Source organism: Trachurus japonicus, chromosome 22, assembly GCF_045865225.1.
Source record: "Trachurus japonicus isolate A0001 chromosome 22, Traja_1.0".
Classification (NCBI taxonomy): Eukaryota; Metazoa; Chordata; class Actinopteri; order Carangiformes; family Carangidae; genus Trachurus; species Trachurus japonicus.
Window position 1 is genome coordinate 11,077,963 of NC_140928.1, and position 72,089 is coordinate 11,150,051.

At 40.9% G+C, this 72,089-nt stretch overlaps 4 gene segments (V, D, J or C); all 4 read left to right on the forward strand.

Moving 5' to 3' along the window:
* Window positions 1-16,527: 16,527 nt before the first annotated feature.
* LOC146963557 (T cell receptor beta variable 24-1-like) lies at window positions 16,528-17,029 on the forward strand. The segment is given in 2 exon segments: window positions 16,528-16,588; window positions 16,701-17,029. Coding segments are annotated over 2 exon segments (390 nt in total).
* Window positions 17,030-37,786: 20,757 nt separating this feature from the next.
* Window positions 37,787-38,275, forward strand: LOC146963558 (T cell receptor beta variable 18-like). The segment is given in 2 exon segments: window positions 37,787-37,838; window positions 37,941-38,275. Coding segments are annotated over 2 exon segments (387 nt in total).
* A 1,990-nt stretch (window positions 38,276-40,265) lies between these two features.
* Window positions 40,266-40,754, forward strand: LOC146963559 (T cell receptor beta variable 18-like). The segment is given in 2 exon segments: window positions 40,266-40,317; window positions 40,420-40,754. Coding segments are annotated over 2 exon segments (387 nt in total).
* Window positions 40,755-57,318: 16,564 nt separating this feature from the next.
* Window positions 57,319-57,771, forward strand: LOC146963560 (T cell receptor beta variable 29-1-like). The segment is given in 2 exon segments: window positions 57,319-57,370; window positions 57,461-57,771. Coding segments are annotated over 2 exon segments (363 nt in total).
* Window positions 57,772-72,089: the final 14,318 nt, after the last annotated feature.

The window sequence follows — 72,089 nt, forward strand, 5'->3', positions numbered from 1 at the left end:
CAACATTTAAAACTAGTTTGACAGATTTTGAAAACTAGTTCAAGAATTTTGTATGTAATGACTCAAGCAATGAAATGAGGACTATTAGTTTTATAGGGAAAGACTATTCAGCGTTCAAAAGTATAGTTCATTTTGACTGATATGACATAAACAAATGATAATGTTGTAAAACAGCAGAGAATTGTATGAGAGCAACTGATACATGTCCAAAAGCATTTGCAATTTGTTCAGAGGAAGGAAAAACTGCTACTATGATGTGGACAAATGACTACATGTTGTGGAGGTTGAACTAATAGTTATGAGAACTTTCATTCTGATCTGAGAATAGCACCAAAGCGACTGAGAAAAACTGTAATAACCAGTCCAAACATTGAGTCTGGAGTGCAAATAAAGGACAGACCTGCACATTAACAACTGAAGAGCTCAGTGTGAACAGCAGTGCAGTTTACTTCTGTGCTGCTAGTTCCCACAGTGCTACACATCCCTGCTCCTCTGTACTGGTGATCCGCAGACAGTCAAAAGGAATATAACTTTTTAGTTTGTGAAATTTGATATGACATAACTCACTGACCACAAGGGGGCGTAGAGGGACCATTACACTTTTAGCATGACTGCGTCACTCAGAGAAATGACACCCCCACCTGTAGCTGTTCATATTTGTGCTACTACAAGAGACATGTTAGTTCCTGCCTGACACAACATGGATATTCTCTTTAATCGTCTCCTCACACTGTCTGTCTTTTTGCTGTGGCATTCAGGTAATTAATCAGAAAATCTACAGTGGACTTCATGGATTTGTAGATATTTTGTTCATATTTGTAGATAAAAGTTTATAAATGTGTTCATGCTTTTATACTTGAAAGGAGTTTATCGAACATGATAGTAACCTCTAATGTTGACCACACAGGTCTAAGTGAAGGGAGTGATGTCACTCAGACCCCTCTGCTGTGGAAAACACAGGGAACCGAGGCAACAATTGAATGCAGCCATACCAAGGGTAGTGCCTACTTCCAGATGTACTGGTACAGACAGCTGCCTGGAGAAACTATGAAACTAATTGTGTTTACAAGAACTGGTAAAGATGATCACGACTTTTCACAAGATTCGTACAAAAACAAATTCTCAGCCACCAAACCAAATGCTGAGAGCGGGACGTTCACAGTGAAGAAGCTGCAGCCTGGAGATAACGGCTGGTATTTCTGTGCTGTGAGCCAACACAGTGATACAGATGAATGAAGAAGCTGAACAAAAACCCCAGAGTATAGTGTACGACTGTTTCTAAGACTATCCACCTGATGAACTGCAGGGGGATCTCCAGCACCACAAACTTTGATTGCTCACCACACAATATGTGACACTCCCACCTGCAGCTCCTCATATCTCTGTGACTAACTGACAGTTATGAGAGCAGCTCTGACTTTCTGAACATGGACATTATCAAACACGGTCTCATCAGCCTGCTACTGTTTCTGCTCTGGATAAAAGGTAAAGTCAAAGAGATCGACACATGGAATTAATGAGTTTATCTTCTTTTAAAACGACAGAAATCAAAAGTTACAGTCCTAAGGTCAGATCTGATTGATTTGACCTTTTAGTTTTTTCTTTGCTGTGTGCTCTGTGTCTTTTATTATGTCTTATATTTTATTGATCTGTGAAACACTTTGAATTGCACTAGTGTGCTGAAGCTGCCTTGCCTAAGAGTGATAATAACAAGTCATAAGACAACATAAACCAAACAAATAGTCAAATCCTATACGAATGGTATTTAAAAACATTAAATACAGCATGAATAAATCCAACAGAGGACATGTTAAAGATGCAGTGTAAGGCTTAAAAAGGTATTTCTATAGAAGTGAGTTTTTAATAAAGGAAAGTCACAGTAAATGTTCTACTGTATGTGAATTAAAACAGGTTTTACTGTTATACACACAGGTCAAAGCGAAGGGAGTGATGTCCATCAGAATTCAACACTGTGGGAAAAACAGCGTGGCAGCACAACTATTCATTGCAGCCACACCAAGGGTGGCACCTACATTTACATGTACTGGTACCAACAGCTGCCTGGAAAAACGATGAAACAAGTTGTGTCCACGACTGCTGGTAGCGAAAAAATTGACTTTTCACAAGGTTTCACCACAGAGAAATTCTCAGCCACCAAACCTGATGCTCAGAGTGGGACGCTCACGGTGAAGAGCCTGCAGCCTGGAGATAACGGCTGGTATTTCTGTGCTGTTAGTGAGCACAGTGATACAGATGAATGACAACCCTGAACAAAAACCTCTGCACTACTGTTTCTCTAAATGTTGTGTCATTACAACATACAGCAGTTATTACTAAAAAATCAAATATATAAAGTAGTATTAAGTAAAGATTTGCAAACATATAGTAAATTAAGTTTTTGAGATCTTTTCATTTTTAGGCATCATTATCATCATATCCTCAATCAATTTGACTGTTGTGTTCAATAAAGATTACAGGATAAACAATTGTTATTAAAGACAAAGAGGCAAGTGTGGACACTCAGAACCATGAATTTAGTTGGGTTAGTTAAATAATTATTGAAGAGACAAGCAAGCAAATCAACGCCAATGAAGTTACCATGTATGGTTTTTCACACCTTGAAGGTAATCATTTTTCCAATACAGTACGTGTAAAAACATTTAAAAAACACATGGATAAAGTTAAAGGAATATTTATTAACAAATAACACAGACAACAAAAGGTAATTAGCCTACTCCTAAAACTATAGGGATTGTGGCAAAATAGGCGAATTTGCCACAATTTTGAAATATCCTTTTAATGTAAAGTATTTTTCAAACCAGCAGGGGGAAACAAACCTCAACAAATCAAACAACTCGCACTTTCACAGAACCAACATAACACGACCTCCCCATGCTGATAATGTTAGAGCTCTATAGCACCTCCTCTTTACACTGCACTGGTTTAGAGACACACTCTCATCCACAGGAGCTGAATCGACAGGACCTGAAAGTGTCACACCTTCACTGCTTTAACATGACCTTCATGTTCTTTGTGTTTTGTTTTCTTCATTTGCTCCTAAATAAAGGTAAGAGATACAACAATAATCCAGACAAAGTCAATGTGGAGTGAGTCCAGTATCTAAAATCTGCTCTTTTTTCACAGGAGCCTACGGCACCAAACAAGTCGACCAAACACCTTCATCGATCATCAAGAGAGTTGGTCAATCTGTCAACAGTGAGATCATCTGTACTCACAGCATAGCGAGTTATAATTTTATTCTCTGGTACAAACAGAACGGAGACAAGTTCAAATTCCTGGGATATTTGAATGTAATGCAACCGGTCACTGAGGACGATGTGAAGGGACAGATCAGCTTTGCTGGAGACGGCCGTAAACACTCAAACTTCAGCATTTCCAATCTTGCAACGAGCGATAGTGGCGTTTATTTCTGTGCTGCTAGTTAACACAGTGCTGCAGATTGTCCTCAAGTCAATACAAAAACCCCTGAAGTCAACACCCACGATGAGACGTTCAGGCGCTCCAACACCTGCAGCCAGCCGCCACATAAACCAAGACTTTGAAGATTTTATCAGCTGTTGACCTCACCTGACACTAAACAATCTGTGATGTTTGAAATAAAGTTTGTTTTAGCAATGGACTCAATTGTGGTCATGGATCTTTCTCATAAAAATAAATATATATATACAGCTGCCTGCAACTGGGTGTATTATGTTTGTTTACAATGTCAAAGATACTCAATTTACTCTCACAGAAGACTGAGAAAAACGGAAAATAAACCAGAGATAAGAGCATGTGTTTCATGACTTGTTTGAAATGATCAAATTTAATCATCATTGCCATTTGACCATCTGTCAGTTGAATAGGTGATTTATTTTTCATGATTAATTGCTACAGATCAAACGATAATGCTGCATAAACAGACCAGAGGTTGTCTGCTCACTGCCATCCGACTGAGAAAATAAAAATCTGACCTGATCACATCATAAATCTGCTTTCTCATGAAAACAGGAGAATCAACCAGTTTCTGTTTTTAAAATATCTTTAACATAAAAGACGTTGTGGGATCAAATCTGTGTCTTTACCTTCTCATTGTAACCGTAGGGGACATAGCAGATCACTTCACACAGTGACACTCCCACCTGCAGATCTCCATGAACTCTGTAAGAACATGAGACTCAGTCAGTTTTATTCAGAACATGGATCTTATCATGACACACGTCCTCCTCAGATGGTCGCTCTTTCTGCTGTGCACCACAGGTAATTAACAATTAATTCAACGTACTGTAGGACTCTGGTTACTTTTTAGTATTTTGGAGGTGAAGTCATGTCACACTACATTATGTGTATCCAATGGCGATTCTGGGGGGTGGCCTGGGGTGGCACTGGCCACCCCTGAAAACTCATTGGCCACCCCTGTGGCCACCCCAAATTTGATAGGTAGTTGTTGGTTAAGTTCGTCAACACAAGAAACAAGAGGAACGCTGTCACACACTCCTCTACACACAGTCACTGTAGCTGTGCCTCGCTCCGCTCTCTCTCCCTCTCTCTCTCTCTGTCATACACACACACACACACACACACACACACACACACACACACACATACGGGCGCATAGGTCGCGCTTGACCGCTAATAAACGGTAAATGCGCTATATCGCGCTACTTGTACAGTGTTGAAATTAACACACTTTATACAGAGTGCAGTCAAACACCAGGCTAAAGAGAGAGGAACAGCAGATCCTCTGACTGTGCAGTCAGCTGCAGGTGAGTGACAGACAGGTGACTGAACCAGCGACACCAGTGAGGCACAAGTTAACGTCCGTTTGTGGTCAGACCTTCCGTCACGGGGTCGGGGACGAGCTGCTGCATAACTGACACACATCAGGCTGCTGTAGCCTAGGCTAAGTCCTCCTGTTAATATGTTTGCTGTGAAATAGGACTATAGCTGTGCAGTACCTATTCTTAGTAGACTGGAAAGCAGCAGATGATAGAAGCGTCATTACAACCAGAGGAGACAGGAGATTTTTATTTTTTAGAGAATTGAGACTTGACTTGGATTTGGTAAAAAAAAAAAAAAAAAAAGACTTGTGAACATCTCTGGCCCCCACTACTTAACTTTAGTTTTCATTCTTGCATTAGAGCATGGCATTTAATGTTTTAATGTCATGCTGTAATTTTCTGTCATGTTTGTACATAACTATACATAATGAATATTGCACTGAAGCTTGATTTTAAGAAAATCGTGAATCAAATCAGAATTGTAATATCTGCCCGAACAATTGCAATTAGATCTTTTCCCAAAATCGTTCAGCCCTAGATGCACTTAAGAATATCCATGTTCTGTGTTTCTAAGAAACTTGTTCTGTAAATTGTTTACTTGTGATCAAAAATCTGAAGCTCAGTGCTGATGCTTTTCTGTAAATACTATAGTTTTCTAATAATAATAATAATAGCAACTTCTTCCAGTTTTAGGCTTACAATTACAGGTTAAAGTCCCACCCACTCCATAGGCTGCATACAGATAATTTTTATATGGTTGAAGAGACAATGGTGTAGCTACTTGCTCATCCCTAGCCATCTGGCCACCATCTGTGTCACCTGTATTGTTACCTACGTTTGCTTTACTAATTTAGGCAGCATCTTGTGATTAAACAAAAACACACGTGTGCTGGCAAAAAACAAACCAAAAAATCAAATTCCAGTATCTCCAACAAATTTAGATGTAAGATAAATAATAACATAAACCAAGCATGTTAAGAGCAATTTCAGTTTTTTCTTACAAGCATAGTTTATCTTTTGCTTACAGATAGGCCTACACTTTTTAATGAGGCCTATCTTTAAATATTAAGCTTTAATTTGAGTTTTTGGGTTTCTTCTGTTGCCTAGATTGCTGTGTTTATTTAATCACTAGATAGGGCTTCAATTAGTAAAGAACACACAGGTAACAATACAGGTAATACAGATAATGAGCTAATGATTGATGAATGTTATTCTATAGGATGAGTTAAGAGCAGGTGAATTTTGCTACCCTGATACAAATTGTGAAGAGGTGAGGACTTTTATCCACTACAAGGCTCTTAGAAAAGCTGTACCCTATCCTGAACAATTACTGATTAAAAACCGACATGTTAAAACAACCAGAGAGTACCAAGAACTGTGAAAAAAATACTGTTTTTTAAAATTTTTTTTTTTTTTTTTTTTTTTTTTTACCAGTAAACCTTTCTTCTTGACATTTATGAGACAGGAAATCATGGGCGAGAGAGAGGTAATGTGACATGCAGTAAAGAACCTCCAGCCAAGATTTGAACCGCGGTCGGCTGCGTATATCACAATAGTTTTGTTATGCCATGGCCACCCCACACTAGCTTTGTGTCCCATCTTGGCCACCCCAGTAAAAATATCCTGGATACGCCACTGTGTGTATCAGTAACTTCTCCTGTGTTGTCCACAGGTTTTATTGGTGCGAGCGATGTCATCCAGACTCCTCTGCTGTGGATGATGAAGGATCAGTCTGCTACAATGAACTGCAGCCACACCAAGGATGCTAATCATAACCAGATGTATTGGTACAGACAGCTGCCTGGAGAAACAATGAAACTAATTGTGTTTACAAGAACTGGTAAAGATGATCACGACTTTTCACAAGATTCGTACAAAAACAAATTCTCAGCCACCAAACCTGATGCTGAGAGTGGGACGTTCACAGTGAAGAAGCTGCAGCCTGGAGATAACGGCTGGTATTTCTGTGCTGTGAGCCAACACAGTGATACAGATGAATGAAGAAGCTGAACAAAAACCCCAGTGTACAACTGTTTCTAAGACTATCCACCTGATGAACTGCAGGGGGATCTCCAGCACCACAAACTTTAATTGTTCACCACACAATATGTGACACTCCCACCTGCAGCTCCTCATATCTCTGTGACTAACTGACAGTTATGAGAGCAGCTCTGACTTTCTGAACATGGACATTATCAAACACGGTCTCATCAGCCTGTTACTGTTTCTGCTCTGGATAAAAGGTAAAGTCAAAGAGATCGACACATGGAATTAATGAGTTTATCTTCTTTTAAAAGGACAGAAAACAAAAGTTACAGTCCTACAGTAAGGTCAGATCTGATTGATTTGATCTTTTACTTTTTTTTTTGCTGTGTGCTCTGTCTTTTATTATGTCTTATATTTTATTGTTCTGTAAAATACTTCGAATTGCGCTTGTGGAATTAGTGTGCTGAAGTTGCCTTGCCTAAGAGTGATAATAACAAGGACTGTTATATAGCACCTAGCAAATTCATAAGACAACATAAACCAAACAAATAGTAAAATCCTATAACGAATGGTATTTAAAAACATTAAATACAGCATGAATAAATCCAACAGAGGACATTATATGTTAAAGGTGCAGCATCTAGTTGCCTATGGGTTAAAAAGGTATTTCTATATAAGTGAGGTTTTAATAGAGGAAAGTCACTTTAAATGTTTGACTAAATGTGAACTAAAACAAGTTTTACTGTTATACACACAGGTCAAAGCGAAGGGAGTGATGTCCATCAGAATTCAACACTGTGGGAAAAACAGGATGCCAGCGCAACTATTTATTGCAGCCACACTAAGGATGGCACCTACATTTACATGTACTGGTACCAACAGCTGCCTGGAAAAACGATGAAACAAGTTGTGTTCACATCTGCTGGTAGCGTAAAAATTGACTTTTCACAAGGTTTCACCACAGAGAAATTCTCAGCCACCAAACCTGATGCTCAGAGTGGGACGCTCACGGTGAAGAGCCTGCAGCCTGGAGATAACGGCTGGTATTTCTGTGCTGTTAGTGAGCACAGTGATACAGATGAATGACAACCCTGAACAAAAACCTCTGCACTACTGTTTCACTAAATGTTGTGTCATTAAATGACAACATATAGCAGTTGTTACTAAAAATCAAATATATACTAAAGTTAAGATTTGCAAACGTATTAAATTCAGTTTTTGAGATATTTTTATTTTTAGGCATCATACCATCATACCTCAACCAATTTGACGGTTGTGTTCAATAAAGATTACAGGATAATTGAAGACAAAGAGGCAAGTGTGGACACTCAGAACCTCTACACACAGTATGAACTCATTTACAGTAGTTAGTTAAATAATTACTGAAAAGACAAGCAAGCAAATCAAGGTCAATGAAGTTACCGTGTACGGTTCTTCACACTTTGAAGGTAATCATATTTCCAATGTGTACTGTATATATACAAAACATCTAAAAACCCATGGATAAAGTTACAGTAAAGGAATATTTATTAACAAATAGTATGTCAAAAATAAGTTACTGAATGTGGTCACTTGCTTGATAAAGGGTTAAAGTGCACTGAAATACACAGCAGTTGCAGATTCTCCTCTTGACCAGGCGGTCATCTGATTATCTAGTTAAATATTACAAATTATTTAACTCTAGAAGAGAGTAATCATAGAGTTATAACAATGGGTCATGAGTGTGACTTGTGTTTTAAGGTAAAGTATTGTTCAAACCAGCAGGGGGAAACAAACTTCAACAAATCAAACAACTCGCACTTTCACAGAACCAACATAACACGAGTGGCCTCCCCATGCTGATAATGTTAGAGCTCTATAGCACCTCCTCTTTACACTGCACTGGTTTAGAGACACACTCTCATCCACAGGAGCTGAATCGACAGGACCTGAAAGTGTCACACCTTCACTGCTTTAACATGACCTTCATGTTCTTTGTGTAGCCCCATAAATTTAACATAGTGTATATGGTTTTAAGTGTTGTGATTTTTGCATGTAGTAGCATATAAATGTCCACAAGGTGGCGTATTACGCTCACCAGTGGGTCCAGAAATCAGCGGTAGAAATGAGGAAGAAGGAGGAAGTGAACAAAAACAAGATGAATGCAAGTGTGAATGCAGCTTTTCGTGAGCAGCGTGGAGTGAATGTTGATATATCCGTTAAGTTTTATGTTTTTGCTGTCCGAGAAAAGGTTAAAGTTGTTCGGGACGACGTTGTGTTGCCAGAAGATTAAGGAGGATAACTAACTAGTGTGTTTTGATGACTATTCTCCGGTGAGTGTGTTGTGTTTTCAGTGTTAGCTTTAACTGTGTTAGCCTGAGCTAATTTCAATGACCGTGAATGATGAAAAAACCAATCGGAGAAACGTGATGTGTTTGGAAAATGCATATCGCTGTTGATTTCAAGATGTGAAAGAAATACTGCTAACAGAAAAATAGCCTTTTAAGTTTTATTTTCTTGAAGGCATATATATGTATTCTGTTGTGACTGTGTGAAAAAAAGTAAAGATGAAAAAGATATCAGAGAAAAACGAGCTGTTAGGTTTTACTAATGCTGCATAGTTTAAAGAATCAATATGGACTTTAACTAAGGTTAAACTGTGCACTATGCAGGTTGGTTTTTTTTATGGTTGACTTCTGAGAGGAGACAACGGCGACTCGCGGTGGGTTCAGCGGGTGAGCGGCAGCCAGTCCGCTACTACAGCTGCAAGTGGAGCCACTCCGTGGATCGAGAAACAACAGGACAGCTTCAACTGGATTCCAGATAAGAAACTTGACAAAACAACATAAAAAGGGGGCCCCTACATAACTGAACTGAGACTGAACTAACCGAAAAGGAGACATTGAAACTTTTGACTTGACTAAACTGAACTTGAAAAGACTGCAACTGAACTGAAGGACTAATTTCCTTTTGTGAGGAAGATCCCACTTTACAGTGGAGGTGATTTCATTTAAGTTTATTATTTTCAGTACCCGGGTACAGTAATTTACATTGGCCAATTGAATCATTGTGTTTTCTTTCTTATTTGTGATATCTTACAGAGCTCTGAGGTAAACAGAGGTACATTTAATTTCACTTGAACTTGGTCTACTGTATTTGGTTTTATCATTTTGTCAAAGCATAACATAGAGGTGAATTAGACCTTATTGAGAGAAGTGTTTCTATTTCCTATGGTGAATAAATGCACCCAGTTATTGTCTAAATTTAACACTTGTGTTTTGCTTATTAATCCTCCAACTGAACTTAGAGCTTAGATATTGGTGTCATACTACTCCTCGGACTCACTACTCTTTCTATTAGTGTTACATTTGTGTTTTGTTTTCTTCATTTGCTCCTAAATAAAGGTAAGAGATACAACAATAATCCAGACAAAGTCAATGTGGAGTGAGTCCAGTATCTAAAATCTGCTCTTTTTCCACAGGAGCCGACGGCACCAAACAAGTCGACCAAACACCGTCATCGATCATCAAGAGAGTTGGTCAATCTGTCAACAGTGAGATCATCTGTACTCACAGCATAGCGAGTTATAATCGTATTCTCTGGTACAAACAGAACGGAGACAAGTTCAAATTCCTGGGATATTTGAATCTAATGCAACCGGTCATTGAGGACGATGTGAAGGGACAGATCAGCTTTGCTGGAGACGGCCGTAAACACTCAAACTTCAGCATTTCCAATCTTGCAACGAGCGATCGTGGCGTTTATTTCTGTGCTGCTAGTTAACACAGTGCTGCAGATTGTCCTCAAGTCAATACAAAAACCCCTGAAGTCAACACCCACGATGAGACGTTCAGGCGCTCCAACACCTGCAGCCAGCCGCCACATAAACCAAGACTCTGAAGATTTTATCAGCTGTTGACCTCACCTGACACTAAACAATCTGTGATGTTTGAAATAAAGTTTGTTTTAACAATGGACTCAATTGTGGTCATGGATCTTTCTCATAAAAATAAATATATATATACAGCTGCCTGCAACTGGGTGTATTATGTTTGTTTACAATGTCAAAGATACTCAATTTACTCTCACAGAAGACTGAGAAAAACGGAAAATAAACCAGAGATAAGAGCATGTGTTTTTGACAAACTTGAAATGATCATATTCAATCATCGTTGCCATTTGACCATCTGTCAGTTGAATAGGTGATTTATTTTTCATGATTAATTTCACGATAATGCTGCATAAACAGACCAGAGGTTGTCTGCTCACTGCCATCCGATTCAGAAAATAAAAATCTGACCTGATCACATCATAAATCTGCTTTCTCATGAAAACAGGAGAATCAACCAGTTTCTGTTTTTAAAATATCTTTAACATAAAAGACGTTGTGGGATCAAATCGGTATCTTTACCTTCTCACTGTAACTGTACAGTAGGGTAAAGTCCACAGCAGGATCACTTCACACAGTGACACTCCCACCTGCAGATCTCCATCAACTTGAGACTCACTTTTATTCAGAACATGGATCTTATCATGACACATGTCCTCCTCAGATGGTCGCTCTTTCTGCTGTGCACCACAGGTAATTAACAATTAATTCAAGTTACAGTAGGACTCTGGTTACATTTTAGTATTTTGGAGGTGAAGTCATGTCACACTACATTATGTGTATCAGTAACTTCTCCTGTGTTGTCCACAGGTTTTATTGGTGCGAGCGATGTCATCCAGACTCCTCTGCTGTGGATGATGAAGGATCAGTCTGCTACAATGAACTGCAGCCACACAAAGGATGCTAATCATAACCAGATGTACTGGTACAGACAGCTGCCTGGAGAAACAATTAAACTAATTGTGTTTACAAGAACTGGTAAAGATGATCACGACTTTTCACAAGATTCGTACAAAAACAAATTCTCAGCCACCAAACCAAATGTCGAGAGCGGGACGTTCACAGTGATGAACCTGGAGCCTGGAGATTCAGGCTGGTATTTCTGTGCTGTGAGTAAACACAGTGATACAGATGAATGTGGAGGCTGAACAAAAACCTAACACACACACACACACACACACACCTGCTGTATAGAGGGAGCTCCAGCACAGTCTCAGTAGTGACACTCCCACAAATGTCCCATCACATCTCTGCTGTAATGTCACATAACAACAGCCTGGAGATAACGGCTGGTATTTCTGTGCTCTGAGCCAACACAGTGATACAGATGAATGTAGCTGAACAAAAACCCCAGAGCATATGACTGAATCCAAGACTATCTATCTGATGAACTGCAGAGGGATCTCCAGCACTACAAACTTTTAAAAGATGGAAAACTACAGCTCATTGGATACATGTTAATAACCAGTCCAAACATTGAGCCTGGAGTGCAAATAAAGGAGAGACCTGCACATTAACAACTGAAGAGCTCAGTGTGAACAGCAGTGCAGTTTACTTCTGTGCTGCTAGTTCCCACAGTGCTACACATCCCTGCTCCTCTGTACTGGTGATCCGCAGACAGTCAAAAGGAATATAACTTTTTAGTTTGTGAAATTTGATATGACATAACTCACTGACCACAAGGGGGCGTAGAGGGACCATTACACTTTCAGCATGACTGCGTCACTCAGAGAAATGACACCCCCACCTGTAGCTGTTCATATTTGTGCTACTACAAGATACATGATAGTTCCTGTCTGACACAACATGGATATTCTCTTTAATCGTCTCCTCACACTGTCTGTCTTTTTGCTGTGGCCTTCAGGTAATTAATCAGAAAATCTACCGTAGACTTCATGGATTTGTAGATATTTTGTTCATATTTGTAGATAAAAGTTTAAAAATGTGTTCATGCTTTTATACTTGAAAGGAGTTTATCATTGTTGAACATGATAGTAACCTCTAATGTTGACCACACAGGTCTAAGTGAAGGGAGTGATGTCACTCAGACCCCTCTGCTGTGGAAAACACAGGGAACCGAGGCAACAATTGAATGCAACCATACCAAGGGTAGTGGCTACTACCAGATGTACTGGTACAGACAGCTGCCTGGAGAAACTATGAAACAAGTTGTGTTTACGACAACTACTAATAAAAATCACGACTTTTCACAAGATTCATACAAAGACAAATTCTCAGCCACCAAACCTGATGCTGAGAGTGGGACGTTCACAGTGAAGAAGCTGCAGCCTGGAGATAACGGCTGGTATTTCTGTGCTGTGAGCCAACACAGTGATACAGATGAATGAAGAAGCTGAACAAAAACCCCAGAGTATAGTGTACGACTGTTTCTAAGACTATCCACCTGATGAACTGCAGGGGGATCTCCAGCACCACAAACTTTGATTGTTCACCACACAATATGTGACACTCCCACCTGCAGCTCCTCATATCTCTGTGACTAACTGACAGTTATGAGAGCAGCTCTGACTTTCTGAACATGGACATTATCAAACACGGTCTCATCAGCCTGCTACTGTTTCTGCTCTGGATAAAAGGTAAAGTCAAAGAGATCGACACATGGAATTAATGAGTTTATCTTCTTTTAAAAGGACAGAAAACAAAAGTTACAGTCCTAAGGTCAGATCTGATTGATTTGACCTTTTACTTTTTTCTTACTCTTCTTTGTCTTTTATTACATTTTATATTTTATTGTTCTGTAAAATACTTTGAATTGCGCTTGTGGAATTAGTGTGCTGAAGCTGCCTTGCCTAAGAGTGATAATAACAAGGACTGTTATAGCACCTAGCAAATTCATAAGACAACATAAACCAAACAAATAGTAATATCCTATGACGAATGGTATTAAAAACATTAAAGCAGATATCAGTGGCACGGCCGTTTCGGCTAATGCTGTGTTCAAGGCAGGCTTTTGAAACCGTAAGTTACAGCTTCAAGTCACAACTACGACTTGGTAGCGTTCCAGGTAACCCGTAGCTCGTGTTTTTACCGTCCTGTTGTCTGTGAAAGTTCCCTATAACGGCCACTCGTAACTTCCGACCCGTGAACTCGTACCAGATCGAACTGGTATGACTTCACAGGAAGGAAAAACACAAAGTACGAGTTTCCTTGAACGCACCATGAGTTAGCAGCCCCCACCCTTGTCAGGCATCAATTGGTCCTCGTGCTACGTCACCACATTCACGCGCATCCCTTGGCTGCACACACAGCCCTTCATGCCGTTCTCTCCCCTCATTGGATAACACTTGTATCCCACAAGGAAAATTTTCTCCTCGGGTTACAGCAGAGCAGAGTGACGGAGAGACTCGTGTTTAGGCTGAAATACTTCATGTAAGTGATTGCTGACGGAAAATAGGACTATTTAGGACTTATATTAACAAAAACATTCCACTGATATCTGCTTTAAATACAGCATGAATAAATACAACAGAGGACATTATATGTTAAAAGGTGCAGTGTCTAGTTGCGTAAGGGTTAAAAAGGTATTTCTATAGAAGTAAGTTTTTAATAGAAGAAAGTCACTGTAAATGTTCTACTGTATGTGAATTAAAACAGGTTTTACTGTTCACACAGGTCAAAGTGAAGGGAGTGATGTCTATCAGAATTCAACACTGTGGGAAAAACAGCGTGGCAGCGCAACTATTTATTGCAGCCACACCAAGGATGGCAACTACCCTTACATGTACTGGTACCAACAGCTGCCTGGAAAAACAATGAAACAAGTTGTGTCCACGACTGCTGCTAGCAAAAAAATTGACTTTTCACAAGGTTTCACCGAAGACAAATTCTCAGCCACCAAACCTGATGCTCAGAGTGGGACGCTCACGGTGAAGAGCCTGCAGCCTGGAGATAACGGCTGGTATTTCTGTGCTGTTAGTGAGCACAGTGATACAGATGAATGACAACCCTGAACAAAAACCTCTGCACTACTGTTTCTCTAAATGTTGTGTCATTAAACAACGACATACAGCAGTTATTACTAAAAATCAAATATATAAAGTAGTATTAAGTAAAGATTTGCAAACATACTGCAGTAAATTAAGTTTTTGAGATCTTTTCATTTTTAGGCATCATACCATCATATCCTCAACCAATTTGACTGTTGTGTTCAATAAAGATTACAGGATAAACAATTGTTAGAAGCAAAGTGTGGACACTCAGAACCATGAATTTAGTTGGGTTAGTTAAATAATTATTGAAGAGACAAGCAAGCAAATCAACGCCAATGAAGTTACCATGTATGGTACAGTAACTTTGAAGGTAATCATTTTTCCAATACGTGTAAAAACATTTAAAAAACATGGATAAAGTTGAAGGAATATTTATTAACAAATAACACAGACAACTAAAGGTAATTAGCCTACTCCTAAAACTATAGGGATTGTGGCAAAATAGGCGAATTTGCCAAAATTTTAAATATCCTTTTAATGTAAAGTATTTTTCAAACCAGCAGGGGGAAACAAACCTCAACAAATCAAACAACTCGCACTTTCACAGAACCAACATAACACGAGTGGCCTCCCCATGCTGATAATGTTAGAGCTCTATAGCACCTCCTCTTTACACTGCACTGGTTTAGAGACACACTCTCATCCAAAGGAGCTGAAGCGACAGGACCTGAAAGTGTCACACCTTCACTGCTTTAACATGACCTTCATGTTCTTTGTGTTTTGTTTTCCTCATTTACTTGTAAATAAAGGTAAGAGATACAACAATGATCCAGACAAAGTCGATGTGGAGTAGGGTTAGGGTTAGGGGTTAGTCCAGTATCTAAAATCTGCTCTTTTTCCACAGGAGCCTACGGCACCAAACAAGTCGACCAAACACCGTCATCGATCATCAAGAGAGTTAGTCAATCTGTCAACAGTGAGATCATCTGTACTCACAGCATAGCGAGTTATAATTTTATTCTCTGGTACAAACAGAACGGAGACAAGTTCAAATTCCTGGGATATTTAAATGTAATGCAACCGGTCACTGAGGACGATGTGAAGGGACAGATCAGCTTTGCTGGAGACGGCCGTAAACACTCAAACTTCAGCATTTCCAATCTTGCAACGAGCGATAGTGGCGTTTATTTCTGTGCTGCTAGTTAACACAGTGCTGCAGATTGTCCTCAAGTCAATACAAAAACCCCTGAAGTCAACACCCACGATGAGACGTTCAGGCGCTCCAACACCTGCAGCCAGCCGCCACATAAACCAAGACTTTGAAGATTTTATCAGCTGTTGTATTTAGATTTTTGACCTCACCTGACACGAAACAATCTGTGATGTTTGAAATAAAGTTTGTTTTAGCAATGGACTCAATTGTGGTTATGAATTTTTCTCATAAAAATAAAAATATAGCCTACTTAATACAGCTGCCAGCAACTGGTTCATTGGGTCAACGTCAAAGATACTCAATTTACTTACTTACAGATGACTGAGAAAAATAGAAAATATACCAGAAATAAGATGTGTTTTTGACAGACTTGCTTGAAATGATCAAATTCAACCATCGTTGCCATTTGACCATCTGTCAGTTGAATAGGTGATTTATTTTCCATGAATTGCTACAGATCAAACAATAATGCTGCATAAACAGACCAGAGGTTGTCTGCTCACTGCCGTCTGATCAGAAAATGTCATGAAAACAGAAAAATCATCCAGTTTCTGCTTTTAAAATATCTTTAACATAAAAGACGTTGTGGGATCAAATCTGTCTCTTTACCTTCTCACTGTAACTGTAGGGGAAAGTCCACAGCAGGATCACTTCACACAGTGACACTCCCACCTGCAGATCTCCATGAACTCTGTAAGAACATGAGACTCAGTCAGTTTTATTCAGAACATGGATCTTATCATGACACACGTCTTCCTCAGATGGTCGCTCTTTCTGCTGTGCACCACAGGTAATTCACAATTAATTCAACGTAGGACTCTGGTTACTTTTTAGTATTTTGGAGATGATGTCATGTCACACTATATTATGTGTATCTGTAACTTCTCCTGTGTTGTCCACAGGTTTTATTGGTGCGAGCGATGTCAACCAGACTCCTCTGCTGTGGATGATGAAGGATCAGTCTGCTACAATGAACTGCAGCCACACCAAGGATGCTGGTCATAGCCAGATGTACTGGTACAGACAGCTGCCTGGAGAAACAATGAAACTAATTGTGTTTACAAGAACTGGTATAGATGATCACGACTTTTCACAAGATTCGTATAAAAACAAATTCTCAGCCACCAAACCTGATGCTGAGAGCGGGACGTTCACAGTGAAGAAGCTGCAGCCTGGAGATAACGGCTGGTATTTCTGTGCTGTGAGCCAACACAGTGATACAGATGAATGAAGAAGCTGAACAAAAACCCCAGAGTATAGTGTACGACTGTTTCTAAGACTATCCACCTGATGAACTGCAGGGGGATCTCCAGCACCACAAACTTTGATTGTTCACCACACAATATGTGACACTCCCACCTGCAGCTCCTCATATCTCTGTGACTAACTGACAGTTATGAGAGCGACTCTGACTTTCTGAACATGGACATTATCAAACACGGTCTCATCAGCCTGCTACTGTTTCTGCTCTGGATAAAAGGTAAAGTCAAAGAGATCGACACATGGAATTAGTGACTTTATCTTCTTTCAAAAGGACAGAAAACAAAAGTTACAATCCTAAGGTCAGATCTGATTGATTTGACCTTTTACTTTTTTCTTTGCTGTGTGCTCTGTCTTTTATTATGTCTTATATTTTATTGTTCTGTGAAACACTTTGAATTGCGCTTGTGGAATTAGTGTGCTGCAGCTGCCTTGCCTAAGAGTGATAATAACAAGGATTGTTGTATAGCACCTAGCAAATTCATAAGACAACATAAACCAAACAAATAGTAAAATCCTATAACGAATGGTATTTAAAAACATTAAATACAGCATGAATAAATCCAACAGAGGACATTATAAGTTAAAGGTGCAGTAGTTGCATATGGGTTAAAAAGGTATTTCTATAGAAGTAAGTTTTTAATAGAGGAAAGTCACAGTAAATATTCTACTGTATGTGAACTAAAATAAGTTTTACTGTTATACACACAGGTCAAAGCGAAGGGAGTGATGTCCATCAGAATTCAACACTGTGGGTAAAACAGGATGGCAGCGCAACTATTTATTGCAGCCACACAAAAGGTCTCGCCTACTCTTACATGTACTGGTACCAACAGCTGCCTGGAAAAACGATGAAACAAGTTGTGTCCACGACTGCTGGTAGCGACAAAATGGACTTTTCACAAGGTTTCACCACAGAGAAATTCTCAGCCACCAAACCTGATGCTCAGAGTGGGACGCTCACGGTGAAGAGCCTGCAGCCTGGAGATAACGGCTGGTATTTCTGTGCTGTTAGTGAGCACAGTGATACAGATGAATGAGAACCCTGAACAAAAACCTCTGCACTACTGTTTCTCTAAATGTTGTGTCATTAAATGACAACATATAGCAGTTGTTACTAAAATTCAAATATATACTAAAGTTAAGATTTGCAAACGTATTAAATTCAGTTTTTGAGATATTTTTATTTTTAGGCATCATACCATCATACCTCAACCAATTTGACGGTTGTGTTCAATAAAGATTACAGGATAATTGAAGACAAAGAGGCAAGTGTGGACACTCAGAACCTCTACACACAGTATGAACTCATTTACAGTAGTTAGTTAAATAATTACTGAAAAGACAAGCAAGCAGTACGGTTCTTCACACTTTGAAGGTAATCATATTTCCAATGTGTACTGTATATATACAAAACATCTAAAAACCCATGGATAAAGTTACAGTAAAGGAATATTTATTAACAAATGGTATATGTCAAAAATAAGTTACTGAATGTGGTCACTTGCTTGATAAAGGGTTAAAGTGCACGGAAATACACAGTTGCAGGTTCTCCTCTTGACCAGGCGGTCATCTGTTACAAATATTTAACTCTAGAAGAGAGTAATCATGGAGTTATAGCAATGGGTCATGAGTGTGACTTGTGTTTTTCAAACCAGCAGGGGGAAACAAACCTCAACAAATCAAACAAATCAAACAACTCGCACTTTCACAGAACCAACATAACACGAGTGGCCTCCCCATGCTGATAATGTTAGAGCTCTATAGCACCTCCTCTTTACACTGCACTGGTTTAGAGACACACTCTCATCCACAGGAGCTGAATCGACAGGACCTGAAAGTGTCACACCTTCACTGCTTTAACATGACCTTCATGCTCTTTGTGTTTTGTTTTCTTCATTTGCTCCTAAATAAAGGTAAGAGATACAACAATAATCCAGACAAAGTGGATGTGGAGTGAGTCCAGTATCTAAAATCTGCTCTTTTTCCACAGGAGCCTACGGCACCAAACAAGTCGACCAAACACCGTCATCGATCATCAAGAGAGTTGGTCAATCTGTCAACAGTGAGATCATCTGTACTCACAGCATAGCGAGTAATAATTTCATTCTCTGGTACAAACAGAACGGAGACAAGTTCAAATTCCTGGGATATTTGAATGTAATGCAACCGGTCACTGAGGACGATGTGAAGGGACAGATCAGCTTTGCTGGAGACGGCCGTAAACACTCAAACTTCAGCATTTCCAGTCTTGCAATGAGCGATAGTGGCGTTTATTTCTGTGCTGCTAGTTAACACAGTGCTGCAGATTGTCCTCAAGTCAATACAAAAACCCCTGAAGTCAACACCCACGATGAGACGTTCAGGCGCTCCAACACCTGCAGCCAGCCGCCACATAAACCAAGACTTTGAAGATTTTATCAGCTGTTGACCTCACCTGACACTAAACAATCTGTGATGTTTGAAATAAAGTTTGTTTTAGCAATGGACTCAATTGTGGTTATGAATTTTTCTCATAAAAATAAATATACTGTATATATACAGCTGCATGCAACTGGGTATTTTGTTTGTTTACAATGTCAAAGATAATCAATTTACTCTCACAGAAGACTGAGAAAAACGGAAAAGAAACCAGAAATAAGATGTGTTTTTGACAGACTTGCTTGAAATGATCATATTCAACCATCGTTGCCATTTGACCATCTGTCAGTTGAATAGGTGATTTATTTTTCATGATTAATTGCTACAGATCAAACGATAATGCTGCATAAACAGACCAGAGGTTGTCTGCTCACTGCCATGTGACTCAGAAAATAAAAATCTGACCTGATCACATCATAAATCTGCTTTCTCATGAAAACAGGAGAATCATCCAGTTTGTTTTTAAAATATCTTTAACATAAAAGATGTTGTGAGATCAAATCTGTCTCTTTACCTTCTCATTGTAAGTCTAGGGGAAAGTCCACAGCAGGATCACTTCACACAGTGACACTCCCACCTGCAGATCTCCATCAACATGAGACTCCCTCAGTTTTATTCAAAACATGGATCTTATCATGACACACGTCTTCCTCAGATGGTCGCTCTTTCTGCTGTGCACCACAGGTAATTAACAATTAATTCAACTTACAGTAGGACTCTGGTTACTTTTTGAAGTCACACTACATTAAGTGTATCAGTAACTTCTCCTTGTCCACAGGTTTTATTGGTGCGAGCGATGTCAACCAGACTCCTCTGCTGTGGATGATGAAGGATCAGTCTGCTACAATGAACTGCAGCCACACCAAGGATGCTGGTCATAACCAGATGTACTGGTACCAACAGCTGCCTGGAGAAATGATTCAACTAATTGTTTTCACAACAACAACTAAAGTCGACTTCAGCAAAGATTTCAATGCAGACAGATTCTCAGCCACCAAACCTGATATTGAGAGCGGGTCGTTCACAGTGAAGAACCTGGAGCCTGGAGATTCAGGCTGGTATTTCTGTGCTGTGAGTAAACACAGTGATACAGATGAATGTGGAGGCTGAACAAAAACCTAACACACACACACCTGCTGTATAGAGGGAGCTCCAGCACAGTCTCAGTAGTGACACTCCCACAAACGTCCCATCGTATCACATCTCTGTTGTAACGTCACATCTTCACCACACAGACTGACTGTGACTCACATCCAAGTTGATTTTCCTCAGAGCAGAACGATGACCAGAGCAGGTCTGATCCAACTCTCTGCAGCTCTGCTCTGCATCACAGGTACTGAACAGTGTCACACTGAGGAGTTTTATTTGTAGCAGATATTAATTAGAAGTAATACAAAATTATTTAAATATGTTTGGTTTTTTTTACTCCTCAGGTCTAACTAATGGGGACGATGTCAGCCAGACTCCTCTGCTGTGGATGATGAAGGATCAGTCTGCTACAATGAACTGCAGCCACACGAAGGGTGATCTTTACTACCAGATGTACTGGTACAGACAGCTGCCTGGAGAAACAATGAAACAAATAGTATTCACCCAACAAAGAAAAACTGATTATGAACCTGGCTTCAGTGAGAAGAAACACCCAGCCACAAAGCCTGACGCTCACAGCGGGACATTCACAGTGATGAACCTGGAGCCTGGAGATTCAGGCTGGTATTTCTGTGCTGTGAGCCAACACAGTGATACAGATGAATGTGGGAGCTGAACAAAAACCCCCAGTGTGCAGTTAACGACACAACATCACCTCAAATACCACACACACAGTCACAGTTACACTTTGATTCATCATGTCGATTTCTCAACATAGCAGCTAAAATCAGATTCAGACGTGGCCATCTGCAGCTCCTTATTTATTTTATTCACCACAGACTTGATGGATCATGATCTACACATCTTGTTCTCTTTTCTGTTTTGGATGACAGATAAAGTACAAGAGGAGCATCTCTCTCATGTTTACATAAACACACTTTTTTCAATGATCCCTCAAACATGGTTCAGAAAAACCTGTGACAATTATGTATAGGGGACTCCACATTCTCCTGTCAAACAAGAAATTACTTTAAATATTCAAAATGGCCTTGAAGCAGCACTACAGTGAACTCTTTTAAAATGTAAATAAAAACAGATAAAAATAACAAGAAAAAGGGCAAAAGCCTCCAATGAATAATTGCACACATGTTCTTCTCACAAGCCCCAACAACTATATACTATACAGTAGATGAGAGCAGGTATCGTACATACTGTTGAACTGTAGGGGGACTGCAGCTTTAGACAGGTCGTTTTGATGAACTGACACTCCCACCTTCAACTCCTCTCATTCATATGAGACTCAGACACTTTCTCTCCAACAGAACATGGATATCACCTCCACTAAACAAGACCTCCTCATATTGTCAGTCTTTTTGCTGTGGACTGCAGGTAAATCATAAAAAAACTGAGCCATAAATATTAGTTTGTTGTCCAAGTTTATAATATGTAACTTTAACTGTTAAATGCACAGGTCTCACTGAGGGCGATGATGTCAACCAGACCCCCATGCTGTGGAAAATCAAGGGTGAACATGCAGAGATGAACTGCAATCACACTAAGGGTGCTACTTACTACCAGATGTACTGGTACAGACAGCTGCCTGGAGAAACAATGAAACAAATAGTGTTCACCCAAGAAGGAAAAACTGATTATGAACCTGGCTTCAGTGAGGAGAAACACCCAGCCACAAAGCCTGACGCTCACCGTGGGACACTGACAGTGAAGAACCTGGAGCCAGGAGATAATGGCTTGTATTTCTGTGCCGTCAGTGAGCACAGTGATACAGACGCACGAGGTGGTTGAACAAAAACCTCCCATGCAATGGTATCACACCTCTATCCCTCTGTCTCAAGTAGGGGGACCTCAAGCACCACAAATACTCCCAGGTACATCCTGACTGACTGAGAGGGTTTTGATGCAGCTGCAGGATCAGACGTCACTCTCTGCTGCGACACTCCCACCTACAACTCTTCATATCTCTGTGAACAACACGACAGTTATATATGAGACTCAGACTGTGAAAACATGGACGTGATCAAACATGGTCCACTCAGCTTTCTGGTATTTGTGCTTTGGATTGAAGGTAAGTTAGTTATACAACCTGCTGTTTCACACAGGTAATAGTTTATTACATGGATGGCTGCAGAGGATGAGGAGAGTTTTAAAGTGCTTTAGATTCAAATCCTAATTGTAAAATTGTTACACAGGTTTTATTGATGGGAGTGATGTGACCCAGACCCCCTTAGAGTGGAGAAAGAAGGCTGGCACTGCAACAATGCACTGTAAACAAACCAAGGGTGTCGACTACCTCCAGATGTACTGGTACAGACAGCTGCCTGGAGAAATGATGAAACTAATTGTCTTCACAACAACAGCTAAAGCTGAACACGACTTTGGAGATTTCAAACAAGAGAAATTCTCAGCCACCAAACCAAATGTTGAGAACGGGACGTTCACAGTGAAGAATCTGGAGCCTGGAGATTCAGGCTGGTATTTCTGTGCTGCCAGCAAACACAGTGATACAGATGAATGTGGAGGCTGAACAAAAACTCCCCCCCCCAAAAAAAATGCCTGTGCAGCAAAGTCTCAGTAGTGACACTCCCACAGACGGCTCTTCACATCTCTGTTGTAACGTCACATCTTCACCACACAGACTGACTGTGACTCAATTTTCCTCAGAGCAGAACGATGACCAGAGCAGGTCTGATCCAACTCTCTGCAGCTCTGCTCTGCATCACAGGTACTGAACAGTGTCACACTGAGGAGTTTTATTTGTAGCAGATATTAATTAGAAGTAGGCTAATACAAAATTATTTAAATATGTTTTTTCTTTTACTCCTCAGGTCTAACTAACGGGGACGATGTCAACCAGACTCCTCTGCTGTGGATGATGAAGGATCAGTCTGCTACAATGAACTGCAGCCACACGACGGGTGTTTCTTATTTCCAGATGTACTGGTACAGACAGCTGCCTGGAGAAACAATGAAACAAATAGTGTTCACCCAACAAAGTAAAACTGATTATGAACCTGGCTTCAGTGAGGAGAAACACCCAGCCACAAAGCCTGACGCTCACCGTCCGTGAGCACAGTGATACAGACGCACGAGGTCGTTGAACAAAAACCTCCCATGCAATGGTATCACACCTCTATCCCTCTGTCTCAAGTAGGGGGACCTCAAGCACCACAAATACTCCCAGGTACATCCTGACTGACTGAGAGGGTTTTGATGCAGCTGCAGGATCAGACGTCACTCTCTGCTGCGACACTCCCACCTACAACTCTTCATATCTCTGTGAACAACACGACAGTTATATATGAGACTCAGACTGTGAAAACATGGACGTGATCAAACATGGTCCACTCAGCTTTCTGGTATTTGTGCTTTGGATTAAAGGTAAGTTAGTTATACAACCTGCTGTTTCACACAGGTAATAGTTTATTACATGGATGGCTGCAGAGGATGAGGAGAGTTTTAAAGTGGTTTAGATTCAAATCCTAATTATCAAATTGTTACACAGGTTTTATTGATGGGAGTGATGTGACCCAGACCCCCTTAGAGTGGAGAAAGAAGGGTGACACTGCAACAATGCACTGTAAACAAACCAAGGGTACCGACTACTTCCAGATGTACTGGTACAGACAGCTGCCTGGAGAAATGATGAAACTAATTGTCTTCACAACAACAACTAAAGCTGAACACGACTTTGGAGATTTCAAACAAGACAAATTCTCAGCCACCAAACCAAATGTTGAGAACGGGACGTTCACAGTGAAGAATCTGGAGCCTGGAGATTCAGGCTGGTATTTCTGTGCTGCCAGCAAACACAGTGATACAGATGAATGTGGAGGCTGAACAAAAACTCCCCCCCAAAAATGCCTGTGCAGCAAAGTCTCAGTAGTGACACTCCCACAGACAACTCTTCACATCTCTGTTGTAACGTCACATCTTCACCACACAGACTGACTGTGACTCACATCCAAGTTGATTTTCCTCAGAGCAGAACGATGACCAGAGCAGGTCTGATCCAACTCTCTGCAGCTCTGCTCTGCATCACAGGTACTGAACAGTGTCACACTGAGGAGTTTTATTCAATTAGCTGTAATAAATACTAATGATTTTTTAAATTATGATTTATTTTCTCCATAAGTCTAACTGACAGGAGCGACATCATCCAGATTTCTCCTCAGACCTTATTATAAGAGGAGGACGGACCATGACTCCACCCACTTTCTGACATCAGATGGTTTAAACCAGAGAAGATCAGAAACTCTCAGATAAACTACTTCACTCACTGCAGCAACAACTGATTTTCTTCAATGTAACCAGAAACTCAATAACACAAAATGACTGTGCTATTTTATTTATTGCTAAGCAACATTATTCTGGTTTCAGGTAACAGTTTCTTGTAAAGTTGTTATTTCTTTTTAATAAATACATCAAATTTGCAAGTATCACTGTTAAAGCTTGTGCTGGATTTTCCTCTAAAGCCTCTATGATCCTTTACCAACAGGTTCCTCTAACAGTGACCATGTCCACCAGACTCCGACCGATATTTACAGCAATGAAGGAAAAAGAGCAACAATCAACTGTTTGCACAGGCTTAGCAGCTATGATCGAATGCTCTGGTACAAACAATATAAAGATGGAAAACTACAGCTCCTTGGATACATGTTAGTAACCAGGCCATTCCCTGAGCCTGGAGTGGATGTGAAGATAGAGGGGAGTGCAAATGAAGGACAGACCTGCACATTAACAACTGAAGAACTCAGTGTGAACAGCAGTGCAGTTTACTTCTGTGCTGCTCGTTTCCACAGTGCTACACATCCCTGATCCTCAGTACAAAAACCTGCACGTCACATCTTTATCATCAGCTCCTGTGTTCCTTCCTCTCATTAGGGGGCAGTATATCTATATTCAGTTAGTGGCAGATGACATGAAGATGACGATCAAAAGAGGAGGTGAAAATCTGTGATGTAGATATCCGACACCTCCCTGTTTGTTAAACTGGAGCATCAATATACTGAGCTGCACTGACAAGATAAGGAAGCTGCTACCAGACTCTCTCTTCTCTAACATGATCCTCATGGTTTTCATATTTTGTTTCCTTCACCTTCCAGGAAACAAGGGTGAGTATCACAAACAGAGGAAGATGCTGCACAGAGCTGAGGATTTCTGTGTTTTAATCTCATATGTTCTTTTTCCACAGGAGAATCTGACACCAAGCATATCTTCCAAACACCTCCGTTCATGATTAAGAGAACTGGTCAAACTGTCCACAGTGAGATCAAATGTGCACACAATATAACAAACTTTGAAAACATTCTGTGGTACAAACAAGACAAAGGCAAGTTGAAGTTTCTGGGATATCTGAACCTGCAGTACCCGTACCCTGAGGACGACGTGAAGAGCAAAATCAGCTTCGACGGCCACGGCAGCAAAAAGTCAGATCTCACCATTTTTAACGTTTCACTGAGTGACAGCGGTGTTTATTTCTGTGCTGCCAGAAGACACAGTGCTGCAGATTCTCCTCAAGTCAATACAAAAACCCTCGAGTCAAGACACACAAGACGTTCAAGCAGCTGCAGTCTTTGAAGATTTTATCAACCGTTTTTTTCCACAAATCCTCTGTGAGGTCATGACATTCACACACAGTTCAACAATATGTAGTCACTGCAATCTTTGGATGTGCAGAATATAATGTTGAATAAGTGAAATTGCCTCAGCAGCTACAGGACTGATAAGAGCCACACCTCCAGACTAGTCAGCTTCCTGCTTTTTGACTCTGTCCATTGATAAACTCTCTCAGAAACAGACATGATCATAATAAGTCAGACTTTTACTCTACCATACAGAACTACCCTCAACTTTCTGTTTTTAACATCACAAAATACTACGGCCTGACCAGTATGTTTTTTTTTGTGGGGGTCAATAACAACATCCAATATTCCAATATCTGATTAAACATGTTTACATGAACACACTTTTTTTTTTTTTTGCAATGATCCCTTAAACATGGTTCAGAAACTTGTGACAATGTATGTATTGAAGACTCAACATTTAAAAAAAAAAAATTCAATATGGCCTCAGTGCAGCACCACAGTAAACTCTTTGAATATTGAAATAAAATGTTGAACTGTAGGGGGACCTGCAGCTTCATTTATACAGACAGGTCGTTTTGATGCACTGACACTCCCACCTTCAACTCATTCATATGAGACTCAGACACTTTCTCTCCAACAGAACATGATGGATCATGATCTACAAATCTTGTTCTCTTTTCTGTTTTGGATGACAGATAAAGTACAAGAGGAGCATCTCTCTCATGTTTACATAAACACAATGATCCCTCAAACATGGTTCAGAAAAACCTGTGACAATTATGTATAGGGGACTCCACATTCTCCTGTCAAACAAGAGGTTACTTTAAATATTCAAAATGGCCTTAGCGCAGTAGCCTACTACAGTAAACTCTAAAATGTAAATAAAAACAGATAAAAATAACAAGAAAAAGGGCAAAAGCCTCCAATGAATAATTGCACACATGTTCTTCTCACAAGCCCCAAAAACTATATACGATACAGTAGATGAGGGAAGGTATGGTACATACTGTTGAACTGTAGGGGGACCTGCAGCTTTATTTATACCGACAGGTCGTTTTGATGCACTGACACTCCCACCTTCAACTCATTCATATGAGACTCAGACACTTTCTCTCCAACAGAACATGGATATCACCTCCACTAAACAAGACCTCCTCATATTGTCAGTCTTTTTGCTGTGGACTGCAGGTAAATCATAAAAAAACTGAGCCATTTAATATTAGTTTGTTGTCCATGTTTACAATATGTAACTTTAACTGTTAAATGCACAGGTCTCACTAAGGGCGATGATGTCAACCAGACCCCCATGCTGTGGAAAATCAAGGGTGCACATGCAGAGATGAACTGCAATCACACTAAGGGTGCTACTTACTACCAGATGTACTGGTACAGACAGCTGCCTGGAGAAGCAATGAAACAAATAGTGTTCACCCAAGAAAGAAAAACTGATTATGAACCTGGCTTCAGTGAGGAGAAACACCCAGCCACAAAGCCTGACGCTCACCGTGGGACACTGACAGTGAAGAACCTGGAGCCAGGAGATAATGGCTTGTATTTCTGTGCCGTCAGTGAGCACAGTGATACAGACGCATGAGGTCGTTGAACAAAAACCTCCCATGCAATGGTATCACCCCTCTATCCCTCTGTCTCAAGTAGGGGGACCTCAAGCACCACAAATACTCCCAGGTACATCCTGACTGACTGAGAGGGTTTTGATGCAGCTGCAGGATCAGACGTCACTCTCTGCTGCGACACTCCCACCTACAACTCTTCATATCTCTGTGAACAACACGACAGTTATATATGAGACTCAGACTGTGAAAACATGGACATGATCAAACATGGTCCACTCAGCTTTCTTGTATTTGTGCTTTGGATTGAAGGTAAGTTAGTTATACAACCTGCTGTTTTACACAGGTAATAGTTTATTACATGGATGGCTGCAGAGGGTGAGGAGAGTTTTAAAGTGGTTTAGATTCAATTCCTAATTGTCAAATTGTTACACAGGTTTTATTGATGGGAGTGATGTGACCCAGACCCCCTTAGAGTGGAGAAAGAAGGGTGGCACTGCCACAATGCACTGTAAACAAACCAAGGGTGTCGACTACCGCCAGATGTACTGGTACAGACAGCTGCCTGGAGAAATGATGAAACTAATTGTCTTCACAACAACAACTAAAGCTGAACACGACCTTGGAGATTTCAAACAAGACAAATTCTCAGCCACCAAACCAAATGTTGAGAACGGGACGTTCACAGTGAAGAATCTGGAGCCTGAAGATTCAGGCTGGTATTTCTGTGCTGCCAGCAAACACAGTGATACAGATGAATGTGGAGGCTGAACAAAAACCTAACACACACACACCTGCAGTATAGAGGGAGCTCCAGCACAGTCTCAGTAGTGACACTCCCACAAACGTCCCATCCCATCATATCACATCTCTGTTGTAACATCACATCTTCACCACACAGACTGACTGTGACTCACATCCAAGTTGATTTTCCTCAGAGCAGAACGATGACCAGAGCAGGTCTGATCCAACTCTCTGCAGCTCTGCTCTGCATCACAGGTACTGAACAGTGTCACACTGAGGAGTTTTATTTGTAGCAGATATTAATTAGAAGTAATACAAAATTATTTAAATCTGTTTTGTTTTTTTTAACTCCCCAGGTCTAACTAATGGGGACGATGTCAGCCAGACTCCTCTGCTGTGGATGATGAAGGGTCAGTCTGCTACAATGAACTGCAGCCACACGAAGGGTGATTTTTACTTCCAGATGTACTGGTACAGACAGCTGCCTGGAGAAATGATGAAACTAATCGTCTTCACAACAACAACTAAAGCAGAACACGACTTTGGAGATTTCAAACAAGACAAATTCTCAGCCACCAAAACAAACGCTCACAGTGGCACGTTCACAGTGATGAACCTGGAGCCTGGAGATTCAGGCTGGTATTTCTGTGCTGTGAGTCAACACAGTGATACAGATGAATGTGGAGGCTGAACAAAAACCCCCAGTGTGCAGTTAACGACACAACATCACCTCAAATACCACACACACAGTCACAGTTACACTTTGATTCATCATGTCGATTTCTCAACACAGCAGCTAAAGTCAGATTCAGACGTGACCATCTGCAGCTCCTTATTTATTTTAAGATTTTAGATTTTTGCAATGATCCCTCAAACATGGTTTAGGAAAACCAATGACAAATACAGTACTGTATGTATAGGAGACTCCACATTTTCCTGTCAAACAAGAAATTACTTTAAATATTCAAAATGGCCTTGGCGCAGTGGCCTACTACAGTAAACTCTTTGAAAATGTAAATAAAACAGATAAAAATAACAAGAGAAAGGGCAAAAGCCTCCAATGAATAATTGCACACATTCTTCTCACAAGCCCCAGAAACTATTATACTATACAGTAGATGAGGGCAGGTATGGTACATACTGTTGAACTGTAGGGGGACCTGCAGCTTTAAATACAGACAGGTCGTTTTGATGCACTGACACTCCCACCTTCAACTCATTCATATGAGACTCAGACACTTTCTCTCCAACAGAACATGGATATCACCTCCACTAAACAAGACCTCCTCATACTGTCAGTCTTTTTGCTGTGGACTGCAGGTAAATCATAAAAAACTGAGCCATTTAATATTTGTTTGTTGTCCATGTTTACAATATGTAACTTTAACTGTTAAATGCACACAGGTCTCACTAAGGGCGATGATGTCAACCAGACCCCCATGCTGTGGAAAATCAAGGGTGACCATGCAGAGATGAACTGCAATCACACTAAGGGTGCTGCTTATTACCAGATGTACTGGTACAGACAGCTGCCTGGAGAAACAATGAAACAAATAGTGTTCACCCAAGAAAGAAAAACTGATTATGAACCTGGCTTCAGTGAGGAGAAACACCCAGCCACAAAGCCTGACGCTCACCGTGGGACACTGACAGTGAAGAACCTGGAGCCAGGAGATAATGGCTTGTATTTCTGTGCCGTCAGTGAGCACAGTGATACAGACGCACAAGGTGGTTGAACAAAAACCTCCCATGCAATGGTATCACACCTCTATCCCTCTGTCTCAAGTAGGGGGACCTCAAGCACCACAAATACTCCCAGGTACATCCTGACTGACTGAGAGGGTTTTGATGCAGCTGCAGGATCAGACGTCACTCTCTGCTGCGACACTCCCACCTACAACTCTTCATATCTCTGTGAACAACATGACAGTTATATATGAGACTCAGACTGTGAAAACATGGACGTGATCAAACATGGTCCACTCAGCTTTCTTGTATTAGTGCTTTGGATTAAAGGTAAGTTATAAAAACCTGCTGTTTTACACAGGTAATAGTTTATTACATGGATGGCTGCAGAGGGTGAGGAGAGTTTTAAAGTGCTTTAGATTCAAATCCTAATTGTCAAATTGCTACACAGGTTTTATTGATGGGAGTGATGTGACCCAGACCCCCTTAGAGTGGAGAAAGAAGGGTGGCACTGCAACAATGCACTGTAAACAAACCAAGGGTACCGACTACTTCCAGATGTACTGGTACAGACAGCTGCCTGGAGAAATGATGAAACTAATTGTCTTCACAACAACAACTAAAGCTGAACACGACTTTGGAGATTTCAAACAAGACAAATTCTCAGCCACCAAACCAAATGTTGAGAACGGGACGTTCACAGTGAAGAATCTGGAGCCTGGAGATTCAGGCTGGTATTTCTGTGCTGCCAGCAAACACAGTGATACAGATGAATGTGGAGGCTGAACAAAAACCTAACACACACACACCTGCAGTATAGAGGGAGCTCCAGCACAGTCTCAGTAGTGACACTCCCACAAACGTCCCATTATATCACATCTCTGTTGTAACGTCACATCTTCACCACACAGACTGACTGTGACTCAATTTTCCTCAGAGCAGAACGATGACCAGAGCAGGTCTGATCCAACTCTCTGCAGCTCTGCTCTGCATCACAGGTACTGAACAGTGTCACACTGAGGAGTTTTATTTGTAGCAGATATTAATTAGAAGTAATACAAAATTATTTAAATCTGTTTTGTTTTTTTTAACTCCCCAGGTCTAACTAATGGGGACGATGTCAGCCAGACTCCTCTGCTGTGGATGATGAAGGGTCAGTCTGCTACAATGAACTGCAGCCACACGAAGGGTGATTTTTACTTCCAGATGTACTGGTACAGACAGCTGCCTGGACAAACCATGAAACTAATCGTCTTCACAACAACAACTAAAGCCGAACACGACTTTGGAGATTTCAAACAAGACAAATTCTCAGCCACCAAAACAAACGCTCACAGTGGGACGTTCACAGTGATGAACCTGGAGCCTGGAGATTCAGGCTGGTATTTCTGTGCTGTGAGCCAACACAGTGATACAGATGAATGTGGAGGCTGAACAAAAACCCCCAGTGTGCAGTTAACGACACAACATCACCTCAAATACCACACACAAAGTCACAGTTACACTTTGATTCATCATGTCGATTTCTCAACATAGCAGCTAAAATCAGATTCAGACGTGGCCATCTGCAGCTCCTTATTTATTTTAGGATTTTAGATTTTTGCAATGATCCCTCAAACATGGTTTAGGAAAACCTGTGACTCCACATTCTCCTGTTAAACAAGAAATTACTTTAAATATTCAAAATGGCCTTGAAGCAGCACTACAGTAAACTCTTTGAAAATGTAAATAAAAACAGATAAAAATAACAAGAAAAAGGGCAAAAGCCTCCAATGAATAATTGCACACATGTTCTTCTCACAAGCGCCAGAAACTATTATACTATACAGTAGATGAGGGCAGGTATGGTACATACTGTTGAACTGTAGGGGGACCTGCAGCTTTAAATACAGACAGGTCGTTTTGATGAACTGACACTCCCACCTTCAACTCATTCATATGAGACTCAGACACTTTCTCTCCAACAGAACATGGATATCACCACCACTAAACAAGACCTCCTCGTATTGTCAGTCTTTTTGCTGTGGACTGCAGGTAAATCATAAAAAAACTGAGCCATTTAATATTAGTTTGTTGTCCAAGTTTACAATATGTAACTTTAACTGTTAAATGCACAGGTCTTACTGAGGGCGATGATGTCAACCAGACCCCCATGCTGTGGAAAATCAAGGGTGAACATGCAGAGATGAACTGCAATCACACTAAGGGTGCTACTTACTTCCAGATGTACTGGTACAGACAGCTGCCTGGAGAAACAATGAAACAAATAGTGTTCACCCAAGAAGGAAAAACTGATTATGAACCTGGCTTCAGTGAGGAGAAACACCCAGCCACAAAGCCTGACGCTCACCGTGGGACACTGACAGTGAAGAACCTGGAGCCAGGAGATAATGGCTTGTATTTCTGTGCCGTCAGTGAGCACAGTGATACAGACGCACGAGGTGGTTGAACAAAAACCTCCCATGCAATGGTATCACCCCTCTATCCCTCTGTCTCAAGTAGGGGGACCTCAAGCACCACAAATACTCCCAGGTACATCCTGACTGACTGAGAGGGTTTTGATGCAGCTGCAGGATCAGACGTCACTCTCTGCTGCGACACTCCCACCTACAACTCTTCATATCTCTGTGAACAACACGACAGTTATATATGAGACTCAGACTGTGAAAACATGGACGTGATCAAACATGGTCCACTCAGCTTTCTGGTGTTTGTGCTTTGGATTAAAGGTAAGTTAGTTATACAACCTGCTGTTTCACACAGGTAACAGTTTATTACATGGATGGCTGCAGAGGGTGAGGAGAGTTTTAAAGTGGTTTACAGTCAAATCCTAATTGTCAAATTGTTACACAGGTTTTATTGGTGGGAGTGATGTGACCCAGAGCCCCTTAGAGTGGAGAAAGAAGGGTGGCACTGCAACAATGCACTGTAAACAAACCAAGGGTACCGACTACTTCCAGATGTATTGGTACAGACAGCTGCCTGGAGAAATGATGAAACTAATTGTCTTCACAACAACAATTAAAGCTGAACACGACTTTGGAGATTTCAAACAAGACAAATTCTCAGCCACCAAACCAAATGTAGAGAACGGGACGTTCACAGTGAAGAATCTGGAGCCTGGAGATTCAGGCTGGTATTTCTGTGCTGCCAGCAAACACAGTGATACAGATGAATGTGGAGGCTGAACAAAAACCTAACACACACACACCTGCAGTATAGAGGGAGCTCCAGCACAGTCTCAGTAGTGACACTCCCACAAACGTCCCATCATATCACATCTCTGTTGTAACGTCACATCTTCACCACACAGACTGACTGTGACTCACATCCAAGTTGATTTTCCTCAGAGCAGAACGATGACCAGAGCAGGTCTGATCCAACTCTCTGCAGCTCTGCTCTGCATCACAGGTACTGAACAGTGTCACACTGAGGAGTTTTATTTGTAGCAGATATTAATTAGAAGTAATACAAAATTATTTAAATATGATTTTTCTTTTACTCCTCAGGTCTAACTAATGGGGACGATGTCAACCAGACTCCTCTGCTGTGGATGATGAAGGATCAGTCTGCTACAATGAACTGCAGCCACACCAAGGATGCTGGTCACAACCAGATGTACTGGTACAGACAGCTGTCTGGAGAAATGATGAAACTAATTGTCTTCACAACAACAACTAAAGCCAAACACGACTTTGGAGATTTCAACAAAGACAAATTCTCAGCCACCAAACCAAATATTGAGAACGGGACGTTCACAGTGAAGAATCTGGAGCCTGGAGATTCAGGCTGGTATTTCTGTGCTGTGAGTCAACACAGTGATACAGATGAATGTGGAGGCTGAACAAAAACTCCCCCCCCAAAAAAATGCCGGTGCAGCAAAGTCTCAGTAGTGACACTCCCACAGACGGCTCTTCACATCTCTGTTGTAACGTCACATTTTCACCACACAGACTGACTGTGACTCACATCCAAGTTGATTTTCCTCAGAGCAGAATGATGACCAGAGCAGGTCTGATCCAACTCTCTGCAGCTCTGCTCTGCATCACAGGTACTGAACAGTGTCACACTGAGGAGTTTTATTCAATTAGCTGTAATAAATACTAATGATTTTTTAAATTATGATTTATTTTCTCCATAAGTCTAACTGACAGGAGCGACATCATCCAGATTTCTCCTCAGACCTTATTATAAGAGGAGGACGGACCATGACTCCACCCACTCTCTGACATCAGAGGGTTTAAACCAGTAGAAGATCAGAAACTCAGAGAAACTACTTCACTCACTGCAGCAACAACTGATTTTCTTCAATGTAACCAGAAACTCAATAACACAAAATGACTGTGCTATTTTATTTATTGCTGAGCAACATTATTCTGGTTTCAGGTAACAGTTTCTTGTAAAGTTGTTATTTCTTTTTAATAAATACATCAAATTTGCAAGTATCAGTGTTAAAGCTTGTGCTGTATTTTCCTCTAAAGCCTCTATGATCCTTTACCAACAGGTTCCTCTAACAGTGACCATGTCCACCAGACTCCGACCGATATTTACAGCAATGAAGGAAAAAGAGCAACAATCAACTGTTTGCACAGGCTTAGCAGCTATGATCGAATGCTCTGGTACAAACAATATAAAGACGGAAAACTACAGCTCCTTGGATACATGTTAGTAACCAGGCCATTCCCTGAGCCTGGAGTGGATGTGAAGATAGAGGGGAGTGCAAATGAAGGACAGACCTGCACATTAACAACTGAAGAGCTCAGTGTGAACAGCAGTGCAATTTACTTCTGTGCTGCTCGTTTCCACAGTGCTACACATCCCTGATCCTCAGTACAAAAACCTGCACATCACATCTTTATCATCAGCTCCTGTGTTCCTTCCTCTCATTAGGGGGCAGTATATCTATATTCAGTTAGTGGCAGATGACATGAAGATGACGATCAAAAGAGGAGGTGAAAATCTGTGATGTAGATATCCGACACCTCCCTGTTTGTTAAACTGGAGCATCAATATACTGAGCTGCACTGACAAGATAAGGAAGCTGCTACCAGACTCTCTCTTCTCTAACATGATCCTCATGGTTTTCATATTTTGTTTCCTTCACCTTCCAGGAAACAAGGGTGAGTATCACAAACAGAGGAAGATGCTGCACAGAGCTGAGGATTTCTGTGTTTTAATCTCATCTGTTCTTTTCCCACAGGAGAATCTGACACCAAGCATATCTTCCAAACACCTCCGTTCATGATTAAGAGAACTGGTCAAACTGTCGACAGTGAGATCAAATGTGCACACAATATAACAAACTTTGAAAACATTCTGTGGTACAAACAAGACAAAGGCAAGTTGAAGTTTCTGGGATATCTGAACCTGCAGTACCCGTACCCTGAGGACAACGTGAAGGGCAAAATCAGCTTCGACGGCCACGGCAGCAGAAAGTCAGATCTCACCATTTTTAACGTTTCACTGAGTGACAGCGGTGTTTATTTCTGTGCTGCCAGAAGACACAGTGCTGCAGATTCTCCTCAAGTCAATACAAAAACCCTCGAGTCAAGACACACAAGACGTTCAAGCAGCTGCAGTCTTTGAAGATTTTATCAACCGTTTTTTTCCACAAATCCTCTGTGAGGTCATGACATTCACACACAGTTCAACAATATGTAGTCACTGCAATCTTTGGATGTGCAGAATATAATGTTGAATAAGTGAAATTGCCTCAGCAGCTACAGGACTGATAAGAGCCACACCTCCAGACTAGTCAGCTTCCTGCTTTTTGACTCTGTCCATTGATAAACTCTCTCAGAAACAGACATGATCATAATAAGTCAGACTTTTACTCTACCATACAGAACTACCCTCAACTTTCTGTTTTTAACATCACAAAATACTACGGCCTGACCAGTATGTTTTTTTTTGTGGGGGTCAATAACAACATCCAATATTCCAATATCTGATTAAACATGTTTACATGAACACACTTTTTTATTTTTTTGCAATGATCCCTTAAACATGGTTCAGAAACTTGTGACAAGTATGTATTGAAGACTCAACATTTAAAAAAAAAAAAAAAATTCAATATGGCCTCAGTGCAGCACCACAGTAAACTCTTTGAATATTGAAATAAAATGTTGAACTGTAGGGGGACCTGCAGCTTCATTTATACAGACAGGTCGTTTTGATGCACTGACACTCCCACCTTCAACTCATTCATATGAGACTCAGACACTTTCTCTCCAACAGAACATGGATATCACCTCCACTAAACAAGACCTCCTCATATTGTCAGTCTTTTTGCTGTGGACTGCAGGTAAATCATAAAAAAATGAGCCATAAATATTAGTTTGTTGTCCAAGTTTATAATATGTAACTTTAACTGTTAAATGCACAGGTCTCACTGAGGGCGATGATGTCAACCAGACCCCCATGCTGTGGAAAATCAAGGGTGCACATGAAGAGATGAACTGCAATCACACTAAGGGTGCTACTTACTACCAGATGTACTGGTACAGACAGCTGCCTGGAGAAACAATGAAACAAATAGTGTTCACCCAACAAAGTAAAAATGATTATGAACCTGGCTTCAGTGAGAAGAAACACCCAGCCACAAAGCCTGACGCTCACCGTGGGACACTGACAGTGAAGAACCTGGAGCCAGGAGATAATGGCTTGTATTTCTGTGCCGTCAGTGAGCACAGTGATACAGACGCACGAGGTCGTTGAACAAAAACCTCCCATGCAATGGTATCACACCTCTATCCCTCTGTCTCAAGTAGGGGGACCTCAAGCACCACAAATACTCCCAGGTACATCCTGACTGACTGAGAGGGTTTTGATGCAGCTGCAGGATCAGACGTCACTCTCTGCTGCGACACTCCCACCTACAACTCTTCATATCTCTGTGAACAACACGACAGTTATATATGAGACTCAGACTGTGAAAACATGGACATGATCAAACATGGTCCACTCAGCTTTCTGGTATTTGTGCTTTGGATTAAAGGTAAGTTAGTTATACAACCTGCTGTTTCACACAGGTAATAGTTTATTACATGGATGGCTGCAGAGGATGAGGAGAGTTTTAAAGTGGTTTAGATTCAAATCCTAATTGTCAAATTGTTACACAGGTTTTATTGATGGGAGTGATGTGACCCAGACCCCCTTAGAGTGGAGAAAGAAGGGTGGCACTGCAACAATGCACTGTAAACAAACCAAAGGTACCGACTACTACCAGATGTACTGGTACAGACAGCTGCCTGGAGAAATGATGAAACTAATTGTTTTCACAACAACAACTAAAGCTGAACACGACTTTGGAGATTTCAAACAAGACAAATTCTCAGCCACCAAACCAAATGTTGAGAACGGGACGTTCACAGTGAAGAATCTGGAGCCTGGAGATTCAGGCTGGTATTTCTGTGCTGCCAGCAAACACAGTGATACAGATTAATGTGGAGGCTGAACAAAAACCTAACACACACACACCTGCAGTATAGAGGGAGCTCCAGCACAGTCTCAGTAGTGACACCCACAAACGTCCCATCATATCACATCTCTGTTGTAACGTCACATCTTCACCACACAGACTGACTGTGACTCAATTTTCCTCAGAGCAGAACGATGACCAGAGCAGGTCTGATCCAACTCTCTGCAGCTCTGCTCTGCATCACAGGTACTGAACAGTGTCACACTGAGGAGTTTTATTTGTAGCAGATATTAATTAGAAGTAATACAAAATGATTCATATATGTTTTTTTGTTTTTTTTCTCCCCAGGTCTAACTAATGGGGACGATGTCAACCAGACTTCTCTGCTGTGGATGATGAAGGATCAGTCTGCTACAATGAACTGCAGCCACACGAAGGGTGATCTCTACTTCCAGATGTACTGGTACAGACAGCTGCCTGGAGAAATGATGAAACTAATCGTCTTCACAACAACAACTAAAGCAGAACACGACTTTGGAGATTTCAAACAAGACAAATTCTCAGCCACCAAACCAAACGCTCACAGTGGCACGTTCACAGTGATGAACCTGGAGCCTGGAGATTCAGGCTGGTATTTCTGTGCTGTGAGTCAACACAGTGATACAGATGAATGTGGAGGCTGAACAAAAACCCCAGTGTTCAGTTAACGACACAACATCACCTCAAATACCACACACACAGTCACACTTTGATTCATCATGTCGATTTCTCAACACAGCAGCTAAAGTCAGATTCAGACGTGGCCATCTGCAGCTCCTTATTTATTTTAAGATTTTTAGATTTTTGCAATGATCCCTCAAACATGGTTTAGGAAAACCAGTGACAAATACAGTACTGTATGTATAGGAGACTCCACATTTTCCTGTCAAACAAGAAATTACTTTAAATATTCAAAATGGCCTTGGCGCAGTGGCCTACTACAGTAAACTCTTTGAAAATGTAAATAAAACAGGTAAAAATAACAAGAAAAAGGGCAAAAGCCTCCAATGAATAATTGCACACATGTTCTTCTCACAAGCCCCAAAAACTATTATACTATACAGTAGATGAGGGCAGGTATGGTACATATTGTTGAACTGTAGGGTGACCTGCAGCTTTATTTATAAGACCATGTACAGACAGGTCGTTTTGATGAACTGACACTCCCACCTTCAACTCATTCATATGAGACTCAGACACTTTCTCTCCAACAGAACATGGATATCACCACCACTAAACAAGACCTCCTCGTATTGTCAGTCTTTTTGCTGTGGACTGCAGGTAAATCATAAATAACTGAGCCATTTAATATTAGTTTGTTGTCCATGTTTACAATAGTAACTTTAACTGTTAAATGCACAGGTCTCACTGAGGGCGATGATGTCAACCAGACCCCCATGCTGTGGAAAATCAAGGGTGACCATGCAGAGATGAACTGCAATCACACTAAGGGTGCTACTTACTACCAGATGTACTGGTACAGACAGCTGCCTGGAGAAACAATGAAACAAATAGTGTTCACCCAACAAAGAAAAATGATTATGAACCTGGCTTCAGTGAGGAGAAACACCCAGCCACAAAGCCTGACGCTCACCGTGGGACATTCACAGTGATGAACCTGGAGCCAGGAGATAATGGCTTGTATTTCTGTGCCGTCAGTGAGCACAGTGATACAGACGCACGAGGTGGTTGAACAAAAACCTCCCATGCAATGGTATCACACCTCTATCCCTCTGTCTCAAGTAGGGGGACCTCAAGCACCACAAATACTCCCAGGTACATCCTGACTGACTGAGAGGGTTTTGATGCAGCTGCAGGATCAGACGTCACTCTCTGCTGCGACACTCCCACCTACAACTCTTCGTATCTCTGTGAACAACACGACAGTTATATATGAGACTCAGACTGTGAAAACATGGACGTGATCAAACATGGTCCACTCAGCTTTCTTGTATTTGTGCTTTGGATTAAAGGTAAGTTAGTTATACAACCTGCTCTTTTACACAGCTAATAGTTTATTACATGGATGGCTGCAGAGGGTGAGGAGAGTTTTAAAGTGGTTTAGGTTCAAATCCTAATTGTCAAATTGCTACACAGGTTTTATTGATGGGAGTGATGTGACCCAGACCCCCTTAGAGTGGAGAAGGAAGGGTGGCACTGCAACAATGCACTGTAAACAAACCAAGGGTGTCGACTACTTCCAGATGTACTGGTACAGACAGCTGCCTGGAGAAATGATGAAACTAATTGTCTTCACAACAACAGCTAAAGCTGAACACGACTTTGGAGATTTCAAACAAGACAGATTCTCAGCCACCAAACCAAATGTTGAGAACGGGACGTTCACAGTGAAGAATCTGGAGCCTGAAGATTCAGGCTGGTATTTCTGTGCTGCCAGCAAACACAGTGATACAGATGAATGTGGAGGCTGAACAAAAACCTAACACACACACACACACACACACACACACACACACACACACACACACACACACACCTGCTGTATGGAGGGAGCTCCAGCACAGTCTCAGTAGTGACACTCCCACAAACGTCCCATCATATCACATCTCTGTTGTAACGTCACATCTTCACCACACAGACTGACTGTGACTCAATTTTCCTCAGAGCAGAACGATGACCAGAGCAGGTCTGATCCAACTCTCTGCAGCTCTGCTCTGCATCACAGGTACTGAACAGTGTCACACTGAGGAGTTTTATTTGTAGCAGATATTAATTAGAAGTAATACAAAATGATTTATATATGTTTTTTTGTTTTTTTTCTCCCCAGGTCTAACTAATGGGGACGATGTCAGCCAGACTCCTCTGCTGTGGATGATGAAGGGTCAGTCTGCTACAATGAACTGCAGCCACACGAAGGGTGATCTTTACTACCAGATGTACTGGTACAGACAGCTGCCTGGAGAAATGATGAAACTAATCGTCTTCACAACAACAACTAAAGCAGAACACGACTTTGGAGATTTCAAACAAGACAAATTCTCAGCCACCAAAACAAACGCTCACAGTGGCACGTTCACAGTGATGAACCTGGAGCCTGGAGATTCAGGCTGGTATTTCTGTGCTGTGAGTCAACACAGTGATACAGATGAATGTGGAGGCTGAACAAAAACCCCCAGTGCGCAGTTAACGACACAACATCACCTCAAATACCACACACACAGTCACGGTTACACTTTGATTCATCATGTCGATTTCTCAACATAGCAGCTAAAATCAGATTCAGACGTGACCATCTGCAGCTCCTTATTTATTTTAGGATTTTAGATTTTTGCAATGATCCCTCAAACATGGTTTAGGAAAACCAATGACAAATACAGTACTGTATGTATAGGAGACTCCACATTTTCCTGTCAAACAAGAAATTACTTTAAATATTCAAAATGGCCTTGGCGCAGTGGCCTACTACAGTAAACTCTTTGAAAATGTAAATAAAACAGATAAAAATAACAAGAGAAAGGGCAAAAGCCTCCAATGAATAATTGCACACATATTCTTCTCACAAGCCCCAGAAACTATTATACTATACAGTAGATGAGGGCAGGTATCGTACATACTGTTGAACTGTAGGGGGACCTGCAGCTTTATTTATACCGACAGGTCGTTTTGATGCACTGACACTCCCACCTTCAACTCATTCATATGAGACTCAGACACTTTCTCTCCAACAGAACATGGATATCACCACCACTAAACAAGACCTCCTCATATTGTCAGTCTTTTTGCTGTGGACTGCAGGTAAATCATAAAAAAATGAGCCATTTAATATTAGTTTGTTGTCCAAGTTTACAATATGTAACTTTAACTGTTAAATGCACAGGTCTCACTGAGGGCGATGATGTCAACCAGACCCCCATGCTGTGGAAAACCAAGGGTGACCATGCAGAGATGAACTGCAATCACACTAAGGGTGCTACTTACTACCAGATGTACTGGTACAGACAGCTGCCTGGAGAAACAATGAAACAAATAGTGTTCACCCAACAAAGTAAAACTGATTATGAACCTGGCTTCAGTGAGGAGAAACACCCAGCCACAAAGCCTGACGCTCACCGTGGGACGTTCACAGTGATGAACCTGGAGCCAGGAGATAATGGCTTGTATTTCTGTGCCGTCAGTGAGCACAGTGATACAGACGCACGAGGTCGTTGAACAAAAAGCTCCCATGCAATGGTATCACCCCTCTATCCCTCTGTCTCAAGTAGGGGGACCTCAAGCACCACAAATACTCCCAGGTACATCCTGACTGACTGAGAGGGTTTTGATGCAGCTGCAGGATCAGACGTCATTCTCTGCTGCGACACTCCCACCTACAACTCTTCATATCTCTGTGAACAACATGACAGTTATATATGAGACTCAGACTGTGAAAACATGGACATGATCAAACATGGTCCACTCAGCTTTCTGGTGTTTGTGCTTTGGATTGTGAGTTAGTTATACAACCTGCTGTTTCACACAGGTAACAGTTTATTACATGGATGGCTGCAGAGGGTGAGGAGAGTTTTAAAGTGCTTTAGATTCAATTCCTAATTGTCAAATTGTTACACAGGTTTTATTGATGGGAGTGATGTGACCCAGACTCTCTTAGAGTGGAGAAAGAAGGGTGACACTGCAACAATGCACTGTAAACAAACCAAGGGTGTCGACTACCTCCAGATGTGCTGGTACAGACAGCTGCCTGGAGAAATGATGAAACTAATATCAGTCATCAAGGCGGCCCAGAAGATCATTGGCCACCCCCTCCCCTCCCTGACGGACATCTTCACCTCCCGCTGCCTCACCAGAGCAAAAAACATCACCAAGGACAATACCCACCCTGGCTTCACTCTGTTTGACCTGTTGCCCTCAGGAAGGCTCTACAGGTGCATCAAATCCAAAACAAATAGACTCAAGAACAGTTTCTTTCCCACAGCCATTATCACTCTGAACTCACACATGCACTGACGCACACAGACACACCCTGGACTACCTCAATACATATTGCTATACACCAAACTACCTCACATACTGTGCAATATACACAAATTCGCTGTGCTATACTGTGCATATAATTTATTCTTATCTATTTATTTTTATATTATTGAAAGTGTTTTTATATTGTATTTTTATAGTATGCTTGTTTGCACTGAAGGGGGGAGGGCTTAAAATTCCGTTATACAGTGGTATAATGACAATAAAGGCATTCTGATTCTGATTCTAATTGTCTTCACAACAACAACTAAAGCTGAACACGAGTTTGGAGATTTCAAACAAGACAAATTCTCAGCCACCAAAACAAACGCTCACAGTGGGACGTTCACAGTGATGAACCTGGAGCCTGAAGATTCAGGCTGGTATTTCTGTGCTGCCAGCAAACACAGTGATACAGATGAATGTGGAGGCTGAACAAAAACACCCCCCAAAAAATGCCTGTGCAGTAAAGTCTCAGTAGTGACACTCCCACAGACGACTCTTCACATCTCTGTTGTAACGTCACATCTTCACCACACAGACTGACTGTGACTCGATTTTCCTCAGAGCAGAACGATGATCAGAGCAGGTCTGATCCAACTCTCTGCAGCTCTGCTCTGCATCACAGGTACTGAACAGTGTCACACTGAGGAGTTTTATTTGTAGCAGATATTAATTAGAAGTAATACAAAATTATTTAAATCTGTTTTTGTTTTTTTTTACTCCTCAGGTCTAACTAATGGGGACGATGTCAACCAGACTCCTCTGCTGTGGATGATGAAGGATCAGTCTGCTACAATGAACTGCAATCACACGAAGGGTGATCTTTACTACCAGATGTACTGGTACAGACAGCTGCCTGGAGAAATGATGAAACTAATCGTCTTCACAACAACAACTAAAGCTGAACACGACTTTGGAGATTTCAAACAAGACAAATTCTCAGCCACCAAAACAAACGCTCACAGTGGGACGTTCACAGTGATGAACCTGGAGCCTGGAGATTCAGGCTGGTATTTCTGTGCTGTGAGTCAACACAGTGATACAGATGAATGTGGGAGCTGAACAAAAACCCCCAGTGTGCAGTTAACGACACAACATCACCTCAAATACCACACACACAGTCACAGTTACACTTTGATTCATCATGTCGATTTCTCAACATAGCAGCTAAAATCAGATTCAGACGTGGCCATCTGCAGCTCCTTATTTATTTTAGGATTTTAGATTTTTGCAATGATCCCTCAAACATGGTTCAGAAAAACCTGTGACTCCACATTCTCCTGTTAAACAAGAAATTACTTTAAATATTCAAAATGGCCTTGAAGCAGCACTACAGTAAACTCTTTGAAAATGTAAATTAAAAACAGATAAAAATAACAAGAAAAAGGGCAAAAGCCTCCAATGAATAATTGCACACATGTTCTTCTCACAAGCGCCAGAAACTATTATACTATACAGTAGATGAGGGCAGGTATGGTACATACTGTTGAACTGTAGGGGGACCTGCAGCTTTAAATACAGACAGGTCGTTTTGATGAACTGACACTCCCACCTTCAACTCATTCATATGAGACTCAGACACTTTCTCTCCAACAGAACATGGATATCACCACCACTAAACAAGACCTCCTCATATTGTCAGTCTTTTTGCTGTGGACTGCAGGTAAATCATAAAAAAACTGAGCCATTTAATATTAGTTTGTTGTCCAAGTTTACAATATGTAACTTTAACTGTTAAATGCACAGGTCTTACTGAGGGCGATGATGTCAACCAGACCCCCATGCTGTGGAAAATCAAGGGTGAACATGCAGAGATGAACTGCAATCACACTAAGGGTGCTACTTACTTCCAGATGTACTGGTACAGACAGCTGCCTGGAGAAACAATGAAACAAATAGTGTTCACCCAAGAAGGAAAAACTGATTATGAACCTGGCTTCAGTGAGGAGAAACACCCAGCCACAAAGCCTGACGCTCACCGTGGGACACTGACAGTGAAGAACCTGGAGCCAGGAGATAATGGCTTGTATTTCTGTGCCGTCAGTGAGCACAGTGATACAGACGCACGAGGTCGTTGAACAAAAACCTCCCATGCAATGGTATCACCCCTCTATCCCTCTGTCTCAAGTAGGGGGACCTCAAGCACCACAAATACTCCCAGGTACATCCTGACTGACTGAGAGGGTTTTGATGCAGCTGCAGGATCAGACGTCACTCTCTGCTGCGACACTCCCACCTACAACTCTTCATATCTCTGTGAACAACATGACAGTTATATATGAGACTCAGACTGTGAAAACATGGACATGATCAAACATGGTCCACTCAGCTTTCTTGTATTTGTGCTTTGGATTAAAGGTAAGTTAGTTATACAACCTGCTGTTTTACACAGGTAACAGTTTATTACATGGATGGCTGCAGAGGGTGAGGAGAGTTTTAAAGTGCTTTAGATTCAATTCCTAATTGTCAAATTGTTACACAGGTTTTATTGATGGGAGTGATGTGACCCAGACCCCCTTAGAGTGGAGAAAGAAGGGTGGCACTGCAACAATGCACTGTAAACAAACCAAGGGTACCGACTACTACCAGATGTACTGGTACAGACAGCTGCCTGGAGAAATGATGAAACTAATTGTCTTCACAACAACAGCTAAAGCTGAACACGACTTTGGAGATTTCAAACAAGACAGATTCTCAGCCACCAAACCAAATGTTGAGAACGGGACGTTCACAGTGAAGAATCTGGAGCCTGGAGATTCAGGCTGGTATTTCTGTGCTGCCAGCAAACACAGTGATACAGATGAATGTGGAGGCTGAACAAAAACTCCCCCCCCAAAAAAATGCCGGTGCAGCAAAGTCTCAGTAGTGACACTCCCACAGACGGCTCTTCACATCTCTGTTGTAACGTCACAATTTCACCACACAGACTGACTGTGACTCACAGTTGATTTTCCTCAGAGCAGAACAATGACCAGAGCAGGTCTGATCCAACTCTCTGCAGCTCTGCTCTGCATCACAGGTACTGAACAGTGTCACACTGAGGAGTTTTATTCAATTAGCTGTAATAAATACTAATGATTTTTTAAATTATGGTTTATTTTCTCCATAAGTCTAACTGACAGGAGCGACATCCAGATTTCTCCTCAGACCTTATTATAAGAGGAGGACGGACCATGACTCCACCCACTCTCTGACATCAGAGGGTTTAAACCAGTAGAAGATCAGAAACTCTCAGAGAAACTACTTCACTCACTGCAGCAACAACTGATTTTCTTCAATGTAACCAGAAACTCAATAACACAAAATGACTGTGCTATTTTATTTATTGCTGAGCAACATTATTCTGGTTTCAGGTAACAGTTTCTTGTAAAGTTGTTATTTCTTTTTAATAAATACATCAAGTTTGCAAGTATCAGTGTTAAAGCTTGTGCTGTATTTTCCTCTAAAGCCTCTATGATCCTTTACCAACAGGTTCCTCTAACAGTGACCATGTCCACCAGACTCCGACCGATATTTACAGCAATGAAGGAAAAAGAGCAACAATCAACTGTTTGCACAGGCTTAGCAGCTATGATCGAATGCTCTGGTACAAACAATATAAAGACGGAAAACTACAGCTCCTTGGATACATGTTAGTAACCAGGCCATTCCCTGAGCCTGGAGTGGATGTGAAGATAGAGGGGAGTGCAAATGAAGGACAGACCTGCACATTAACAACTGAAGAACTCAGTGTGAACAGCAGTGCAGTTTACTTCTGTGCTGCTAGTTTCCACAGTGCTACACATCCCTGCTCCTCTGTACAAAAACCTGCACTTCACATCTTTATCATCAGCTCCTGTGTTCCTTCCTCTCATTAGGGGGCAGTATCTATATTCAGTTAGTGGCAGATGACATGAAGATGACGATCAAAAGAGGAGGTGAAAATCTGTGATGTAGATATCCGACACCTCCCTGTTTGTTAAACTGGAGCATCAATATACTGAGCTGCACTGACAAGATAAGGAAGCTGCTACCAGACTCTCTCTTCTCTAACATGATCCTCATGGTTTTCATATTTTGTTTCCTTCACCTTCCAGGAAACAAGGGTGAGTATCACAAACAGAGGAAGATGCTGCACAGAGCTGAGGATTTCTGTGTTTTAATCTCATATGTTCTTTTTCCACAGGAGAATCTGACACCAAGCATATCTTCCAAACACCTCCGTTCATGATTAAGAGAACTGGTCAAACTGTCGACAGTGAGATCAAATGTGCACACAATATAACAAACTTTGAAAACATTCTGTGGTACAAACAAGACAAAGGCAAGTTGAAGTTTCTGGGATATCTGAACCTGCAGTACCCGTACCCTGAGGACGACGTGAAGAGCAAAATCAGCTTCGACGGCCACGGCAGCAGAAAGTCAGATCTCACCATTTTTAACGTTTCACTGAGTGACAGCGGTGTTTATTTCTGTGCTGCCAGAAGACACAGTGCTGCAGATTCTCCTCAAGTCAATACAAAAACCCTCGAGTCAAGACGCACAAGACGTTCAAGCAGCTGCAGTCTTTGAAGATTTTATCAACCGTTTTTTTCCACAAATCCTCTGTGAGGTCATGACATTCACACACAGTTCAACAATATGTAGTCACTGCAATCTTTGGATGTGCAGAATATAATGTTGAATAAGTGAAATTGCCTCAGCAGCTACAGGACTGATAAGAGCCACACCTCCAGACTAGTCAGCTTCCTGCTTTTTGACTCTGTCCATTGATAAACTCTCTCAGAAACAGACATGATCATAATAAGTCAGACTTTTACTCTACCATACAGAACTACCCTCAACTTTCTGTTTTTAACATCACAAAATACTACGGCCTGACCAGTATGGTTTTTTTTTGTTTTTTTTTGTGGGGGTCAATAACAACATCCAATATTCCAATATCTGATTAAACATGTTTACATGAACACACTTTTTTTTTTTTTTTGCAATGATCCCTTAAACATGGTTCAGAAACTTGTGACAATGTATGTATTGAAGACTCAACATTTAAAAAAAAAAAATTCAATATGGCCTCAGTGCAGCACCACAGTAAACTCTTTGAATATTGAAATAAAATGTTGAACTGTAGGGGGACCTGCAGCTTCATTTATACAGACAGGTCGTTTTGATGCACTGACACTCCCACCTTCAACTCATTCATATGAGACTCAGACACTTTCTCTCCAACAGAACATGATGGATCATGATCTACAAATCTTGTTCTCTTTTCTGTTTTGGATGACAGATAAAGTACAAGAGGAGCATCTCTCTCATGTTTACATAAACACAATGATCCCTCAAACATGGTTCAGAAAAACCTGTGACAATTATGTATAGGGGACTCCACATTCTCCTGTCAAACAAGAGGTTACTTTAAATATTCAAAATGGCCTTAGCGCAGTAGCCTACTACAGTAAACTCTAAAATGTAAATAAAAACAGATAAAAATAACAAGAAAAAGGGCAAAAGCCTCCAATGAATAATTGCACACATGTTCTTCTCACAAGCCCCAAAAACTATATACGATACAGTAGATGAGGGAAGGTATGGTACATACTGTTGAACTGTAGGGGGACCTGCAGCTTTATTTATACCGACAGGTCGTTTTGATGCACTGACACTCCCACCTTCAACTCATTCATATGAGACTCAGACACTTTCTCTCCAACAGAACATGGATATCACCTCCACTAAACAAGACCTCCTCATATTGTCAGTCTTTTTGCTGTGGACTGCAGGTAAATCATAAAAAAACTGAGCCATTTAATATTAGTTTGTTGTCCATGTTTACAATATGTAACTTTAACTGTTAAATGCACAGGTCTCACTAAGGGCGATGATGTCAACCAGACCCCCATGCTGTGGAAAATCAAGGGTGCACATGCAGAGATGAACTGCAATCACACTAAGGGTGCTACTTACTACCAGATGTACTGGTACAGACAGCTGCCTGGAGAAGCAATGAAACAAATAGTGTTCACCCAAGAAAGAAAAACTGATTATGAACCTGGCTTCAGTGAGAAGAAACACCCAGCTACAAAGCCTGACGCTCACCGTGGGACACTGACAGTGAAGAACCTGGAGCCAGGAGATAATGGCTTGTATTTCTGTGCCGTCAGTGAGCACAGTGATACAGACGCACGAGGTCGTTGAACAAAAACCTCCCATGCAATGGTATCACCCCTCTATCCCTCTGTCTCAAGTAGGGGGACCTCAAGCACCACAAATACTCCCAGGTACATCCTGACTGACTGAGAGGGTTTTGATGCAGCTGCAGGATCAGACGTCACTCTCTGCTGCGACACTCCCACCTACAACTCTTCATATCTCTGTGAACAACACGACAGTTATATATGAGACTCAGACTGTGAAAACATGGACATGATCAAACATGGTCCACTCAGCTTTCTTGTATTTGTGCTTTGGATTGAAGGTAAGTTAGTTATACAACCTGCTGTTTTACACAGGTAATAGTTTATTACATGGATGGCTGCAGAGGGTGAGGAGAGTTTTAAAGTGCTTTAGATTCAATTCCTAATTGTCAAATTGTTACACAGGTTTTATTGATGGGAGTGATGTGACCCAGACCCCCTTAGAGTGGAGAAAGAAGGGTGGCACTGCAACAATGCACTGTAAACAAACCAAAGGTGTCGACTACCGCCAGATGTACTGGTACAGACAGCTGCCTGGAGAAATGATGAAACTAATTGTCTTCACAACAACAACTAAAGCTGAACACGACTTTGGAGATTTCAAACAAGACAAATTCTCAGCCACCAAACCAAATGTTGAGAACGGGACGTTCACAGTGAAGAATCTGGAGCCTGAAGATTCAGGCTGGTATTTCTGTGCTGCCAGCAAACACAGTGATACAGATGAATGTGGAGGCTGAACAAAAACCTAACACACACACACCTGCAGTATAGAGGGAGCTCCAGCACAGTCTCAGTAGTGACACTCCCACAAACGTCCCATCATATCACATCTCTGTTGTAACGTCACATCTTCACCACACAGACTGACTGTGACTCAATTTTCCTCAGAGCAGAACGATGACCAGAGCAGGTCTGATCCAACTCTCTGCAGCTCTGCTCTGCATCACAGGTACTGAACAGTGTCACACTGAGGAGTTTTATTTGTAGCAGATATTAATTAGAAGTAATACAAAATTATTTAAATCTGTTTTGTTTTTTTTAACTCCTCAGGTCTAACTAATGGGGACGATGTCAACCAGACTCCTCTGCTGTGGATGATGAAGGGTCAGTCTGCTACAATGAACTGCAGCCACACGAAGGGTGATCTTTACTACCAGATGTACTGGTACAGACAGCTGCCTGGAGAAATGATGAAACTAATCGTCTTCACAACAACAACTAAAGCAGAACACGACTTTGGAGATTTCAAACAAGACAAATTCTCAGCCACCAAAACAAACGCTCACAGTGGCACGTTCACAGTGATGAACCTGGAGCCTGGAGATTCAGGCTGGTATTTCTGTGCTGTGAGCCAACACAGTGATACAGATGAATGTGGAGGCTGAACAAAAACCCCCAGTGTGCAGTTAACGACACAACATCACCTCAAATACCACACACACAGTCACAGTTACACTTTGATTCATCATGTCGATTTCTCAACATAGCAGCTAAAGTCAGATTCAGACGTGACCATCTGCAGCTCCTTATTTATTTTAAGATTTTAGATTTTTGCAATGATCCCTCAAACATGGTTCAGAAAAACCTGTGACTCCACATTCTCCTGTCAAACAAGAAATTACTTTAAATATTCAAAATGGCCTTGAAGCAGCACTACAGTAAACTCTTTGAAAATGTAAATAAAAACAGATAAAAATAACAAGAAAAAGGGCAAGAGCCTCCAATGAATAATTGCACACATGTTCTTCTCACAAGCCCCCAAAACTATATACGATACAGTAGATGAGGGCAGGTATGGTACATACTGTTGAACTGTAGGGGGACCTGCAGCTTTATTTATACAGACAGGTCGTTTTGATGAACTGACACTCCCACCTTCAACTCATTCATATGAGACTCAGACACTTTCTCTCCAACAGAACATGGATATCACCACCACTAAACAAGACCTCCTCATATTGTCAGTCTTTTTGCTGTGGACTGCAGGTAAATCATAAAAAAATGAGCAATTTAATATTAGTTTGTTGTCCAAGTTCACAATATGTAACTTTAACTGTTAAATGCACAGGTCTCACTGAGGGCGATGATGTCAACCAGACCCCCATGCTGTGGAAAATCAAGGGTGCACATGCAGAGATGAACTGCAATCACACTAAGGGTGCTACTTACTACCAGATGTACTGGTACAGACAGCTGCCTGGAGAAACAATGAAACAAATAGTGTTCACCCAAGAAGGAAAAACTGATTATGAACCTGGCTTCAGTGAGGAGAAACACCCAGCCACAAAGCCTCACTCGCTCACCGTGGGACATTCACAGTGATGAACCTGGAGCCAGGAGATAATGGCTTGTATTTCTGTGCCGTCAGTGAGCACAGTGATACAGACGCACGAGGTCGTTGAACAAAAACCTCCCATGCAATGGTATCACCCCTCTATCCCTCTGTCTCAAGTAGGGGGACCTCAAGCACCACAAATACTCCCAGGTACATCCTGACTGACTGAGAGGGTTTTGATGCAGCTGCAGGATCAGACGTCATTCTCTGCTGCGACACTCCCACCTACAACTCTTCATATCTCTGTGAACAACACGACAGTTATATATGAGACTCAGACTGTGAAAACATGGACATGATCAAACATGGTCCACTCAGCTTTCTGGTATTTGTGCTTTGGATTAAAGGTAAGTTAGTTATACAACCTGCTCTTTTACACAGGTAACAGTTTATTACATGGATGGCTGCAGAGGGTGAGGAGAGTTTTAAAGTGGTTTAGATTCAAATCCTAATTGTCAAATTGTTACACAGGTTTTATTGATGGGAGTGATGTGACCCAGACCCCCTTAGAGTGGAGAAAGAAGGGTCACACTGCAACAATGCACTGTAAACAAACCAAGGGTGTCGACTACTACCAGATGTACTGGTACAGACAGCTGCCTGGAGAAATGATGAAACTAATTGTCTTCACAACAACAACTAAAGCTGAACACGACTTTGGAGATTTCAAACAAGACAAATTCTCAGCCACCAAACCAAATGTTGAGAACGGGACGTTCACAGTGAAGAATCTGGAGCCTGGAGATTCAGGCTGGTATTTCTGTGCTGCCAGCAAACACAGTGATACAGATGAATGTGGAGGCTGAACAAAAACCTAGCTCCAGCACAGTCTCAGTAGTGACACTCCCACAAACGTCCCATCATATCACATCTCTGTTGTAACGTCACATCTTCACCACACAGACTGACTGTGACTCAATTTTCCTCAGAGCAGAACGATGACCAGAGCAGGTCTGATCCAACTCTCTGCAGCTCTGCTCTGCATCACAGGTACTGAACAGTGTCACACTGAGGAGTTTTATTCAGTTAGCTATAATAAAAATGATTTAATTAATTATGATTTTTCTTTCCTCCATACTGTAGGTCTAACTGACAGGAGCGACATCATCCCATTTTCTCTCCAGACTTTTTTATAAGAGGACGGATCATGACTCCACCCACTCTCTGACATCAGAGGGTTTAAACCAGTAGATGATCAGAAACTCTCAGAGAAACTACTTCACTCACTGCAGCAACAACATGATTTGATTTTAACCAAAAACTCAATTATACAAAATGACTGTCCTGTTTTATTTATTCCTCATCAACATTGTTGTTTCAGGTACAGTTTCTTGTAATTCTGTTATTTTAATCGGGCTTTTAATTGTATTGTTTTGTGATGCTCTGTGATGCTTTTCCAACAGGTTCCTTTCTCAGTGACAAAGTCAACCAGAGTCCGGCCGATATTTACAGCAATGAAGGAAAAAGAGCAGAAATCACCTGTTCACACAGTGATAGCAACTTTAATCAAATCCTCTGGTACAAGCAAACAAAGGACAAAAACTTGCAGTTTCTAGGATATATGTTTGGAAAAGGCAATCCAGAGAAAGGACTAAATGTGAAGATAGAGGGGGGTGCAAATCAAGGACAGACCTGCACATTAACAACTGAAGAGCTCAGTGTGAACAGCAGTGCAGTTTACTTCTGTGCTGCTAGTTTCCACAGTGCTACACATCCCTGCTCCTCTGTACAAAAACCTCCCACCTCTGTGTAGAAGAGGAAGATGCACAATGACACCACCCAGAGGGGAGGGTTTGTAACCCTTCCTGAATATATCAAGTCATATCAAGTCAGTATATTGAGTCAAATATTTTCACTCTGCCTGTGGTAGTAGTTGATATGATGGTTTTTAAAAAGAGGAGGACGGACAATGACTCCTCTCTGACATCAGATGGTTTAAACCAGTAGAAGATCAGAAACTCTCAGAGAAACTGATTTTCTTCAATATAACCAGAAACTCAATAACACAAAATGACTGTGCTATTTTATTTATCGCTGATCAACATTGTTCTGGTTTCAGGAAACAGTTTCTTGTAGTGCTGCTATTTCTATTGGGCTTTCCCTTGTTTTAATTTTTTGATATACATCAAATTTGAGAGTTATCTGTGTTTCTGCTTGTGCTGTACTGTATTTTACTCTAAAGCCCCAGTGATCCTTTTCCAACAGGTTCTTCTCTCAGTGACCAAGTCCACCAGAGTCCGGCCGATATTTACAGCAAAGCAGGAGAAAAACCCAAAATCAACTGTTCACACAGTATTGACGGCTATAATCGAATCATCTGGTACAAACAGTTAAAAGATGGAAAACTACAGCTGCTTGGATACATCGACATAGGAGCTCAATTTCCAGAGAAAGGAGTGAACGTTAAGATGGAGGGGAGTGCAAATAAAGGACAGACCTGCACATTAACAACTGAAGAGCTCAGTGTGAACAGCAGTGCAGTTTACTTCTGTGCTGCTAGTTTCCACAGTGCTACACATCCCTGCTCCTCTGTACAAAAACCTGCACGTCACATCTTTATCATCAGCTCCTGTGTTCCTTCCTCTCATTAGGTGGCAGTATATCTATATTCAGTTAGTGGCAGATGACATGAAGATGACGACGATCAGAGGAGGAGAGAGCACTGTGACACCACCCACCACCTACACAGCTCAACTTTATTTGACTAATATGAGCAACATGATTCTGGTTTCAGGTAATATCAAGATTATTTAAAATTTGAAAGCACTAGAGATTTCTATTTGAGCAGTCTCCCATACTGCTGCTGTTACTGAATTTTTAAAGGGATAGTTCAACATTTTGGCAAATTGGCCCATTGCCATAATCGCTATAGTCATAGCAGTAGGTTCATTACCTTTAATTGTAGGTGTAAGCTATTTTCAGTACGGCGGAGCGCAGCAGCTGGCTGCTCAGAGCTACGCTATGGAGGCTAACGGAATTTCTTGGTTTCCCTCATTAAACTCATCAAATACAAAATCCCAAAACTCCACAGCGCTTTTGTAGACAAGTTGTGAGCTGCACAACCACCACGCTATGAGATAATGACGGAACGATACGAAACAGAGCCGTTTTCGAGGTAAATACATACAAAACCGCTGATGCGCGTTGCGTTCAGGGACAGTTTTTCAGCAAGCAGTCTCCGTATTTACCCTGTATTTACCTCGAAAACGGCTCCGTTTCGTATCGTTCCGTCATTATCTCATAGCGTGGTGGTTGTGCAGGTCACAACTTGTCTACAAAAGCGCTGTGGAGTTTTGGGATGTTGAATTTGATGAGTTTAATGAGGGAAACCAAGAAATTCCATTAGCCTCCATAGCGTAGCTCTGAGCAGCCAGCTGCTGCGCTCCGCCGTACTGAAAATAGCTTACACCTACAATTAAAGGTAACGAACCTACTGCTATGACTATAGCGATTATGGCAATGGGCCAATTTGCCAAAATGTTGAACTATCCCTTTAAAGATTTGTATTTCTCAGTTTTTCAGCTCATGTTGTTTTTTGTCTGATGCTTTTTCCACAGGTTCCTCTGACAAAGTCAAGCAGACTCCAGCTGTCATGTACAAGAAACCAGGAAAAAAAGTCACAATCACGTGTTCACACAGTATTGAAACATATTATCTAATCCTCTGGTACAAACAATTAAAAGATGGAAAACTACAGCTCCTGGGATACATGAGCGGAGGAAGTCCAAACCTTGAGCCTGGAGTGACAGTGAAGATAGAGGGGGGTTCAAATAAAGGACAGACCTGCACATTAACAACTGAAGAGCTCAGTGTGAACAGCAGTGCAGTTTACTTCTGTGCTGCTAGTTACCACAGTGCTGCACATCCCTGCTCCTCTGTACAAAATCCCTGTGTTACAGCTCATACAGCCACATGCACCTGGAATAAACCATCTAACCAATGTCGCTCTCTCCTCTGAGTAAGATCAGAGATTATAATGGGAGGTCCAATGTTGTTGACGTCACACCACCTGTTATAAAAAGCAGAATCAAACATTCATTGTGTCTGCTATGGCTGCACCTCATAACAGAATCAATACGATGCCTCCAATACTCATCATCACGTTTGCAGTCTCGTCTCTGTGGCTTCAAGGTACAAAGAACACCTTTGTTACATTTGGGTCTAATCAAACTCTCTGCAGCTCTGCACTGCATCATAGGTAGGCTACTAAACAGTATTATAGTGAGGATTATTCTTAGTAAATATTAGATATGAATTAGTAGTAATAAGTATTAATGATTTAATCTGGTCAGTCTGTGTTTTACTCCACAGGTCTAATTGACGGGAGCGATGTCACCCAGACTCCTCTGCTGTGGATGATGACGGGTCGGTCTGCTACAATGAACTGCAGTCACACTAAGGGTGTGAGTTATAACCAGATGTACTGGTACCAACAACTGCCTGGAGAAATGATGAGACAAATAGTTTATACGACCCAGTTTCCCCCATTTCAATATGAGAGCGACTTCCATGAGGACAAATTCCCAGTGAAGAGGAGCGGAGCTCAGGCTGGATCTTTGACTGTGGAGAAGCTGCTGCCTCAAGACAGTGGAGTGTATTTCTGTGCTGTGAGTCAACACAGTGATGCAGGCGACTCTGACAGCTGCACAAATACCCAACACACCAGCTCTTCATTTTCAGGACGTCTTTACTACTAACTCAGGGTAATATCATGTTGTTCACTCACTTTTATTAAATCTCATTGGAGAGAAACTGATTGTGTTTTAATATTTTTTACAGTTTACAGTTGTTCAAGGTTCAAGTTTCTTTATTTGTCACATCAACTCAATTACAAAGTAAAACATGCAGAAGCATGTTCAGCTCTATTCCTGTATATGAAATAAATTGTCATAAATAAGCAAAATAAATAGTATGGATAATGAAAATATAACGTGGAACTGTCTTTTTTCCAATACGAGTGACATTTCAGAGTTAATGTGCCTCTAAAGTTAATTACCTGACTGAATAAGTCAATTTTTAACGATTGAAAACTTAAATACAACAATATGCCTGTGCATATTCTCAACCATACTGTATTCGGGTACATTCCTTTATGTGTGCATGAAGGGATTACCATTGAGTTGTCTGATGAGATAACAAAGTGAATGGACAGATATATAGGATAAACGTAACAGTCTTATAAAAACTAAAGATAATTTTTTTAATTATTAGCAACAGTAAAGTTCAGCCACAGAGCTTAAAATAGAAACAAATCCAATATAACCCACTTCTCTGTGTTGTTACTGGAGGGATTCAGGGTTCATCTCAGGTCTGTGTTATTTTATTTCTGTTCATAAGGTGGCAGTACAGTATACAACACGTCTGTGGTGTGTTTGGTGACAGTCACAGAGGAGGACGACACATTCAGACACCACCCAGCTGCACAAGTGTTTCCTGATGGGACGAGTCGTAGAGACACAGAGGTGTAAATATTCAACAGAGCTGCACACACGTTGATTCTATCAGTCATGAAAAGCAACAAGATGATCGTTATATTCTCCATAACCTTCAATATCATGATGGTTTCAGGTAAAGTAAGAAAATGTTTTTATCCACAGGTTGTCACCTAAAGCCCTCGTCCTGCTCCATCACTGTAAATCATTTTTTCATTGATGCCTTTTCTACAGGTTCCTCTCTCAGTGACAAAGTCCACCAGAGTCCGGCCGATATTTACAGCAAAGCAGAAAGAAAAGCAGTAATCAACTGTTTACACAATGATGACACCTTTAATCAAATCCTCTGGTACAAACAATTAAAAAATGGGAAACTACAGCTCCTGGGATACATGTATGGAAGTGCACAACTTGAGCCTGGAGTGAAAGTGAAGATAGAGGGGAGTGCAAATAAAGGAAAGAACTGCACATTAACAACTGAAGAACTCAGTGTGAACAGCAGTGCAGTTTACTTCTGTGCTGCTAGTTTCCACAGTGCTACACATCCCTGCTCCTCTGTACAAAAACCTGTTGTGATCCCTGTGTTACAGCTCATACAGCCACATGCACCTGGAATAAACCATCTAACCAATGTCGCTCTCTCCTCTGATTAAGATCAGAGATTATAATGGGAGGTCCAATGTTGTTGATGTCACACCACCTGTTATAAAAAACAGAATCAACCATTCAGTGTGTTTGCTGTGGCTGCACCTCATATCAGAATCAATACGATGCCTCCAATACTCATCATCACATTTGCAGTCTCGTCTCTGTGGCTTCAAGGTACAACATTATAGTGAGGGCTATTCTTAGTAGATATTAGATATTAATTAGTAGTAATGATTTAATTATGGTCTGTGTTTTACTCCACAGGTCTAGTTGACGGGAGCGATGTCACCCAGACTCCTCTGCTGTGGATGATGACGGGTCGGTCTGCTACAATGAACTGCAGTCACACTAAGGGTCTGGACTACTACCACATGTACTGGTACCAACAACTGCCTGGAGAAATGATGAGACAAATAGTTTATACGACCCAGTTTCCCCCATTTCAATATGAGAGCGACTTCCGTGAGGACAAATTCCCAGTGAAGAGGAGCGGAGCTCAGGCTGGATCTTTGACTGTGGAGAAGCTGCTGCCTCAAGACAGTGGAGTGTATTTCTGTGCTGTGTCAACACAGTGATGCAGGCGACTCTGACAGCTGCACAAATACCCAACACACCAGCTCTTCATTTTCAGGACGTCTTTACTACTAACTCAGGGTAATATCATGTTGTTCACTCACTTTTATTAAATCTCATTGGAGAGAAACTGATTGTGTTTTAATATTTTTTCAATTATCTATTTTTTTTAATAGTTCAAGATTCAAGTTTCTTTATTTGCCACATGAACTCAATTACAAAGTAAAACATGCAGAAAAAAGGGCAAGGATGCTTAGCTCTTTTCCTGTATATGAAATAAATTGACATAAATAATAATTAATAAATAGTATGGATAATAAAAATATAACATGGAACTGTCTTTTTTCCAATACGAGTGACGTTTCCAGTGTTTATTGTGCCCCATCATGAAAACACTTTTTTTTTTCAAACAATTCCTAATAATTATTCAAAGGTTAACCAAGCCAATATCCTTATTGCTAATTAAGAAACACAAAAATGTTTCTTCAGGTTGTCAAGATAAATTCCTTTACATATGTGTGCATAAAGAGATTGTCATTCAGTAGATATAAAGTTAAAGGACAGATTTACAGGATAAAAGTAACTTTATCATAAAAAAATAAAAATGTTTCTTTCATTAAAACTCAACAGTAAAATTCAGCCACAGAGCTTCAATTAGAAACATAATCCACAGGAGGATTCAGGGTTCATCTCAGGTCTGTGTTATTTTATTTCTGTTCATAAGGTGGCAGTACAGTAAACAGCACGTCTGTAGTGTGTGGTGACAGTCACAGAGCAGGACGGCACATTCAGACACCACCCAGCTACACAAGTGTTTCCTGATGGGCTGAGTCGTAGAGACACAGAGGTGCAAATATTCAACAGAGCTGCACACACACTGATTTTATAGTCATAAAAAGCAACATGATCGTTATATTCTCCATAAAAGCTGCAGCTGCTGGGATACATGATCATGACCAATGCGTATCCAGAGAGAGGAGTGGATGTGACCATGGATGGGAGTGCAAATAAAGGCAGAACGAGAACATTAACAATCAGAGGACTGAGCCTGAACAACAGTGTATTACTGTGCTGCTCGATACCACACTGAAACTACTGATCCTCAGTGCAAAAACCACCTCATTACATACTTATCTATTTTAAACACATGTAACCCTTCCTGAATACATCACGAGTGAAATATTTACACTCGGCCTGTGGTAGTTGATGATGGTTTTTATAAGAGGAGGACGGACCATGACTCCACCCACTCTCTGACATCAGAGGGTTTAAACCAGTAGAAGATCAGAAACTCTCAGAGAAACTACTTCACTCACTGCAGCAACAACATGATCTGATTTTCTTCAATGTACAGTAACAAAAAACTAAATAACAAAAAATGACTGTGCTGTTTTATTTATTGCTGATCAACATTGTTCTGGTTTCAGGTAACACTTTCTTGTATTGGGTTTTTCATTGTTTTAATTTTTTAATATACACAAATTTGAGAGTTACGTGTGTTTATGCTTGTGCTGTATTTTACTCTAAAGCCCCAGTGATCCTTTTCCCAACAGGCTCCTCTCTCAATGACAAAGTCCACCAGAGTCCGGTCGATATTTACAGCAAAGCAGGAGAAGAAGCCAAAATCAACTGTTCACACAGTATTGACAACTATAATCGAATCCTCTGGTACAAACAGTTAAAAGATGGAAAACTACATCTGCTTGGATACATTGTAATAACCGGTGAAACCATTGAACCTGGAGTAAAAGTGAAGATAGAGGGGAATGCAAACAAAGGAGAAACCTGCACATTGACAACTGAAGAACTCAGAGTGAACAGCAGTGCAGTTTACTTCTGTGCTGCTAGTTTCCACAGTGCTACACATCCCTGCTCCTCTGTACAAAAACCTGCACGTCACATCTTTATCATCAGCTCCTGTGTTCCTTCCTCTCATTAGGTGGCAGTATATCTATATTCAGTTAGTGGCAGATGACATGAAGATGACGACGTTCAGAGGAGGAGAGAGCACTGTGACACCACCCACCACCTACACAGCTCAACTTTATTTGACTAATATGAGTTGAAGGAGGTTGAGGAACAATCTGATCTGCTGATACTGTCAAGAAAACAAACATGATTCTTCTACTTTGGTTTTTCCTCAGCAACATGATTCTGGTTTCAGGTATCATCAAGATTATTTTAAAGTTTAAAACAAACAAAGATTTGCATGTGTGCAGCCAGTCTCCCATACTGCTGCTGTTATACGATTTTTAAGGTTTTGTATTTCTCAGTTTTTCAGCTCATGTTGTATTTTGTCTGATGTTTTTTTTCCAACAGGTTCCTCTGACAAAGTCAAGCAGACTCCAGCTGACATGTACAAGAAACCAGGAGAAGAAGCCACAATTAACTGTTCACACAGTATTCAAAATTATAATGTAATCCTCTGGTACAAGCAGGTAAAAGATGGAGAATTAAAGCTCCTGGGATACATGTATGGAAGTCCAAAAACTGAGCCTGGAGTGACAGTGAAGATAGAGGGGGGTGCAGATAAAGGACAGAACTGCACATTAACAACTGAAGAACTCATTGTGAACAGCAGTGCAGTTTACTTCTGTGCTGCTAGTTTCCACAGTGCTACACATCCCTGCTCCTCTGTACAAAAACCTGTTGTGATCCCTGTGTTACAGCTCATACAGCCCCATGCACCTGGAATAAACCATCTAACCAATGTCGCTCTCTCCTCTGATTAAGATCAGAGATTATAATGGGAGGTCCAATGTTGTTGACGTCACACCACCTGTTCATCAAACACTCAGTATGTTTGCTATGGCTGCACCTCATATCTCTTCATATTGACGCCTTTAGGACGGACCATGAGTCCACCCACTCTCTGACATCAGAGGGTTTAAACCAGTAGATGATCAGAAACTCTCAGAGAAACTACTTCACTCACTGCAGCAACAACATGATCTGATTTTCTTCAATATAACCAAAAACTCAATAACACAAAATGACTGTTGTGTTTTATTTATTGCTGATCAACATCGTTCTGTTTTCAGGTAACAGTTTATTATAGTGCTGTTGTTTTAATTTGTTCTTTTTTATAGCTTTATTTTTTATACTGTATATATCAAATTTGAGAGCTGTCTATGTTTATGCCCGTGTTGTAATTTAAATCCTCTGTGATCCTTCTCCAACAGGTTCCTCTCTCAGTGACAAAGTCCACCAGAGTCCGGCCGATATTTACAGCAATGAAGGAAAAACAAAAATCAACTGTTCACACAGTGATAACAGCTTTGATCAAATCCTCTGGTACAAACAGTTACACAATGGAGAACTACAACTCCTGGGGTACATGTACGCAGGAACTCCAAAGCTTGAACCTGGAGTAAATGTGAAGATAGAGGGGGGAGCAAAACAAGGAGAGACCTGCACATTAACAATTGAAGGACTCAGTGTGAACAGCAGTGCAGTTTACTTCTGTGCTGCTAGTTTCCACAGTGCTACACATCCCTGCTCCTCTGTACAAAAACCTCCCACCTCTGTGTAGAAGAGAAAGATGCACAATGACACCACCCACATAATGAGAGGGGAGGGTTTACTCAGAAAGGTAAAAGCAGAGAGAACTGATTCACTCATCACATGAACTGAATAATCAACTTATTTTCTTCACTATGATTAGTAAACACAAAATGAGAATCCTGTTAATTTGCATCACTCTTAACTTTGTACTGGTTGCAGGTAAATCAGAAAGAAATCAGTTTTACAGCCAATTGTGGACTATTGTTGTTTTCTTCAACTAAGATGTGCATGTTTTTGATGTTCTGTTGTTAAATCTTTTTTTTCCCAGCTCATGTTATATTTTGTTTGATGCTTTTCCAACAGGTTCCTCTCTCAGTGACAAAGTCAACCAGAATCCGACCAATATTTACATCAATAAGGGAAAAAGAGCTACAATCAAGTGTTCACACAGTATTGACGGCTATAATCGAATCCTCTGGTACAAACAATTAAAAACTGGAGAACTACAGCTCTTGGGATACATGAATGTAGGAACTCCAAATCCAGAGAAAGGAGTGGATGTGACAATAGAAGGGGGTGCAAATAAAGGAGAGACCTGCACATTAACAACTGAAGAGCTCATTGTGAACAGCAGTGCAGTTTACTTCTGTGCTGCTAGTTTCCACAGTGCTACACATCCCTGCTCCTCTGTACAAAAACCTCTTGTGATCCCTGTGTTAAAGCTCATACAGCCACATGCACCTGGAATAAACCATCTAACCAATGTCGCTCTCTCCTCTGATTAAGATCAGAGATTATAATGGGAGGTCCAATGTTGTTGACGTCACACCATCTGTTATAAATAAAACAGAATCAAACATTCAGTGTGTTTGCACCTCATAGTTTGACTTTGTTATAAGAGGAGGACGGACCATGACGACTCCACCCACTCTCTGACATCAGAGGGTTTAAACCAGTAGATGATCAGAAACTCCCAGAGAAACTACTTCACTCACTGCAGCAACAACATGATCTGATTCTCCTCAGTGTAACCAATAACTCAATAACACAAAATGACTGTCGTCGTGTTTTATTTATTTCTCATCAACATTGTTCTGGTTTCAGGTAACAGTTTCTTGTAGTGCTGTTATTTCTATTTGGCTTTTCATTGTTCTAAATTTCTAATATACATGATTTTTTATATACAAACATCAAGTTTCAAATTATTAGTGTTCACACTCACGCTTTATCCTCTCCTTTTCCAACAGGTTCCTCTCTCAGTGACAAAGTCAACCAGAGTCCGCCCGATATTTACAGCAATGAAGGAAAAACAGCAGAAATCACCTGTTCTCACAGTATTGACAACTATGATCGAATCCTCTGGTACAAGCAAATGAAGGACAAACAACTGCAATTTCTAGGATACATGTTTGTAAAGGATGGCTATCCAGAGAAAGAAGTAAATGTGAAGATAGAGGGGAGTGCAAATAAGGGAGAGACCTGCACATTAACAATTGAAGAGCTCAGTGTGAACAGCAGTGCAGTTTACTTCTGTGCTGCTAGTTTCCACAGTGCTACACATCCCTGCTCCTCTGTACAAAAACCTGCACGTCACATCTTTATCATCAGCTCCTGTGTTCCTTCCTCTCATTAGGTGGCAGTATATCTATATTCAGTTAGTGGCAGATGACATGAAGATGACGACGTTCAGAGGAGGAGAGAGCACTGTGACACCACCCACCACCTACACAGCTCAACTTTATTTGACTAATATGAGTTGAAGGAGGTTGAGGAACAATCTGATCTGCTGATACTGTCAAGAAAACAAACATGATTCTTCTACTTTGGTTTTTCCTCAGCAACATGATTCTGATTTCAGGTATCAAGATTATTTTAAAATGTAAACCTCTATAGATTTGCATGTGTGCAGCCAGTCTCCCATACTGCTGCTGATTTTTTAAGGTTTTGTGTTTCTCAGTTTTTCAGCTCATGTTGTATTTTGTCTGATGCTTTTCCAACAGGTTCCTCTCTCAGTGACAAAGTCAAGCAGACTCCAGCTGACATGTACGAGAAACCAGGAGGAGAAGCTAAAATCAACTGTTCACACAGTATTGACAATTATGATCAAATCCTCTGGTACAGACAGTTAAAAGATGGAAAACTACAGCTCCTGGGATACATGTACGGAACTGCACGTCTAGAGCCTGGCGTGAAAGTGAAGATAGAGGGGAGTGCAAAACAAGGAGAGACCTGCACATTAAAGTAAACTGCACTGCACGTGAACAGCAGTGCAGTTTACTTCTGTGCTGCTAGTTTCCACAGTGCTACACATCCCTGCTCCTCTGTACAAAAACCTGTTGTGATCCCTGTGTTACAGCTCATACAGCCACATGCACCTGGAATAAACCATCTAACCAATGTCGCTCACTCCTCTGATTAAGATCAAAGATTACAATGGGAGGTCCAATGTTGTTGACGTCACACCACCTGTTATAAAAAACTGAATCAAACATTCAGTGTGTCTGCACCTCATATCACCTCAAATTCCTTTTAATAGTTAGACTTTGTTATAAGAGGAGGACGGACCATGACTCCACCCACTCTCTGACATCAGAGGGTTTAAACCAGTAGAAGATCACAAACTCTCAGAGAAACTACTTCACTCACTGCAGCAACAACATGATCTGATTTTCTTGTGTAACGAAAAACACAATAACATAAAATGGCTGTCCTGTTTTATTTATTGCTGATCAATATGGTTCAGGTTTCAGGTAACAGTCTTTTTTTTTTTTTACATCAAATTTGAGAGCTATCTGTGTTTATGCCCGTGTTGTAATTTAAAGCCTCTGTGATTCTTCTCCAACAGGTTCCTCTCTCAGTGACAAAGTCCACCAGAGTCCGGCCGATATTTACAGCAATGAAGGAAAAACAAAAATCAACTGTTCACACAGTGATAACAGCTTTGATCAAATCCTCTGGTACAAACAGTTACACAATGGAGAACTACAACTCCTGGGGTACATGTACGCAGGAACTCCAAAGCTTGAACCTGGAGTAAATGTGAAGATAGAGGGGGGAGCAAAACAAGGAGAGACCTGCACATTAACAATTGAAGAACTCAGTGTGAACAGCAGTGCAGTTTACTTCTGTGCTGCTAGTTTCCACAGTGCTACACATCCCTGCTCCTCTGTACAAAAACCTCCCACCTCTGTGTAGAAGAGGAAGATGCACAATGACACCACCCACATAATGAGAGGGGAGGGTTTACTCAGAAAGGTAAAAGCAGAGAGAACTGATTCATTCATCACATGAACTGAATAATCAACTTATTTTCTTCACTATGATTAGTAAACACAAAATGAGAATCCTGTTAATTTGCATCACTCTTAACTCTGTACTGGTTGCAGGTAAATCAGAAAGAAATCAGTTTTACAGCCAATTGTGGACTATTGTTGTTTTCTTCAACTAAGATGTGCATGTTTTTGATGTTCTGTTGTTAAATCTTTTTTTTCCCAGCTCATGTTATATTTTGTTCGATGCTTTTCCAACAGGTTCCTCTCTCAGTGACAAAGTCAACCAGAATCCAACCAATATTTACATCAATAAGGGAAAAAGAGCTACAATCAAGTGTTCACACAGTATTGACGGCTATAATCGAATCCTCTGGTACAAACAATTAAAAACTGGAGAACTACAGCTCCTGGGATACATGAATGTAGGAACTCCAAATCCAGAGAAAGGAGTGGATGTGACAATAGAAGGGAGTGCAAATACAGGAGAGACCTGCACATTAACAACTGAAGAACTCCGTGTGAACAGCAGTGCACTTTACTTCTGTGCTGCTAGTTTCCACAGTGCTACACATCCCTGCTCCTCTGTACAAAAACCTCTTGTGATCCCTGTGTTACAGCTCATACAGCCACATGCACCTGGAATAAACCATCTAACCAATGTCGCTCTCTCCTCTGATTAAGATCAGAGATTATAATGGGAGGTCCAATGTTGTTGACGTCACACCATCTGTTATAAATAAAACAGAATCAAACATTCAGTGTGTTTGCACCTCATAGTTTGACTTTGTTATAAGAGGAGGACGGACCATGACTCCACCCACTCTCTGACATCAGAGGGTTTAAACCAGTAGATGATCAGAAACTCCCAGAGAAACTACTTCACTCACTGCAGCAACAACATGATCTGATTCTCCTCAGTGTAACCAATAACTCAATAACACAAAATGACTGTCGTCGTGTTTTATTTATTTCTCATCAACATTGTTCTGGTTTCAGGTAACAGTTTCTTGTAGTGCTGTTATTTCTATTTGGCTTTTCATTGTTCTAAATTTCTAATATACATGATTTTTTATATACAAACATCAAGTTTCAAATTATTAGTGTTCACGCTTTATCCTCTCCTTCTCCAACAGGTTCCTCTCTCAGTGACAAAGTCAACCAGAGTCCGCCCGATATTTACAGCAATGAAGGAAAAACAGCAGAAATCACCTGTTCTCACAGTATTGACAACTATGATCGAATCCTCTGGTACAAGCAAATGAAGGACAAACAACTGCAGTTTCTAGGATACATGTTTGTAAAGGATGGCTATCCAGAGAAAGAAGTAAATGTGAAGATAGAGGGGAGTGCAAATAAAGGACAGACCTGCACATTAACAATTGAAGAGCTCAGTGTGAACAGCAGTGCAGTTTACTTCTGTGCTGCTAGTTTCCACAGTGCTACACATCCCTGCTCCTCTGTACAAAAACCTGCACGTCACATCTTTATCATCAGCTCCTGTGTTCCTTCCTCTCATTAGGTGGCAGTATATCTATATTCAGTTAGTAGCAGATGACATGAAGATGACGACGTTCAGAGGAGGAGAGAGCACTGTGACACCACCCACCACCTACACAGCTCAACTTTATTTGACTAATATGAGTTGAAGGAGGTTGAGGAACAATCTGATCTGCTGATACTGTCAAGAAAACAAACATGATTCTTCTACTTTGGTTTTTCCTCAGCAACATGATTCTGGTTTCAGGTATCAAGATTATTTTAAAATGTAAACCTCTATAGATTTGCATGTGTGCAGCCAGTCTCCCATACTGTTGCTGATTTTTTAAGGTTTTGTGTTTCTCAGTTTTTCAGCTCATGTTGTATTTTGTCTGATGCTTTTCCAACAGGTTCCTCTCTCAGTGACAAAGTCAAGCAGACTCCAGCTGACATGTACGAGAAACCAGGAGGAGAAGCCAAAATCAACTGTTCACACAATATTGACAACTATGATCAAATCCTCTGGTACAGACAGTTAAAAGATGGAAAACTACAGCTCCTGGGATACATGTACGGAACTGCACGTCTAGAGCCTGGCGTGAAAGTGAAGATAGAGGGGAGTGCAAAACAAGGAGAGACCTGCACATTAACAACTGAAGAACTCAGTGTGAACAGCAGTGCAGTTTACTTCTGTGCTGCTAGTTTCCACAGTGCTACACATCCCTGCTCCTCTGTACAAAAACCTGTTGTGATCCCTGTGTTACAGCTCATACAGCCACATGCACCTGGAATAAACCATCTAACCAATGTCGCTCTCTCCTCTGATTAAGATCAAAGATTACAATGGGAGGTCCAATGTTGTTGACGTCACACCACCTGTTATAAAAAACTGAATCAAAAATTCAGTGTGTCTGCACCTCATATCACCTCAAATTCCTTTTAATAGTTAGACTTTGTTATAAGAGGAGGACGGACCATGACTCCACCCACTCTCTGACATCAGAGGATTTAAACCAGTAGAAGATCACAAACTCTCAGAGAAACTACTTCACTCACTGCAGCAACAACATGATCTGATTTTCTTGTGTAACGAAAAACACAATAACACAAAATGGCTGTCCTGTTTTATTTATTGTTGATCAATATCGTTCAGGTTTCAGGTAACAGTCTTTTTTTTTTTACATCAAATTTGAGAGCTATCTGTGTTTATGCCCGTGTTGTAATTTAAAGCCTCTGTGATCCTTCTCCAACAGGTTCCTCTCTCAGTGACAAAGTTCACCAGAGTCCGGCCGATATTTACAGCAATGAAGGAAAAACAAAAATCAACTGTTCACACAGTGATAACAGCTTTACTCGAATCCTCTGGTACAAACAGTTACACAATGGAGAACTACAGCTCCTAGGGTACATGTACGCAGGAACTCCAAAGCTTGAACCTGGACTAAATGTGAAGATAGAGGGGGGAGCAAAACAAGGAGAGACCTGCACATTAACAATTGAAGGACTCAGTGTGAACAGCAGTGCAGTTTACTTCTGTGCTGCTAGTTTCCACAGTGCTACACATCCCTGCTCCTCTGTACAAAAACCTGCACGTCACATCTTTATCATCAGCTCCTGTGTTCCTTCCTCTCATTAGGTGGCAGTATATCTATATTCAGTTAGTGGCAGATGACATGAAGATGACGACGTTCAGAGGAGGAGAGAGCACTGTGACACCACCCACCACCTACACAGCTCAACTTTATTTGACTAATATGAGTTGAAGGAGGTTGAGGAACAATCTGATCTGCTGATACTGTCAAGAAAACAAACATGATTCTTCTAGTTTGCTTTTTCCTCAGCAACATGATTCTGGTTTCAGGTAATATCAACATTATTTTAAAGTTTAAAACACTATAGATTTGCATGTGTGCAGCCAGTCTCCCATACTGCTGCTGTTATCAGATTTTTAAAGTTTTGTGTCTCTCAGTTTTTCAGCTCATGTTGTTTTTTGTCTGACGTTTTTTTCCAACAGGTTCCTCTCTCAGTGACAAAGTCAAACAGACTCCAGCTGACATGTACGAGAAACCAGGAAAAGAGGCCACAATCAATTGTTCACACAGTATTGACAACTATTATGTAATCCTCTGGTACAAACAGTTTAAAGATGGAAAACTACAGCTCCTGGGATACATAGACAGAGAACTGCCAACTCTAGAGCCTGGAGTGAAAGTGAAGATAGAGGGGAATGCAAATAAAGGACAGACCTGCACATTAACAACTGAAGAACTCAGTGTGAACAGCAGTGCAGTTTACTTCTGTGCTGCTAGTTTCCACAGTGCTACACATCCCTGCTCCTCTGTACAAAAACCTGTTGTGATCCCTGTGTTACAGCTCATACAGCCACATGCACCTGGAATAAACCATCTAACCAATGTCGCTCTCTCCTCTGATTAAGATCAGAGATTATAATGGGAGGTCCAATGTTGTTGACGTCACAACATCTGTTATAAAAAAAACAGAATCAAACATTCAGTGTGTTTCCACCTCATATCTTTTCATATTGATGCCTTTTAATAGTTTGACCATGTTATAAGAGGAGGATGGACCATGACTCCACCCACTCTCTGACATCAGAGGGTTTAAACCAGTAGATGATCAGAAACTCTCAGAGAAACTACTTCACTCACTGCAGCAACAACATGATCTGATTTTCTTCAATGTAACCAAAAACTCAATAACACAAAATGACTGTCCTGTTTTATTTATTCCTCATCAACATTGTTCTGTTTTCAGGTAACAGTTTCTTGTAATTGTGTTATTTAAATTGGGCTTTTCATTGTTTTGTTTTGTGATGCTCTGTGATGCTTTTCCAACAGGTTCCTCTCTCAGTGACAAAGTCAACCAGGGTCCAGTGGATATTTACTGCAATGAAGGAAAAAGAGCAGAAATCGCCTGTTCACACAGTGATGCCAACTATGATCGAATCTTCTGGTACAAACAAACGAAGGACAAAAAACTGCAATTTCTAGGATACATGTTTGGAAAAGGCTATCCAGAGAAAGGAGTAAATGTGAAGATAGAGGGGAGTGCAAACAAAGGAGAGACCTGCACATTGACAATTGAAGAGCTCAGTGTGAACAGCAGTGCAGTTTACTTCTGTGCTGCTAGTTACCACAGTGCTACACATCCCTGCTCCTCTGTACAAAAACCTGTTGTGATCCCTGTGTTACAGCTCATACAGCCACATGCACCTGGAATAAACCATCTAACCAATGTCGCTCTCTCCTCTGATTAAGATCAAAGATTACAATGGGAGGTCCAATGTTGTTGACGTCACACCACCTGTTATAAAAAACTGAATCAAACATTCAGTGTGTCTGCACCTCATATCACCTCAAATTCCTTTTAATAGTTAGACTTTGTTATAAGAGGAGGACGGACCATGAGTCCACCCACTCTCTGACATCAGAGGATTTAAACCAGTAGAAGATCACAAACTCTCAGAGAAACTACTTCACTCACTGCAGCAACAACATGATCTGATTTTCTTGTGTAACGAAAAACACAATAACACAAAATGGCTGTCCTGTTTTATTTATTGTTGATCAACATCGTTCAGGTTTCAGGTAACAGTCTTTTTTTTTTTTACATCAAATTTGAGAGCTATCTGTGTTTATGCCCGTGTTGTAATTTAAAGCCTTTGTGATTCTTCTCCAACAGGTTCCTCTCTCAGTGACAAAGTTCACCAGAGTCCGGCCGATATTTACAGCAATGAAGGAAAAACAAAAATCAACTGTTCACACAGTGAAAACAGCTTTAATCAAATCCTCTGGTACAAACAGTTACACAATGGAGAACTACAGCTCCTAGGGTACATGTACGCAGGAACTCCAAAGCTTGAACCTGGACTAAATGTGAAGATAGAGGGGGGAGCAAAACAAGGAGAGACCTGCACATTAACAATTGAAGGACTCAGTGTGAACAGCAGTGCAGTTTACTTCTGTGCTGCTAGTTTCCACAGTGCTACACAACCCTGCTCCTCTGTACAAAAACCTCCCACCTCTGTGTAGAAGAGAAAGATGCACAATGACACCACCCACATAATGAGAGGGGAGGGTTTACTCAGAAAGGTAAAAGCAGAAAGAATTGATTCACTCATCACATGAACTGAATAATCAACTTATTTTCTTCACTACGATTAGTAAACACAAAATGAGAATCCTGTTAATTTGCATCACTCTTAACTCTGTACTGGTTGCAGGTAAATCAGAAAGAAATCAATTTTACAGCCAATTGTGGACTATTGTTGTTTTCTTCAACTAAGATGTGCATGTTTTTGATGTTCTGTTGTTAAATCTTTTTTTTCCCAGCTCATGTTATATTTTGTTTGATGCTTTTCCAACAGGTTCCTCTCTCAGTGACAAAGTCAACCAGAATCCGACCAATATCAATAAGTGAAAAAGAGCTACAATCAAGTGTTCACACAGTATTGACGGCTATAATCGAATCCTCTGGTACAAACAGTTGAAAAATGGAAAACTACAGCTCCTAGGATACATGAAAGTCCAAATCCAGAGAAACGAGTGGATGTGACAATAGAAGGGAGTGCAAATAAAGGAGATACCTGCACATTAACAACTGAAGAGCTCATTGTGAACAGCAGTGCAGTTTACTTCTGTGCTGCTAGTTTCCACAGTGCTACACATCCCTGCTCCTCTGTACAAAAACCTGTTGTGATCCCTGTGTTACAGCTCATACAGCCACATGCACCTGGAATAAACCATCTAACCAATGTCGCTCTCTCCTCTGATTAAGATCAGAGATTATAATGGGAGGTCCAATGTTGTTGACGTCACAAAAAGAAAGAATCAAACATTCAGTGTGCACCACGTGACACTTCATATTGATGCCTTTTGACCTTGTTAGAAAAGGAGGACGGACCATGACTCCACCCACTCTCTGATTTAAACCAGTAGAATATCAAAAACTCTCAGAGAAACTACTTCACTCACTGCAGCAACATCATTACCTGATTTTCTCCAATGTAATAAACTCAAAATGACTGTGCTGTTTTGTTTATCGCTGATCAACATTGTTCTGGTTTCAGGTAACAGTTTCTTGTAGTGCTGTTATTTTAATTGAGCTTTTCATTGTATTATTTTTTTATACACATCAAATTTGAGAGTTATCTGTGTTTATGCTCATTTTACTCTAATGCCTATTACCCAGGGGGCAAAATCCCAGTTTTTTGAAAAATGGACACGGAGCGTTGTAAAAGCTTTGACACCAGAAATTATATCTAGGAACTTCAAGGATTAAAACCTGGGTGGACAACCCGGTCAACTAGCTGCTGGAAAGCTACAGGGGGCCAAAACCCCTTTCTGGGGTCATTTTGCTGGCGAAATGATGTAAATGCAAATATTTAGGTACTACAATGGCATAAATAGTCATACAACTATAAAATTTGGCAGAGAGTATCTTGACACATAGGGGGAGGCATGAAAAAAACATTCTGGGGTTTGTTGCAACTCAATTTTAAGATATCACCCTCAACATCCCAAAAAAAGACCAAAAAAAGTACTGTTCGCCTGACAAATTCTCATGAAAATTATTATTTTTCAGCACTTTATGGAGAATATCTATGCTTAACATGTATATAGAAAAATTCCTTAATTCATAAGCTTCCATTTGAGTCCAAGATAGCCTTTCTACTAGCTACTGGAAAGCTACAGGCTGTCTCCAAACAATGCAACACCTATTGTGAAAAACTACATGTTAACTGGCCTGATCAGAAACCATTCTATTTCTGGTCTCCCCAAAGTGAACAGATAGATAGAGAAGACTGTTGGCCACAGCAAGTGGGGCTTTTGAGATAGAAAGGCTATCTTGGACTCAAATGGAAGCTTATGAATTAAGGAATTTTTCTATATACATGTTAAGCATAGATATTCTCCATAAAGTGCTGAAAAATAATAATTTTCATGAGAATTTGTCAGGCGAACAGTACTTTTTTTGGTCTTTTTTGGGATGTTGAGGGTGATATCTTAAAATTGAGTTGCAACAAACCCCAGAATGTTTTTTTTCAT